The sequence below is a fragment of the Strix aluco genome, chromosome 6 (assembly GCF_031877795.1).
Source record: "Strix aluco isolate bStrAlu1 chromosome 6, bStrAlu1.hap1, whole genome shotgun sequence".
In the NCBI taxonomy this organism is placed as follows: domain Eukaryota; kingdom Metazoa; phylum Chordata; class Aves; order Strigiformes; family Strigidae; genus Strix; species Strix aluco.
The window spans coordinates 3,009,791-3,080,956 of record NC_133936.1 but is presented as its reverse complement, the minus strand read 5'-3'; the positions used below and the strand labels follow the sequence as shown (position 1 = coordinate 3,080,956).

The 71,166-nt window shown below is 44.3% G+C and overlaps 2 protein-coding genes across 5 annotated transcripts in view; one reads left to right on the top strand and one right to left on the bottom strand.

The window, feature by feature from the left end:
- The first annotated feature begins 17,932 nt into the window (after nt 1-17,932).
- Nucleotides 17,933-57,506, top strand: LYPD6 (LY6/PLAUR domain containing 6). 4 transcript variants are annotated; one of them, XM_074828495.1, is made up of 5 exons: nt 17,933-18,048; nt 46,496-46,657; nt 48,171-48,269; nt 55,137-55,267; nt 56,679-57,506. In XM_074828495.1, exons 2-5 carry the CDS (start codon nt 46,540-46,542, stop codon nt 56,880-56,882), a joined length of 552 nt encoding a protein of 183 aa, XP_074684596.1. In that variant the 5' UTR covers nt 17,933-18,048; nt 46,496-46,539; the 3' UTR covers nt 56,883-57,506. The 4 variants fall into 4 exon arrangements, with proteins under 4 accessions (XP_074684596.1, XP_074684594.1, XP_074684593.1 ...); XM_074828493.1 differs by lacking the exon at nt 17,933-18,048 and adding an exon at nt 18,139-18,594; XM_074828492.1 differs by lacking the exon at nt 17,933-18,048 and adding an exon at nt 22,353-22,475.
- A 13,169-nt stretch (nt 57,507-70,675) lies between these two features.
- The window catches only part of MMADHC (metabolism of cobalamin associated D), a 13,744-nt gene continuing 13,253 nt past the window's right edge, over nt 70,676-71,166 (bottom strand). The window contains exon 8 of the mRNA XM_074828491.1: nt 70,676-71,166. This exon is cut by the window's right edge and continues 2,145 nt beyond it. The gene's annotated coding sequence lies outside the window, so the exon portion shown is untranslated.

The following is a 71,166-nucleotide window of genomic DNA, read 5'->3' as shown; positions in this document are numbered from 1 at the left end:
CAGCAATTACATAAAATTTGCTCAACTCTGTCGTATCTGTTGAAATCTAAGCGAGGAAGAATGTGGCATTAGACATTAAGATTGATAGAATCCTCGATAGGCCGTAGCGGCTCAATGGCTCTGTGTTTCCTCGCTGGATTTCTTCAGTATTCCCATTGTTAGCTTAAACTTGATAAATGCAAGGAGATAGTGCAAATGGAAGGCTGGGCTATTTTTTTTTTATGTGGAGGAAAGATAGTGGTTTAGCCGTTTGCTAGCTAGTCAAAACTCATATTTTTGATTCTGAATATAAGCTGAAGTGATGCAACATTAAGTTTCCAGTGTTTCCTTGGTATGCTGTTATGCCTTTTAAAAAACCAAACATGATACTTGTTAGGAGGGGCAATCCAAAGGCTACTTATTTCCAAGAGTAGTGTAACCCTAGCATTGGGCACTGATATGTGTGCAACAATGGTGTTATTCATGCTGGTCTTCAGAGATTGAAAATGAGTGATTAAATAGGCTACCCTTCTGGGTTTGAGAAAATTGGGACTGTGCTCTTTTCCACATTTATACAGGAAAAGGTATTGGGGAAAAAAAATAGTGTTTTGCAATCCCCATTCAATTTTGTAAGTGCTGGGAATACTGGAAATCAGATACAGAAACTGTATCTAATGTATTTAATAATATGCTGGACCAAAATACTGTTTCTGCTGATCTTATCTAAGCTGTGTATTGGTGTTAATCCTTTGTGCTTCTAAACAGCTTTCTTTGCCCCCCCCCCCCCTACTGTTTAAGATCTTATTCTCTGAGATGTCAAAGCTAAAACTCAGTATTTCACTCTGGATGAAGTCTGAATGTTAGGACACCATGTTTGACTTCCCTCACGCTGTGGGTTTGAAATTCAGGCTGACTCCTGAATGTATGAAATGACCCATCTCTGTTACCCAAAATTTAACAAATGAGGGTAACATCACAAACTGAGATATCCTTCCTCAAAAAATGTACTTCATTTACTAGAGAGAGAAAGATGGCCAAAGTCAGCTTGCACAGCCTTAAAGTAGGTTTTGCAGAAGCATTTAGAGCTGAGACTGTAGGAAAACTCTCGCTGAAAATACTGATGTTGAGATTTACAGTTTATCTTTTGCATCTGTCTGTGGCTAAAATCTCCATCTCTGATTCCGTGTGGCTTTGAGCCATCTCAAACGACGTTCAGCATGTTCTGTTTGGTTTGGTCCTGCCTGACGTTTGCTCATATTGCCTTCAGACTCTGCTCTTCGTGCATAGTTTCCCCATGCTCCTCATAGGGTATATACCTGCCCAGGCCTATGTGTACACACCTGATGGGTTTAGCTTTGCCGTCTTTGATTTTGCTCCCGTTCACGTGTTACTAATCTGGAAATGCTACAACTTCATGTATATGAAAGGAGAAAAATTCCCTTACCGATCTTCTGTTACTGAGAATATAGGTTTTATAAGCATTGCCATCCAAAATACCTATCTGGATATGAATGATTGCCTGTTTTATAGACAGGATAAGGCAGGACATACCTGCAACAGGCTGTGTAAAGTTTGAAACAAAAAGCAGGCATTTGTTGCTTGTGTTGTGGCTTTTTTCCTCCCTCCTATTTAAAAATAGGCTTTTGTTTTTGGAAAAACTTGTGGATTGCTGTATTCACCACCATTTAAAATCTGTAAAGAAGGGCTTTGGGCTTCAGCCCAGGTAGACCTGCCTACTGCAGGTGACAATGTAGCCCATGTGAGAGAGAGTTTGCTGACTTGGGAAGGCAAAAGGATGATGGTGCATTCAGAAAAGTCAGAAAACCTATTTACAAAGATGCAGAAGAGCAAAGGCACTGAGCTGGTGTGAGTATATATGGCATGTGTGAGTTAAACATTACCAGCACTGCAGAAAAAGAAAGAGCAAAAGAAATACAGGCTTGGGTTTTCAGGAGAGTATTGAATGAGGAACGTTATGAACCACTGTGGGAAGAATTGCACCCTGAAGATTTTGAATAAACCAGATCCAGTGTCTTTAGCAGCAAACTAACTTTTGGAGAAGACTAACTGAAGAGAAAAATCTGTGCTTAGAGGAATAAAATTTGGCATACTGGAAGCAATGAGTCAGAGTCAACAGAAACATTGTCATAACGCTGCTGGAGAGCACAGGACTGTCACAAGGCTCCCCAAATTGGAGTCAGCACAACTGGAAACTGCGGCTTTTGTATGAGTTGGGCCTGGAGGAGGGAAGATCTGGTAATCTGGGGTGGAGGGGTAAAATACCATTTCTGATAGGAGCCGAGATCCTATGTTAATGCTCTGGTTTAAGTACAGAGTGAAGCATTGATGTCTGTCTTGCTGCTGCTGAGAAAACATGGTGAACCCTCTCTTTTTCACTACACCTCTTGGAAAAAATAAAATCAAATCTATCCATACAGCCCATTGGAGAGGACACTGTTCTGACCCATCACAATGCCTTGGCTATTTTGCACTTGCACAGACTGTCAAATCTGGACAGGCTGGAGTGATGGGCTGAGGCCAACTGGAGGAGTTTCACTAAGGCCAGATGCCGGGTTCTGCACCTGCGCCACAACAACCCCCAGCAGTGCTAGAGGCTTGGGGAGGAGTGGCTGGAGAGCTGCCAGTCAGAGAGGGACATGGGGGGGGTGATTGCCAGCCAGCTGAACAGGAGCCAGCAGTGTGCCCAGGTGGCCTTCTATGGTGGCCTATATCCTGGCTTGTATCAGCACTAGCATGGCCAGCAGGGACAGGGAAGGGATCTTAACCCTGGACTCGGCACTGGTGAGGCCGCACCTCGATGAGTGGGTTCAGTTTTGGGCCCCTCACTCCAAAAAGGCCATTGAATGACTCGAGCGTGTCCAGAGAAGGGCAACGGAGCTGGTGCAGGGTCTGGAGCACAGGTCTGATGGGGAGCGGCTGAGGGAACTGGGGGGGTTTAGTGTGGAGAAGAGGAGGCTGAGGGGAGACCTCATCACCCTCTACAACTCCCTGACAGGAGGGTGCAGAGAGGGGGGATGAGTCTCTTGAGCCAAGGAACCAGCGCCAGGACAAGAGGGAATGGCCTCAAGCTGCGCCAGGGCAGGGTCAGACTGGCTCTTAGGAAGTATTTCTTTGCAGAAGGGGTTGTTGGGTGTTGGAATGGGCTGCCCAGGGCAGGGGGGAGTCCCCATCCCTGGAGGGGTTGAAGAGTCGGTCTGACCCAGCGCTGAGGGATATGGTGAAGTTGAGAATGGTCAGTGTGAGGTTCATGGTTGGACTGGAGGATCTTCAAGGGCTTTTCCAACCTCGATGATTCTGTGATCTTCCCCATACACTACCTGGCCACAGTAGCTGATGTTCATGTTTTGTTAAGACCAGGTTTGCACAGGATCTAGCTTTACAGAACTGTGTTTTGGGCATAGCCTTATTTATAATATAAAGGGAAGGAAAAAACCTCTTTGACAGCTCATTGGCAATAATATTTATCAGCATATTTTTGGAATTTAGTCTTTTCAGCACTCATCAAAATCTTCAGTTATAAATCAGTTTAGGCACCAGCAGACTGATAAAAGTATTTTCAATTTGCATATACAAACATATGCAATTGGCCTGTAAGCATGAGGTCAATGTGACATTAGCAGTGATGTGTTTGGTTATAGGACAGCCTGTCCCTCTCTTGTGGGATTTATACTTTGCTCTTGTTGAAGTCTGGGAAAATGTCCATTAGTTTGTAGTCTGAGAGAATGGGATTAATTGTGAAATCTTGAAAGTGTACTTTAATAAATTTCACCATTAATATAATATCACCCTTGTCATTAATCATATTGCATTAGCAAAATATGCTCTTGACTTTGAAGGAATTTTTTTTCATGTTCCCCTCCTTTCCCCCCAGTTTCTGCTATTAATCTTGAAGACAGTTATCCATTTCCAGCTTTTCAGATTAACAAGATAAAGTGTTCATTAATGAATTGGAAAAACAAGCTAGAGCTCTCAAACACTATTTGGAGTGTCCCATGCCTCTGGAAAGGGGCTGAGACAGCTGATTGTCATAAAGTTTAGTGTTGTCCGTTGTCTGTTCCAGTGATGTTCTTGTGTCCACAGGGTGTAACTGGTATTGGGGACCTCAAGAAGTCTCAGCTAGGTAGGTACAGAGGCAGCTCTGCTCCCTGTGCTCCTCAGTGGTCCTTGTCTAACCTGGACTGGAAGCCCCCAACTGAGGGCAAGGAAAGCTCTTCCTGTGCTTCACAGAATCATTGAGGTTGGAAAAGCCCTTGAAGCTCCTCCAGTCCAAGCATGAACCTCACACTGACTGTTCCCAACTCCACCAGATCCCTGGAGGGGTTGAAGAGTCGGGTTGACCCAGTGCTGAGGGATGGGGACTCCCCCCCCCTGCCCTGGGCAGCCCATTCCAATGCCCAACAACCCCTTCTGCAAAGAAATACTTCCTAAGAGCCAGTCTGACCCTGCCCTGGCACAGCTTGAGGCCATTCCCTCTTGTCCTGGAGCTTGTTCCTTGATTCAAGAGACTCATCCCCCCTCTCTGCACCCTCCTGTCATGGAGTTGTAGAGGGCAATGAGGTCTCCCCTCAGCTTCCTCTTCTCCTGACTAAACCCCCCCAGTTCCCTCAGCCACTCCCCATCAGACCTGTGCTCCAGACCCTGCACCATCCTTACAGTTAGGTTTTTGTTCCTCTCTAGCTTAAGCAGTTTTTGCTGTAGTAGATGTGTTCAATTCTGTCATGAACAGGCTGAATAGGCTGTCCCTTGGTGATCTTTAACGAACTTGCCCTTTCATTCTGTCAGAAAATGTCTGTAGCTTGAATAGCTCTTGCTCATGAGACCTTCCTCTGTAGGTCATGGGTTGTAGAGCTCTGTTCGTTCTTGTGGCTCTTTTTGACTCTTTGATGGTTAAGCCTCCCTCTCTTTTCCTCTCCTGTTCCTGTCCTGCCCAGTCCTAAAGTGATGATGATGATATGGGAGGATGCGAGTGCCTTCAGGGCAAGAGGCTCTGAGGAGCAGAATAGGGTGGGCAGAGGTGAGAAGAGTAGGAGAAGGAGGCAGACGAGAGGAAGAGTGTGTGTGGGGCTGAAAGCAATGGGAAAGCACCAGAAAGCCCTGTTCAGGCTGTGCTCTGCTTCTCCTTTGTGAATTCCTTTGCTCTGCAGCAATGCCTGCCTTCCTGGAGAACAACTCCCCCTCAGCAAGTTTCCTTCAAGAAAGCATGCCGGTTGGTTCAGCAGTGATAGCTGCCTTGTTGAAGGAGAGACGAGGGCATCTGGGGGGGCCCACATGTGCAGGCCAGCAGGGCCAAGCTGAGAGTATGTTGGATTCTGCAGCACCTCATGTTTGGAAGAAGTAAGAGTTAACCCTTTTACCTTTCAAAATGCTGGTGTTGTTTTTCTTACCTCGTTGCCTTTGCTTTTGCGAGAGGTGGTGCTGTGGTAGTTCTTGCAGACCCTGGCACTGCTGTCAAGCTCAGCCACATCCTGCGTGCGCTGCTGCTGCTGTCCTGTTTTGATTGTCTCACAGTATATGACTTTATGGAATTTCTAGTATTTTATCTTCAACTCAGTTCTTATCTGTCTTTAAGCCATGATGGACTTTATTTGACATTAATCTCCTGATGTGAAAGTGTTAATTGTGAGCGTTGGTTTTTTTGTTGCTGCCTGGGATGTGGTGTGTGCCAGCTCAGTTTGTTGTAGCTGTAGATCCTCAGCACCTTTCAACCTTCCAGGGTGCCCAAGTCCTCCATTTCTTGCATGAGCTACAAGCCCACAACGAGAGCCTTTCTTCCCTTCTAGCTGTGGGTCCAGATAACCCTCTAAAGAGTCTGTTCCAGTTGCCAGCTGGACTGGTTCCCAATCTAAAACTATTTTAAGCTTACATGTAAATTTAAACATGTGAGTAACCCAACTGAATTTAATTCACATTTTGGGGCTGGGCCACGGTAGAAGAGCTGGAGAGCTTTGTGGCCATGAATGAGGCATTCCTGTCCTTGTTCACATACATTCTTGATTAATGTGCTTGGCTTTCCCAGTGCTGAGCCAGGGTTGCTGCTGTTTGCCAGAGTATTAATTATTCTTGAACAGGGAGTTCTGTAGCGGTTATGTTTTGTGTGAAACTAAGTAATCTCAGTGATGAAAATTTTGTGGTGAGAATAGGCTGGAGATGATCAGTTGTCATTATACTATTTTAAGAAAAGAATTATTGAAGTGACAGCTAATGAGCTTGAAGAATATGTAAAAAATAAAACAGAAAAAAGTGCAAAAAGGGTTTAACCTCCCACTAGGTTTCTCTTCCACTGAAGCAATACATCATATTCAGTATTTGATATTCATAACCAAGACTTGAAGAAAAATAATCTGAATTGTCAGTACTCCAGGAAGAAACACACAAATGCATTTAATATATTAAAAGATATCTGTGTATTCAAATGAATCGAAAGTATTTGGAAAGCAGCCTGATTGCAACCATTTTGCACAGTGATGGAGAAGGGGCTGGATTTCAGTTGTGTTTCCTGAGTTTTGCAATTTGGGGAGTGTTTGCGTGTTACCCAGTTATTATCGTTGTGGGGTTTGTGGTAGATCTCATCTTACATTCTTTTCTGCTGGCTGTGAATCCCTGTGTCTCCCAGGTGAGGGCATTTATCTTTACGCTGATGCAATTTTACAGCTCCTGATTTCTGGGGAGAAGCAGACTGCTTGGCTCCGTGGCTGTTAGCATAAACTGGTTACTGAGAAGTAAACAGATAGGAGAAGTTGTGTTTATTTGTTGAGTTCATTATAAATCCTTCAAAATATTGCCTGTACACCCATTAGATAAGATTCCTAGGTACAGTTCTAATCCCATGACCTAATTTTAAGATTCCCTGGAAATTGCTATTATTAATTTAGCACAAAAAAGCAAAGTTATTTAATGACTGATAGGTGGCATCTGGTAGTATTTTTGGATGGTTTTACATTTTGTGTCCTTATATTTAGAAGTTAACGTATCGATCGTGTGTAATGTTTTTCTCTTGTTGAACTGAAAAAGTAAACCACTCCGGACCTCTTCCAGTCCTCCTCCATGGACTCACGTGTGTGTCAAAACCAGTCAAAATGTGCGAGCACATTGAGGTAGCTGACACCAGGTCCTTCATTCTGCGTGAAAATTCCTAAATCAGAGTGTTTGATTAGAGACTGAGTTCTGCAGCAAATATTCAGAAATGCTTTCAGACTTGGGCTTTTGACAAGGAGTAGGTTGAACTCTACCATTTTTAATTCTACACGTAATGCACCTGTAGGGCATGCTGCTCGTGGGTCCCTGGGGGCTGAGTGAAGAAAAGGGGATGACCAAGGGGTCTGGGGTGTAACTGTGCTGGTGAGGTCCATGGCAGGTAACTCAGCTCCTCCCCAACCTTGACTACATCCCTTCCAGCAACTGTTCCCTCTCTGGGGACATGTTTTCCTGCTGTGTAAGTAGTTTGGAGACTGAGGGGAGGGGAAGGGCACAGAGCAACTCTGTGTTGGGAGCACTCAGGGGGGAGCAGGACTGAGCTGCTCTGTTGAAAGGACAAGTTGGCACATGTCTTGCAGGGAGTGGCTGAGGGAACTGGGGGGGTTTAGTCTGGAGAAGAGGAGGCTGAGGGGAGACCTCATCGCCCTCTACAACTCCCTGACAGGAGAGTGCAGAGAGGGGGGATGAGTCTCTTGAACCAAGGAACAAGTGCCAGGACAAGAGGGAATGGCCTCAAGCTGCGCCAGGGCAGGGTCAGACTGGCTCTTAGGAAGTATTTCTTTGCAGAAGGGGTTGTTGGGTGTTGGAATGGGCTGCCCAGGGCAGGGGGGGAGTCCCCATCCCTGGAGGGGTTGAAGAGTCGGGCTGACCCAGCGCTGAGGGATCTGGTGGAGTTGGGAACGGTCAGTGTGAGGGTAATGGTTGGACTGGAGGATCTTCAAGGTCTTTGCCAGCCTCGATGATTCTGTAACAAATGGGACCTACTGGAGTAGTGCAGAGGCAAAGGTGTGCTGCCTTACTCCTTGGGAAGAGGTGCAAGAAATAACCTCGGGGGTTTCTTCTTGATAAATTCCTCTGCGAATATGCTGAACTAAAAAGAGCAGGCCTGGGTTGAAAAGCCTGTTACTGACCTTCCTCGCTGCTGGGAGTGATCTAAGCTAACCCAGTACAGCACGTGGCGCTGCCGTGGATACCCTGGGTGGAGGGGGGTGTTTCAGATCAGTGAGACTCAGGAATAGCCATCCGGTTGGAGGAGCTGCATGTTTGACATGGAAGTCGATCCCTTTGTGAAACAGATTTGGTGACAGAGCTGTTTGCAATGGCTGAGGATGAGGTTTGCTGGTGAAGGAGGTTCTCTCTAGTATCTGACTTCTGCTTCTTGTTTCTTTCCCAGTACTTGGTTCAAGAGAAAAAACATTTCATGGAAACATCATGTCAAGCCAAAGTCTAGGACTGCTGTCGAGCTGGGCATGTTCACAAAACCATCACGCCAAAGGATGTGATGTAGGTCCCCCATGTCACAAGGGGACATACATCCTTCTCTCCGATCACCTCTGTAGTCAATGTGTCAGCTGCTAGTTTAGCTGCTCTTTGTTTTTGCCCGCTTGAACATCACAGCATGCAATAAATTGCAAGGTGAGGGGTGGAACAAATCAACTAGCAGCCCAGTGCAGATAGTGAGGGTTGCACGAGTGGAGCCAGCACTCCCGTGAGGCCACTGGATTAACTATTTCATAAATACTCAAAGCTGTATGTATTTGCAAATACAGACCTACTGCAAAGGTCCTGGAGCTGGTCAGCTGATCAATAACTGCAGCAATTTCTTCCCACTGTGTGCCAAAACTCTACTTCTTGACCATGTTCTTGATTTTTCATGTGTCGGGTTTTTCTTTGCCCACTTAGGAAATGGCTTCTCTTCAAAGGATTTTATTTAATCACATGAGAAGATTAATGAGAAGAAATAATCCATTACTAGCCGTAAAGTAATTTTTCAAACTATGTCAACTCATTTCAGTCTTCCATTTAGGAAGAAGGCAGCTGGGTCTGCCAGGTGGGCACGGTCTTGCAGATAACCCACACGACTACAGCTCTTGCTCAGGGTCACCTAGTAAGTAATTCAGAAAAATGATTGAGATCCTGGGAAAAAAGGAGAGATTCCCAAACAGGAGAGAGGACTAAATTGGTATCAATGCACACAGTATTGTAAATAACCAAAAACTCTCTCCTCAGCCCCAAAAGATGCCAGCAGAGTGGGAGAAAAATACAGCTGGGGTTTTATAGCTCTGTCAGCCGTTGTCTTCTCAGTGATTCGTAGGATCATTCACTCCAGCTCACTGCAAGAGCAAAATAAGTGGATCAGATCGGGACTGGCCATCTTTGCGTTCAAATTCTCCAAGTTTATCTCATCCTTTCTCATAAAGATTCTTTTTAGCCAGCTTGGGAGCAGCTTGAAAGAAAATCAAGGAAACAAAGATGCAATCTTGGAGTGACATATCATAATGAGACCTTTCAGTCTCTCAAACTTTCTCATTAACTTGCACCAAATGCAGACTTCAAAAATTACAAAAGGATTTTCTCTCATAGCCCATAAATAGTCTGTGCTTAGAGTATACCACATTGTCTCAATCTTTTTGGCTTATTCCCAAAGCAGCTTCTTTTGGCATGCTACAGTTGATGGGAATGATATTGTAGGAAGAACAAAGTACATTTTTTTCCAAAGGAAATAATAAATCTGCTGTGGGCTTTCAAAGCAAGCTAACATAATCAGCAAGTGATTTTTTTTAATTTTTTTTTAAGAATGTAGGAAGAACACAGATGTTGTTTTGAACCATTAACATCTTAACTATAAAGACATGTAAAGTATTTCCCAGTGGCTTTTCCCCCTTCTTTTGTTTATTTTCTTTATTTCATTAAACTCAAGGTTTTTTTCATCCTGTATATTAAACATGGCAAGATTGCATCACAGTTCTGCCAAATTGCCAGTGTAGTCTGAACAATTACTGCTGAATATTTAAAAATTTTTTTAACATGTTTGTCATTCCACCATTTCATATTTTATCTCCTTAATTTATAACCCCGAAGAAGGCATCTAGCTGAAAAGTCAACTCCATCTATAAAACAAAGGCAACAGACAATATGGTTAGGTTGCTGACATTGGATACCCAGTAAGTTTGACCTAAAAGCAAGAGGCAAAACCCAAGATGTTCTTGATTAAAAAAAAAAAAAAATACTAATCCATTGATGGAATTTAGCTGCAGGAAGAAAATAGAGATGTTTGTAACTTAATTTTTTTTTTTTAACAGCCTAATCAAGACTGAAGTTGGTGGGAGTCTTGCGTTAATTCAGCTTCAGGTGCTTAATAAAGTTAGGTGCCTGGCTTCAGTTGGAACAAGGGCTCTTTGCTTTGGGGCACTGTGCAGATCAAATGGTCCTAATGAAGGCTGGAACTCTCTTCAAACTAAAAGGTCATGCGTGTGATGCTGGCAAAGGGGACAGGTTTCAGGAGACTTCTCCCATTTCCAGAATCTTGCAAAATCCTTTAGGGAAAAAAATCGCACATTAGTGTCTTTTGGAGTCTGAGAGGAAGAGTTGAAGTAAATGTGTGTACATATACTCCTTTAACAGCTTTCTGTCGTTGGATCAGTGAAATAATTGAATTATATTCTTTAGTAACACATACAAGTGGTGAAAGGAAGAGGCTGGAGTTCAACTTGCATGGTATTTTGCAGTGATAGAGCCGCTTTCTTTTCCCAGGTTGTTTATGCAGTCTGACACCCTTTCCACGGGAAGGAGGTGTAATTGCATGTACGTGTATTTTTGCTATTTCTTCCATGTCATGTTTGCACCACTTTGTTGTGCCTTCTGCTGCTTATCTCTGCACCTGCTTAAAGACTTTTTCCCTGAGGGAAGAATATAAAACTTGTCAGTTTATTCCCCTTTGGTATTTTCTTTTAAATCCATCTTCTCTCTCTTTTTTTTTTTTTTTTTTTTTAAATTTTGTCTTGCTTGTGCTCTATACCTAGTTATGCTGGAGAGCTGAGAACTTAAATACAGCTATTTCCCTTGTACTTAATCAAGTATCCAACTGTTATACCAGCTATGAATATCAGAAATTGTTGGGAATTGTCTTCAGATGATCTTTTCTCCTCCCATGAAACCAAAAGGATCATCTCCAGAAAGCTCAGATGTTTTGTTTCTGAATGTTTTGGCTTATTTGCAAATGGAGAGATGCTCCTTGTGTAACTTTTTACTTGGAGAGGTTGTACTTGATAGTGGTTTTGCTCACTCCTCTGGAAGGGATGGTGAAAAACCAACCAAGCAAAAAGATATAATTTGGTAAGTTTGTGAAATTGGTAGGTTATTTATCACCCAACCTAGATGCTCCACAGTGTGTGGTATGCGTACACACACTCGGATAAATGGGATCTGCAGTGAGTTACTCTAGCCCATCCACTCTTTTTTAAATGCAGGGAAGAAACAGAAATGCATGGATTGGTGGGATAGAGACTTCTAACAATGCTTCAAGTAGGTATTAATTCCCAAATGAGAGTTGCAGGGTTTTTATTTACCAAACACCACCAGAAATGAAAATAGTGAGCAGCGCTATCGGAGATGATGTACAGGCAGGGACACACAGCATGTGGGGAAGGAGGTAGATGATGTGTCAGTCTTCTGTAAATGTGTAGCTCCTTGCAGAAGAAATGACCTTATTATTATCCAACTGGTTAAAACAGCTTTATTGTTTGCATCACCCTAAATTACACGAAATCTTACCTGTTTGCTTCCTGTTTCTCTACCTATCCATTAAAAGTTTTCAAAAATCTTTTAACTTTGTGTGGTGCTATTGCTGTGTTCACCTATGCTGGAGCTTCTAAGATATTTATCAAGCAAAGGTGATGAATTTAATTTCCTTACCCAATCCCAGCAAGGTACTGCATTTTGCTTTCTATCTTCTCCCCATCTCTTGAGTTGGAGATAGCGCTTATCTTTACCAAGCAGGTTACTGAAGGAATTAATGTTTCCTTGCACCATGCTGGGGAGGTGAAGTGATGCTGCTATATCCCACTACTGACCCCAGAGGTGTTGGGAGGCTTAATTAATTACATTTTGTCCCCTGCTTTGACAGACCCTGATCAAAGGCACAACAGGCATATAAACTATTATTATGTTGATGGTAAATTCATTTTAATGTTGTAATACTGTGATGCTAAGCATAAAGAGGAAAAATAGCAAGAAATCTACTGGGGGGATTAAAGCTGTCAAAAAATCATTAGGAGCTCTCCTGGCAAGTATGGCTGAATACAGGCATGTGTGTTGGCATTTTCACACAGATCCGAGAGAAAGAGTTAATAGAGTACAGAGCTATCAGGTTCACTTCCAATTTTCCATCAGACTGTAATGAAATGCCACAATGCCTCAAACCAAACCTCTCATTAGTCTCCTTATTAGTTTTCACTCTAGTAAATAAACTAATGGTGCTACTAGTACTTAATAATAGGCAATCGGGTTCTCTTTCATGCCTGTCACTTTTCCCCCTGCTCTTTGCAAAAACAAAACCCAGCATGTGAAAAAAAAAAAAAAAATTTAACCCCCTTTTTATTCCACTAACTCTTCCCCCACCCCCACCCCCCCTTTATTTCATGATTCTGTGCTTCTTATGGCTGCTGCTGATCCAGAAGTGCACTTTCTACGAAGCACCCTTCATCTGGCAGAAAGGCTCCTGACTAGTTTCCACAGTTGATACCCACCTCTGGAATTGCCTTCCTGGCGCGGAGGTGTCTCCTGGCAGTGAAGGAAAACCACGCTGTGAGTCGGTTGCTAAAGTATTGTTTTTGGTGGGTACCACGGGCACGCTGAAACCATAGTTTATAAGTTGCAGAGCGTGTTGTTAAAACATGCCACACACCTTCAATACCTTCTGCTGGGAAATACAACAATACGTAGCGGCGTGTGAGTATTTTGGTGCTTGCTACTTTGCTGGAGCTTCTGCCTTGTGTTCCTTAGATAAAAAGGTGGCCAAGTCACTTTTTTTTTTTTTTTTTTTAAAAAACTCAACTCATGTTGTCCATGGGCTAAAACCTTACAAGAAGATTTTGGGCATGTCCATGTTTCTGCTGTGGCACAGAACCCTGCACTGGCTAATTAATCTATTTTCTTGTCAGGCAGAGGACAGCAGGTCCCTGAGGATCTAGGGATTTCCCCTGTCACCCAACCATGGATTGTCTTAAATCTGCTGTTCCCCTTTCCAACATACTTATTTCTCCATGTTATATTACCCCCTTGCCCTTGAAGCGCTCCTATCTTTTTTTCCCTCCCACTTTTATTTACCTGCCTATCATTCTGTAAATCTCACCTCATCCTTTCCTATAATATTTTCTAGTTTATTTGAAGTATTGAGGGTTTTTTTTATTACACCAGGTAGGTGTTATGTTTTGTTCTATTAAGCCATGCTCTTTCAAAGGGATGTCCAAGAGGCATCATATTTGAGAGTTACCACTGAAAATGAAGGGATGCTGGACTGGTGTGAAATCCTTTTCCTTTTGAGATTGCTTTGCTGGTTGAAGTGTTAGACTGGATACAATTAGGACAAATAACTGATCAGATTTTTCTCTCTCTTCAAGTGATATTTAAACCAGGAAGTCTGAAGTCAAACAAAGGATACAAGAATGCCCAGTATGTCCTATTCTTCATAAAATGCTGTGATTTAATAGTGTGTTCCCAGTTTTACTACTGGGAAAGTAACTTCCAAATGCTAGAGACCAGTAACATCATAGATATTTACCTTAATTCCCTTTGTAGGACTGGAAAATTCAGTGTGGCTGATATCATAGAAAGGCACCCACTTAGACTGCTCATTCAGTCTTCTGGCTCTGAGTATCTGTTGAATATTATTAAATGTTGTTAATTATGTCACTAATTCCACATGAAGCTAAGGACTGTTTGGGCATGCAGGAACCGAATCCTTACATTTGTAATATGACTAAAAAACACCAATAGCTTGGAACATGTCTCCAAGGTATTGTCCTTGAATCTTCTACTAAATAAGACAATTACTTTCAATCGTGCCCTTTGATATAAACTTTAATATCCTTGTCACTGATTTTGAACTTTTTCTTGCTGAGACTGCTGGTTTTTGAGCAGTGCTTTCTGGGGTCAGCACACAAGCACCTTGGTTCTCTGAGGTTTGTAGGAAGCAGAAGACAGCTGGAAGGTTATAATTTGGACAACCCCTTTGTGTCAAGACCCTCTCCTATATCTCTGAAGATGTGGAGGTTCAGCTCCCAGAAACAAGCAAAATTATGATTATAGTGTATCTAGACTTGGAATACCTGGAAGCACTGTCAAGTTTCACCATCTCTTTATAATTTTTTGCCCCAGATGGTGAAGAGCCAGGAGAAGGTGGGCTGGAAGGGCTGCTCAGAGGTGTGAAGTGTGCAAGCATCTCAATCGTGCCCTGGCTTTTGTAGAGCCTGATCATGGACGTCCAGCCCTAATTCCACCAAGCCCAAAGGCTAATGATTTGCTCACGGTTGGTCTTCCAAAATCTTGGGTCTAAATCTAGGAGGCTATAGAAAATAGGCAGCTGGCCTTCTGGGGGGCTATCTGCCACTGCAGTAACTGAGCTGTTCTTTCCGAAACACCAAATGCTGGGTGCTCTTGGCAAAGCTTCAGTAAAGATATAGAGGTGATTAAAACTTGGCAGGCTTTTAAAAAAGGATATAGCAAGATTTAATTTAAGCAGATGTGTTATATCTGATGCTAGTAGTGGAGAACTATAAATAGTAGTAATAACATACACTTAATAGGAGAGTTACTGTTCTGAGACACAGATACAAAGAAGTTCAGCCTTGTGCCTAAACTAGACTAGGTCATGACAGACACAGAGAATGAAACGATAATAGTCCCAGCTTATCTATTTTCCCAGTGTTTATGGGGAATTTGAGGAATCCGATCTAGCAGCGCTAAGAGCTGCAGATGCACACTGCTGCTTGTGTAAGTTATGTGCAGCTAAAGAAACGGCTTTCATGCTCCCCAGCTATGAAGTGATCATTCATAAACCATCACAGGCAAGGGGATGAATAAAAAGCATTGAATGTTGGCACAGAGACCAAGGGCTGCACTGAAGATACTGTTAAATAGTAACATGTTTTCCTGCCTGGCCAATTAGGAAGTGTCTGAAGATATGTGAAAATTTAAATCTATTTTTACATAGTGCACAAAGGCAGAGTCGCAGCACTTAAGGCCCCCAAACCCCCCCACCCATTTCTGAAGGAACAGATGTCACCCATTCATTCACCATAAGAACAAACGCAGGATTTGCTATCAACAGAACTAATGTTGCGAGCCAGTTTTGTCTACGATTGTTAATTCTTCCATGTAATCTTTTAAATTAATGAATTAATAATGGCTATTAATAACTGGCCTTTGATGCTTCAGGATTCCTGGGTCTAACTTAGCATGAGACGCCCTAGCACTTACTTGGACCATTGTGCTTAACTGCTGCTCATGAACCTGCCTTAAATATCACATGTCAGTGCTCAAACTCTCAGCAAAGGGATGCGTGCAATGCTTGGCTGTAGTGAGCAATCCTCCTTCAGAGAAGAAATAAATGTCTTTTATAAGAAATTACTTAGCTTTTTTTGTGGTTAACGTCAATTATTTATTTAACCCTCAAGTCCGTATGGCACTCTTAAAATGCTTTACAATTTATTTCATAACTTACATAATTTTATGGATTATTTTAACAATGGTTTTGTATACAAAGTTTCCAGGGTGTTTGAAATAAGTCTATATGTGCACATACAGTCACGTAGATACACCTTCTACGGATACTGATGCAGGAAGTTGGAATAAATTGATTCCTATAAAACCCTTTTCAATTAGTCATTTTGACCTTATAATCTCCCTGCAGAAACACAAGGCTTTTGTAACCTTCACGAGACTTACAGCCCTTATAACCCTGATTCTGTTTTGTGATTTCTTGCCTGTCCTAAACTTTTCATTTTCACAATGCTGTCTCATAGCCTTGCTGCTCCTTTTGTCTTGTCTGTGTTACAATTGATTCATTGGGATGATTCACAAGCACCAAAAGCTCCAGCCAGATGACTCTGTTCCTATTAATGGTATTCGCGGGAATAAATATGAAAATAATTACTTAATGTATTATTAAATCCTGTGTATCAGGCTAGGGTTTTTCAGTCTGATGGATGATCTTTGAGCTGAGTCAGGAACTCGGTCCCAGGGTATCTGCCTCAGTGTCTGTTCTGCTCTTTTAACCTTGTTTTCTTGTTAGCTACTCTGAAAAGGAGATTTCTTTCCCTACCCATTGATTTTTTGGAGTAAGGCTGGCTGCCACCTCAGTCCACAGAGGACCATTGAATACTTGCTGTGCCCCAGCCAGTTTTCCAGCCACCCCCTGATGTGGTTTGTAAACCCAGTCAGATGCCCTTCTTTGGTCTAACTGGGGCTGCCCTAACTTTCTCCTCGTGTGGGCTTTCTGGCTCCTGGCCTCTCCATCCAAGCGCTGCCTGCTCAGCACCAAGCTCCCTGCCTCCACGCCCAGCCCTGACTAAGGCCTTACACCCAGAGCTGGCATATTTGCCTTTCAAATCACCTGCCTGAGCAGCTCATCGTCCAGAAATGCCTGGCAGCTCTGGTCCTGCAGCATGGCAAGGAAGGGGATCTTGCCCTGCCCACACAAACGCTTAGTCCTCAGTCCCTTCAAGGCTTTTCTGAATGTCTGTATTCATTGCCTGTTCTGCTAGACCATTTCCCTCTTTCCCAGTCACTTCACAGAACCATTCAGGTTGGAAAAGACCCTTGGGATCATCGAGTCCAACCCTCAGCCCGACTCTACAAAGTTCTCCCCTACACCATATCCCCCAACATCTCATCTAAACGACCCTTAAACACATCCAGGGATGGTGACTCTACCACTTCTTCACATCCTCCTTCAGCCTTCATCTGACTTGGGGGATACAGTGGTCTAAGGTCTGCCCTTGACCCTGAGTCAGTGCTCTATCACACAGTACTTTTCCTGCAAAACTCTAGGGACTCTATAAAATTAGTATTTATACTATGGTAACCCTCAGAAGAAAAGATGGACCTCTCCAAGATGCTGTGTAGGTAAATAATAAGCAATTAATTCAAGAGCTGGGTCTGACTTTGTAACCTTTCCATACAGTGAACAATGGTTACATCAACAGAGCGACTCTTAAAAAATGAATTTATACGTGGGAGCGTACACGTGGCAGCACTCAAAACCCAGAGGACAAAAATATCTTTGGCCGTGCCGGAGAACTGTTTGAGCGAGCCTATATTTTGCAGATGATATTCCCATAAACATTTCAGAGGAAATGGGAGCAGTGTGGAGCAGGAAAGACCGGTGATGCCGTGCCGGGCTCCCAGCAGAGCCCCTGCCCCTGATTTGTGTGCTGGGAGCGGGGGACAGGTTGTGTAGCTTCTCCCATCAGCAAAGAACATTCCTGGCTTTATTAGCAGCTTTCAACTGGCAGCCAATGCTGATTTAATACTAATGCTTTTTTGATGAATTGTTGCTTAGTCTGTTTTGAATACTTTCTGCATGACTAATTAATGTACCGAAAGGAATTAAGTTGTGGTGTTCAACTTTACACTAGTATGGGCAAACAAAAGGCTGGAAGTCACAGCTTTTCTTCAATATTTTATCTAATCTTTGCATTCTCAGGGACGGGGCATTCCTTGTTATCTAAAAGCCACTTAACTGAGCTAAAATGTGATGTCATGCTTCTCTAAATATGTGTAGGTATTTATGCTCGGTCTGTTGAGAAACAGGCTTGAATATAGTGAGATATACGTAATTATGTTCTTTTAATGATAACAAAACCCACTTGAAATTGGCAAGAGATGAAAACCCACAGCCTCCTATGTGGAGTTTTGCTTGAGTAAAGCATTCTGTAACATTATGCTGGGATAAACCGGCGTGATTCATCGCTGGAAGGACACTCCCAGCTGGAGCAGATAGAAATCACTCGCTATTGACCCTTGTGAAGAGCGGCGTCAGCCCCTCCGAGCAGAAAAGCTGCTGGGAATAAGGTAACCCCGCAGCCAGGAGTGTTTCTGTTTCATATTCGAGTAGTGCTGGCGAGGCGCTCGGCTTGCTCTCCGCTGCGGAGGGATGCCGTTCCTCTTCCCGTTCCCCATGCTTTTGAATTTATGCTTTATTGTCCATAGATTAATTTTTTTTTCTCCCCGAAACAAAGACGACTTGTGTAAGAGAGTAGAATAACAACATAGTTGTTTGATCTGTGTCTATATATACGCTTGAAATAATCCAGCATCTAATTTTTAATGAAGCATGAAAGAAAACTAGAGCTCAGCACAATGCGTGCCCGGCGAAGATCCTAATCTTCCCTTGCCACCCGAGGAGAGCCAGGGACAGGCACGCTGGTCCCATGCCCCGGGAGGGCGACCGAGCCGGCAGCCGGGGCTCCCGCCACCGGACCCGGGGAGCCGGGTCACGGTAGAGAGCAGCACCCGGCCGGGGGGCTCCGGGGAACACCGGGCTCTCCCCCCACCGGCTCTGCTGAGGGCGCGATGGAAACCCCCTGATCGACGAGCCAGAAAATACGTGCTGCAAAGGTACATCTCTCTCTTTTCTAAAAAATGATGTTCTCTTCTTTCTAACCTTTTTCTCTGTTACAGAAAAAAAAAAAAGCGGTGTTCTCGGTCTAAAAGTCACTTCGGTTGACACGTTTAGCAAAACCTACCGTGTGCTGTGGGAGGGTAAAGCTAAACCTGAGCGTTTGCAGTCCCTTCAACTCTCAGTCGAGTTATTTAAACTCAATATCGGGATTAGTTGTTCCGTGAAGGGAGCAGACCCGCACCCCGGAGCTGCGAGCGGGGCAGGGACTGGGGGGGGGACAGACACGACACTGTCCCGTCGAGCCTCTCCTGCCCACCCGTTTTGGGGTGGAGCCCCCCCTCCCCACGAAACACCCTCCCTTTCCGCAGCCTCAGTTTTTTTGGCTTTGTTTTTTTGTTGGTTTTTTTTTGTTTTTTCGGGGGGGTGGGGGGGAGGGAATCGAATTTTTTTTTTGGATGAGAGCACGCCCGGGGGGAAGCCGGGCTCAACCCGCCGTGAGGCAGCACTTCTGGGCAGAGACGTGTGTTGCTTTGGGGTTTTTTGTGGTTTGGTTTGGTTTTGTGTTGTTTGGTTGGTTTTTTTCTTCTTTTTAATAAAATGGAGTGTTTTTGGGGGGCACTTTTTGCCAGAAAGGGGGGGTGATGGGGCGGGCAAGGCATGGTTCTAAGCCTGGCTGCTCCTGCCCTGCTCCCCAGTGGGATCACTGGGATTTGGCAGGAGACTGTGGGTGTGATTTTTCATTTGAGAGCCTGCTTCTGAAAAAGCAGGGCTTTACAAATTGCTTTCCAAGTAAAAGCACATGAAATAATTCTGTATGTTGTGAGGCTGCAAAAGAACACCATATCACTGACGCAAAAGAGCTTCCCACTCTAACTTGTTATTTAAAAAAAAAAAAAAATCACTATGTAAAAAATTAATTTCTTAGGCAGAAATGGTTGTGTTTCCAATAGTAGCCGGTGCGTGCGCTCTTTTCTGCTAAAATAAGCTTTCTTTGGAGGGAAATATCAGCAGTTTCTTAATTATAATGACAGTCTATAGCTAGTGTGCTGGAAAACACTAAATTACATCACTTGCCAATAAAATAGGCAAGCTGTATAATTCTTTCATACGTCCACAGGATTTCTTTTATATTTTGGACACTTTTCTTTGGTAATGGATATTGCCAGGTATGAAAGCCTGCCCAAGCTGTGAGGCTACCCGCAGGAGTATCTGTTGTGTTTAATATGGCACGTTGTTAGGTGTATATTTGTTGATTTTTATAGCAGCAGAAGCCCAGCCTGTGCAAAAGGGCTGCAGTTTTTCAGTCTGTTTGAGATTCGTTGTAAGGCCACACCAGAGCACAGGGCTGGTGGTTATCATGGATTGTGAACTTCTAGTGGGCAGAACTGGCACAATATATGTATTCTCTCTCAAAAAATAAAATTATGTTGCCTCCGAGAGCTTGTTCTGTGGAAATTAGTGGTAAATAGCAAAAGATCGCAGTGTGAACTGGGTGGAGATCCCCAGTGTGGCCATTAACATACCTTTAGAATGATCTCTGTTGAATTTTTGTTGCTTTTATTGCTGTGGAAACCCCGTTTTGCAAGGAGATACGACTGTCTCAATGCATCAGAACTCAGGGCTGCTGCTGGACAGTGCTGTTGGGAGGTCAGACTGGCTCCCACGTCCCGCTCCGGCTTCACGGCTGCGGAGCCGCGAGGATTTCAGACCTGTGCGCTTGGCGAGGAAATGTAATGACTGTCCGCTGTGTAACAAACCCTTAAGGAAGGATAGCTGAAATGAAAAATATAAATATTTCTGCTTTAGTAAGCGGTGGGCTTGCAGGCCTCATGCATTGGTAGAGAGGTACCGGGGCGAGGTTTCTCCACTAGATCCATGTTTGCTTTGCTGTGGATCAAAGTAAAAATAAATCATTGGTGAGGCGCTTATGGGTGGGTGATCACTGCAATAATAATAGTGATTTAGCTCATTAGTACTGCTCAGCTAAAACGATTCCTAACGCTCAACTGATTAGTTATGCAAACACCGAGGACAGGCTTTTAATCAGGCTGGTCCTTGGGTCTAACCCTGCTGCTTGCCATACAACCCTGGGAGGTGCCAGCAGGGAGGGAATCTGACCCTTACAGTTTCCACTGGATTTTTTTTAGGCCAGTACTGACATAAAAACATTTGAAAAGTTATCCTGGTTGTATTACAGTAGAAGACTTGTTCGCTGCAAATCTCAAAATTTATTTATGCATCAGTGATCTGCTTGTTTAATTATCTGGCGTTTGCGTGTCTGATCTTGAGTCTGATTTCCTCCGACTCTCTGGTGTAAAGGGTGAAGTGTAAGTTACAATGTAGTTTGGAAACAGAATAAATTATTTTTTCAGTTTTTGCTCGTGAGCAGGGCTGGGGTTTTCCATTGGAAATCCAAGTCTGAATCTCTTGATTTGTCCCGGCTTCCCACTGCCATTAGAAACTGGATTGATGGGCAAGTATAGCGGTTTAAGGAGCACTGAAATAATTGCTGTACATCTTTCAAGATGCTATTTAGTCATGTATAAACCAGACCACAGTAACCTATAACCCCCCCTCCTTTTCCTGGCCCCCACATTGCACGTAGCGTCTGTCAAACTGACGTGATGGAATAGGCAGGACAACGCGCGGGGGTCAAGTGGTACAACAGGCGAGCTCGGGCGGTGGCGAGCGCTGCAGGAGAGATTGAAGTATGGATTGGTGAGCCTGATGGTTTGGTTCAATAAAGCTCAATAAGATGTATTAAGTTAAAATGAACTCATTTACCTTGAAAACAAACTCTTATTTTAATCCTAGGGCGGCTGACGTGGTCCCTGGGTAAAAACATGGTGTGTCTCGATTGCTGATGGGTATCTTCCTTTTGTAAGAAGATATTTACTCAGTGAGAGTAGCACAAAGTAGGGGGTAAGGTAGAATTGCTGGTACTTCTTCGGCGCTCTGAATGTTTTTTGACATTAGACAATACCTTCTTGTGATATAATTGGTGAGGAAGGACATGAGTACAAATATATCCCATGTTTATTTCACCTTTTTTTAAAAAATTATTTTGGATTCCATGATTTTGTTGGGGAGGACAGGTTACTCTGAACAATAAGACTGCCTGCTTGTTGTTCAGCCTTTTTTCTCTTATAAAGTGACTAATTCTTCATAGTTTTCCTTGTTGCCAAGTATTATAGCTGTAGCAGACCTTAGATGCCCATTTTTCCCTGGTGAATTTACTGTGTTCTTCATTATGTGGTGTGACCTACTCGAAGAGGAGTGTAGTTCTTAGCCCTCAGTCGCCATGTGTTTGCAGCAATAATCATCGTTTTTCATAAGCGCCAGTATTTTGTCTGTTGTGCATACATGGTATTTTATTGTCTCTGATACAGTTTTTATAAAGCTCCTGTTGAAATTGGGGCTTTCACGGGAGAGGTGCATATGTGTAGGCAGGACCATATATCATTGTTAACTTCTTAAATACTTTTGACATTTGTATACCAGATAAAATCACAGTTTATCACTTGGCACATGTTAAAAAAGGGAAAAGTTCTCTATAAATGGCGCCACCATTTGTACATTGCCCAGCTTTGCGCCTACGTGAGCCCCAGTTCAGACCCTTCTTTAGTGCTGCAGGGTGTGATTGGGTCTGAATCCACAATATTGCTATTTATTTGGCTCACAGCGATGCCAAGGCGGGGCGTTAAGACTCGGGTCTCTCTCCAAAGGGACACTGCAGATGCGCACAGCAGGAGCTGCGCCTCGTGCCAGGACTTCACTTTGCTGCGATGCACAGAAAATTCTTCGTGGAAACCTTCAAGTTAAATATTGGGATGTACTTAGGATGAGGACATAAAGTATCCTGTGTGCTCGTCCATCGGTGTGTATTTTGGAGTAAGCTGTTGCGGGGGCTCGCCTTGCTGCCTTGCCTGGCTTTATAAACAGCTAAATATGCTGTATAAACTGCTAAGCGTGATAGGAAGGGGTGGGAGGAGTAGAGTCAATTATAATTAAAAGTTTTACTGTATCCTTTTTTCTTTTACGTGTTCATATAGTATATAAAATTTCTTGTGCATACTATTTAAATTCAGAGGGTTTTATCTGACCTTTCGTTCTCTTCCTATACAATTGCCTTTCCTTTAATAGAATTACATAAATTACTGTCATCAAATTCTGCCTGCAATTACTTTGTATCAGTCAACCTACTGCTTTTGCGTGTATCTTCTCTCATCTCATTAGCTGTTGTACAGACGAATTATGACCTGTAGGTAGTTGACTGACGAGCTGTCGGATGATTCCTTTGTATACTGAAGGTATTTGGCTGGCAAAATGTTAATGTAAATATTCCAGCATTAGACAGGTTACAAAAATTACTGGGGTTTGTATTGACAAGGGTGTTTCTATACTAAGGGATTTGCTGTGCAAAAGAAGAGCATGTAAACAGATTAACAGACCAAATTATTGGGGTTTAGAAAATCAGTTTATAGTGCAGTGAATGAAATGATTCTGGGAAACTGGAAGTCACACAAACAGGATATTTTCCTGGTATTTTATATTCAGAAATGCTGAAAGCTGCATATTCATGACCTTCCCTAATTTTGACCTTATTAGATATGGCTATTAAGTGCCCAAGGGCAATTAAAAAAAAGTTCCTAAAAAAAATAGCTTTTCACAGGAACTTGCATGAACTGCTGCTGTATTAGTGTTGGTTGTTTTTTTTTTTTAATCCCCCCCGTATAGTTGGAAATTTCTAACTCCAGTCCCCGTTCCCTTTCACTGTTATCATTTCTTTATTCATGCAGAGATTTTCAGATGAAATAACTTTGCAGTGTGAGTCCACGCTGTTTTCCAGCACTCGTACTGAAGCGCACAGTTGGGGTGATTGCAGCTTGTCCTTTTATGCCACGATATTCATGTTACTGTTATGAAAATCAATAGGGTTTTTTGTCTGGGTGGTGGAGGGAGGGGCCTGACAAGCTCATTTCTGCAGTTTAATCGGCCATAGGATAAGGTTTTTTTAAGTAAATAATGCGTCTACAGTTGTGCTTTGGAAGATAAGGTACGGGTATGCCATAAAGATTTCAGTCACCTGAAAATAAGGTTGGTAGGAAGGTGAAGGACAATCAAACCAAAATATTCTTCAGTTAAACCACTGGATTTCTGTTTGCCAGCTCCAAGCTTTCTTGTGCAGATTTTCATTTGTTTGTTGTTTCATACTGATGTAGGTGATTTTTGAAGTAAATGAAGTAGATTCAGTTAGGTTACTTTTCAGATGTTAGTTTTGAATAATTGAGTACAAACTAATTTAGGCAACTGTGTGTATGACCAGTTTCCCAAAATAGTGCTGATGTGAGTGGAAACAATAGCTCTTGTCTCCAGAATAATGGAAGTCCTTGATAAAATTTTAACATCTTAAGATTTCTCTCTGTGCATCTGTTGCTTAAGTCATACAGTCCCATGAGCTTCCACCCACCAAAATCCCAAGGAGCAGCAGTTTAATTTCAGCATCCCAAATAAACTTGAACCTTTTCACCTGGCGGTCTCCTTTCCGGTGAGTGCATGCGCTTTATTTAAACACAGTAAGCAGAAACCATATCTGATTGGGTGGCCACTGATATGGTGTGATATGTTTAGCTCTGTTTCTCAGGCACGTTGTCAGGGATGAAACGTGTTTGGTTTGGAAATGCTTCCCTAAGTCACAGCAGTGCTCACCTGGTTTGAGTTGATCGGTAAAGCGTGTTTAGGATAATTGGTTTGATAGTTCCGATGTGTACATGTGGTTGATTTAGACTTGATTCATAGATGTTGTATAAATACCCATCTCATGATATTTGCTTGAGTGTCCCCATATAAGTTTTATGGCACTTCTGTAGGTCTAAATACATGAAATAAAATAGATTATTTGTATTTTCATAAACAAGGCAAACCTTCAGATAAAGATGGTTTTGACATGAGCACTAGTGGGCTTTCATGACCAGTTTGGCTAATACTGTTATTGTGGTATTGCGTATGTTTCAATATTTAATGGTGTTTAAGTTAGTTTTATATATTTTATTTTTACTACATCTATTGAGGTCTTTGGTTTTGTGGATGCTAATGATCAAAAGCATTCTCAGACTTTTCTGGCCTTAAATATTTAGCCAAGGGAGTTTGTTTGCCTGGGATTCTTGTGTTAATATAACAAGAGTCTAAAGCTAAACCAGTACAGGCCTGGATTTCATTAGAAATCCCAACTGGTTTTAGAGCGCTCTACCCAGACAAACATTTGGGGCTAAACTGCCGAGGAAGCAGATGCCAGTCTGCAGATATTAAGAGTTAATATCTCTTGAGATGTGTTCATTCTCTTAAGGAGCTTCCAGCCGTCAGCGAGATCAGAGGGGCTGGCGAGGGCGGTGGCCAGCGTCTTCGGTCACAGTGTCGCGCGGCGCTGGAGGAGCGGGTGCGCGTAGGGTACGGATACATCTTTCGGAGCCAACTGTAAATGTTGAACTCAGACTCCATGACATTGCGATAACGGCCGTGAGTTTGGGTAGGTTTAATTCAGCTTCTAAACAAGTTAATTTGGTTTAATAATTGTGGTGCTCCAGAGCATCCAAGGGAGTCAACAAGTAGTAGTTTGGGGGAGTGAAAACTTTATTGGTTCCCCCCAGCACAAGAAAAGACTAAGAGTCCTTGTCCTCCTTGTTTGTCCTCCTGTCTCTGCTGAATGAGAACTGTGTCTGCATGCTTATATATGTGTATGCATGCTTACATGTATGTGTTTTTGTGTATATATATATAAAAAATGTATATTTGTTAGTTGGTCTTCAAGGATTGAAAAGATTTTAAAGTTGTTTTATCAGCATCAGGCAAGCTGTTATGTAAGTATGAAAGTTTCATTGCTATTAAGTTGTTTTCAACAAGAGTTTAGCTTGCATATACCAAACTGTACACTACTTTAACATATAATAGAGTACAGAGGGTTTGGGGGGTTTTAAAGTGTTTTTAAAATTTATATCATAATTTTTTTTCTTTTTCCCAGATAAAAGAGGTTTTAAACAGCTTCTACCTTGGTATACCTTGGTTCTAGATCTGATATTCAGATAAAAGAGGTTTTAAACAGATTCTACCCCGGTATACCTTGGTTCTAGATCTGATATTCAAGTGGCAAAAAGGAAGAAGACTTTCTCATTGGTTTTTGTTCTCATGAGTGTTTTTCTGTGGCACTGCTTTATTGAGCAAATTTCAGTGGAGGCAGCCAAGAGCATTGTTAAACCAGTGAATATTTACCTGCTTAACAAAGGTAGAATTTTATGTACGCTAAAATATTTTATCTGGGAATAACATTTGGTATTATTTGGTTTGGTGTTCAGACAACCAATTATTTGGATTGTTGTTCTAGAACTGATGAAATAAAAATCTCTGAGTGTGACCCAGTTTGACAGCAAACCAGCCAGCGATGTGCCTTGCTCCAAGTAGACTGTGAGCCCCATGTCTGATAAAGCCTGTTTTCTTACAGCTTTGTGTCTTACGTTGGTTTGTGGTTTGTAATTCATTTTTTTCCGTGATCAGGCCATCTAAAAGTTTTCTCTCTTTCGTTCTCTGCTGTGTTTGATTGTTGTGGTTTGGGTTTTTTTGTTGGGGGGGTGGGGCTTGGATTGTGGGTTTTTGTGTTTAATGATGTAACTAATGCAAGCTGCAGTGTTTCCTTAACTGAGGCACTTGGAGGATGTTCCCAGTGTGTGTACACTAATTTCTCAGCCTCTACCTTCATGTCCAGCCTGGCCGAATGCCACCGATGGGTCTGAGCGATGCTTTGGATGGGGGAGGGAATGGAAAGGCACATAGTGAAACACGGTCCCGTATGATGGCAAAACCCTCCTTTCCCTGGGAAATCATGCTGAAGACATGATCAAGAGAAGGATGAAAAAGAGAGAGAGAAGCAATAGGCTGCATCAGATTGCTTTTTAGCCCGTCTCCAGTGAAAGGGTACGGGAGTGGTAGGTAACCGTTGGGTGACTCCATGAGTGTATTGGCTGGTGGTGGGATTTGAGGTGGGAAATCCTCCCATGTGGAGCTGGGGGGTGTTTCCCTCACCTTGAGAGGCTGATGTTATTAAAACTTTTTAGCACTTCTAATAATAGAAAAATATTTCTTTCCTAGCCGGCTCTTAAATGTCTTTTAGTGGATTAGTTTGAATCACATCAACTAAGAGCTTGATCATCTGCCAGCCGCTAGAGTTGGGCCAAAGCTTGGTAAATTAATGAGCTCAAGGTGATTAGTACAGGTGTTAGTGCTTTGGACTGTGCACCAAATTATTGCCATGCGAGGTGTGTAGCACAGTACACTCATCACTCTTTTCCTCTTTTAATTCTTATGCTGTGGGGATGTTTGTCTGGCTTGACAGTCAAAATAAACATGAGAGGCTCTGTCCATGATACCACAATGAATGAATTTTATATTGAGGTTCTAAAAAATAGGATCAACATTATAATGACTGCTTTGTTACAGAGACGCTTATTGCTGTGATAATTCTGACTCTGGTTCTGATTCAAGACCATTGTGTGTTTAGCGGGTTGTATCTGGTATCCATTCACAGGACGTGTTACGGGAAGGGGTTTTCAAGTCTTGCAGTGACACTTCTGTGTTGCTTTTGTGAAAGGAAAAAGGTCTTTGTACAAATGTGCTGGTACCTCTGTTTATAGAGCTGTGGAAGCTACACAGAGCTTCTGTGGGCAACAGCACATCTTACTGATTAACTGTAGACTGTTACTGAATCAAGGAGAGAAGTGAGCGGTTGCTGTCACCCAACAGGGCAAGTTCTGGTGATGTCTTTCACGCACACATTGTCTGCAGAATTTTTTAAAAATATAGGAACTTTCAGTAAAATGTAGCTTGCTTTGTAGGCAGGAAAGACTCTTGCATTTCATGAGCTCTAAGACAGCTTCGGATGATGGAAAAATGATGTGCGCTGTATCTCCAAATTCACTCTGGCATTTGTGGTCCAGTGACAGTTTGATGGATTTGGCAGTGGATGCTCACGTTTCTGAGGCTAATCCCAGACCTGCCTGCTAGCTTGTATCCAGCATCTTCAGGAACAGAGAGCACTTTCAAGCCATTTGGTTGAGTTTTGTCCTGTTTGGTCCTGTGTTTGTTGATGCCAGCCTTTGTCTTCGCTCCGTTTTTCTCTCTGATCAGCACCCATACTATATATAATTGCTTTTCCAAGATATGTACAATCTTCCTCTTTCTGTGGGTGTCTGAAAACGGTTTACATTTGTTGGATATCATAAGCTTTCTTGAGGGAGGATTATTTTCAAGGTGATTTGTCTTGATTATATGTGCTTTCAGCAACTGTCAACAGCATCTGGCAGGGCTGGACCACCAGTTAGCAGTCTTAACTAGATCTGTCTGAGCACCATTCATTTGTTGGATTTTTTGCATTATTCTCAAGTGTTTCAAGTAAGACTTTAATATCTGCTTGTTCTTTTCAAATCCAAAATACCTGCAGATCTGTGTGGTATTTCTCAGGGCACTGTGTCACACAACAGTTCCATTAAAATTGGTTCATTGATGAGGAGTGAGGCTGTAACTGTGGCCTCCAGTGGGGCACTAAGTCTCCTTGTACCTCCAGGAGGTGTAAGTATCTGTATTTTGTCAGTTGGTTGCCCCATCTCCTGGGGTTCAGGTTCATCTTGTCAGATTCATTGAACATGGGACATACTTGGGGTCCAAAGCATGATTGTGCACGCAGCAGCTCCCTTGTTGCTGCTGGGTGGCCTGAAAGAGCAGCCAGGTGCCATTGAAGTACTAGAAAAGACATGTCCCATAGACAGACCTTGCAAGACATGAGACTTGACTGTATAATACACCACTTCCTGACATTTTTTTGGTCCTCTGACACTTAAAACGACACATTAAGGTTGCTTAAAGAAAACATTACCAGATCTTTGGCCATCGTTTGCTGCTGTTGCTGAGCCCAACTCAGACTGTGTGAGATAAACCTACAGAGACCAGTCCCTCAGGGGTGGCATCCTCCGTGGCCCATGCCTGGGGCCAGCTGGGCAACAACAGAGCGTTTGTGCAGGTAAAATGCTGTTCAAGTCAAGCAGCCATTGGCCTTGGTGTGAGTTGTAGCATTCTGCTTTGCAGATTCTCTCCAAATCTGACCCACAATCATACTCTTGGTTATAACTTCTGGGTGTCTACAGCTATCAGGACTGCTTGGCGGTGGTGTTAAATTAAGATCTAAATGATTTCTCGTGATTCAGAACAAATAGTAACTCCTCTGTCTCCCATCAGGGTTTGAGATTACGTCTTCTACCCCGTGCTCCACGTTTGGGGAATGAGCAGCTGGGCAGGACCGTCCTGTGGTGGGCAGATCTGAGCTGGTGACTTGCTGCCGGCCACTGGTTTGAAGTCTCTCCCCGTCTGTCTGCACTGACTTAAATATAGTCACATTATGTAAGAGCCCACATTGTATTTTTGTTCTGTGCCTGTAGAAGCTGATAGTGTGATAAGATGGTAACTGTGCCTTGAGTCGGACATATGTATTTCTATTAACCCTGAGGGTAGCGTTGTAAAAGTGTTCTTTTGTTTCCAGTTTAGCACAGGAAGCTAATTTTGGCTTCGTTTAATGTTACTGCTCAAACTGGCAGGGAATCAGAAATTTAGTTACATGACATCATATCTCTGGCACAGCAGCATGGCTGGAGCTTCATAGAAACCAACCCCCCTGAGAATAAATCAAAAACTGAAATATCTCTGCAAGTCTGTCATAACAAGAGAAGGTTGTATGGTGCATTTTTTAATTTCTTCTCTTCTGCTTTGAGAAGACAGATAAAATTTTAGATAAAATTTTCTGAACTGTTGCAATGACCTGGATACCAGAGCATAAACAAGCGCAGGGGATGGAGTTACGGAGTTTGTGCTCTGGGGATGGGGGCCTGCTCCATCCCCCGCTGCTGCTGTCAGGGCTGAAAATTCACCGGCGTGGTGCCTCCGCTTTGGCCTGGGTCTGCCGATTTATGGCAGAATGGTCATTGTGAAGACTGCACGTGTTTCCACTTATGCAAAAAAAAAAAAAAAAAAAAAAAAAAAAATCTACCCTGGCAGATAAGAACAGATGGCAGTTTAGCTTGCAGGAGTTGTAGCTACTTTGTTTCTAGTGTAAAGCTGATTTTTTTTTTTTTTTTTTTAGCTGAAAGAATATAAAGCAAAAACTTAAACTGCCAATTACTTTGCTTTCTCAGGTGAATAATTCTCACGGCTTCGATGTGCAAAGTTTTAGGGTTTATAGTGGGTAACCCTGGAAGAAACAAATCACTGTTGGAGGGGTGAGACCTTTTCAGCTTTCCTGTTAATTTTATAGCATGAGGGGGAAGCATGGATGTGCACAGAGAGTAAATATAAGAGCAAGCTCTACAAACTTTTATCCAGTATTTTTTTTTCTTTACTTCTCTAACATTTTTATCCTGAGCAATGCTTTTTTTATTTTATTTTTTTTTCCTCCTCTGCAGGAGTGTACATAGAGCAATAGGTGTCAGCTTGTTCTCGAGGAGTCAGGTCTGGTGCCCGTCTTCCTTGTAAACAAAGCTGTAGCAGAAAGAGCAGACACCTGATCAGACGTGGAAACCTGTTTTCTAATTAATTCCTGATGCTTCTCACGCTGCTGTATAACTTTATAAGGAGTTCAGAGAGATACTGTTCCCCTGGTTCGGGAGGCTTGGTTACTGCATGCCTTATCCTGACGCATCTCGGCAGGCCTAGATTTCTTCGGTTACCTGTCTCTTCTCTGCAGAAAGGTATATTTTTAAAAGCACTTGTTGTATTGTGTGGGGTTTTGTAGGCTGCAGACAAGGGACCTGGCTGCTGGTGGGTGAGAGTGTGATGATTTCTCGGTGCCAGACCCGACGGCACTGCTTTGGCTCCAGTGCTTGGATGAGTGGGGTGTGAGCAAACTATTTTTATTGCGTGTTCATAATTGTGGCGCTCAGAGCTGCGGCTGTAATTAGGAGCTTATGTGTAAAGGTGGTGTGGGTGGAGGAAGTGCTGGGTCCGGGTGGGTGCCACAGCTCTCTGCGGGAGCAGGGCTGGGCTGGCACCCGCCTTCGCTCAGGCTTTGCGGGAGGATGCTCGGCTCGCCCTGCAGAGCCACAGTGGCCCTGTGGAGCTGGTATTTGAGTTCAAGGGAAGGTTTTCTGCTGCCCCAAATGCCATTGCACTGAGGGCCAGAATACCGGAGGAAAACAGAGCAGGTGAAGTGCCTTCTCCTGAGAATTTATGGTTTCTTCACATTTTTGGAGTTAGCGAGGCTTTATGCTTAAATAGAGAAGCAAACGCTTCAGACTTCCACCGAGAGGAGTGTTGAGGGTGTCATCACTGAGATAACCACACGTTTTTTAGCTTGTGTACTGCTGCCAGTGATCCCTGTGTGCAAATGCTGGGCTGGAGCAGGAGCTGTGTGTGCACACGAGTGCCCAGGCCGTGAACATCCTTGCATGGTGCAGTCTTGGCCGCCGTTTGCGCCCGTGGCTCTCTCAGGCGATGGCCGGGCATGATGCTGGGTTGAAGGAGGGCCACACGCTCCTGACTGGGGGTGCTTGGTGGGTTGTCATCCCTTCTTGGCCTTCTCTTGGCCCACTTCACCCGTGGGGCGTAGGTGTAGCCCCTGTGTAGAAAGCAGAATCCACAGGAAAAGTTGTCTGTTGACATAACAGTACAGATATATGTATATATCTTAGACAATATGCTTCACATAAGCTTAAAGGGAGTTTATTTACTGCACAGGTGCTGACTGTTTGTTGAAAGTGTAGAAACACATGAGAGACTGCTTTATTTACATCTCTAGATAAGCAGTATGTCTTTTTTTTTAGTCCAGAACTCTTAACCCCACTGATGGTACTTTAGGGAGAATAATTACTGGAAATGGGATCTACCCCTCAAGGAATTGTGGATAATGAACTGCTTTTCATAGGAAAAAAAGAAGGAAAAAAAATAGGAAAGGGGAGCAGGAGTGGGATGACTCTTCAAAAATGGTATGAAAAGATTGAAGTTACTGAAGGGGAAGGTTCTCTGGTCTGTTTGGAGGTGGCAGATGTTGGGGTGAATGGGCAGCCGATGGTGAGCCTCCCTGCCTGGGCACTGTTTCTCCTTGCTCCTGTGGCCCCTGCCCAGGGTTATAACAGATAATCATTGTCACCAGCAATGACAGGCTAGCACGTGCTAACGCCAGGCCTTCATTTTTGAGTATCACCAGAGTTGACTTTGTCATGAATTGGGTGGGAATGGTCAGGGCCCAGAGCTTGCAGAAGGGTCCCCAGTGCTGTAATTTCCCTGTAGTGCTGCAGAAACTGGGGGCTCTTCTCTGGGTATAATAGGTTGCCATTATACTTCCCAGTGTGGCATTTTATCAGATAATCTTGCTATTTATAATGCTGGCTTGCTCCATAATATAGTCTCATTTTTTATAGTTCTTCTTTTAATGTCTTTCTTGCATTGGTACTTTGAGATATTTACAGCTAGTGCATGTTTTACTTAAAAAAAGAAGTGCCATTTTTCTTTAGTTAGAACCCAACATGGATTTAAGCACAAAGATGGTTTTACAGCCAGTGACTGGTGACATAATCAGACAGTATGGAAATTAAATTAGTCTTTCAGTGCCAAAATGTGTGTCTCTTGGTGAGTATGGTGGGGATGATGATAGATGTTGTTGAATAATCTGTGTTTTATCTGTAATATTCTGGGAAAGGCCATCATTCCCTGTAAGAACCTTGGCCTGATTTAATTTTCTTATGAGGTCTCAGTTACATATAAAAGAGAAATTAACTGAAATAGTGCCATACAAAGCAATTTGGAATTCCTCTCATCAGACATGTTCTCATCTATCCTTCGGACCAGTAAGATTTTTTTCCTTTTCAGCCCATTTGCTAGTTAGCCTTTCTGTTCGCTTCAGGGAGTAAACTTCTTTTTTTCCAGCTTTTCAATAATCTGTAACATCTTTCAGATAAGAAGTTCTTACTAGAGCTGGACTTATTGTCTGGGTTGGTTGTTTTTTCTTTTCTTTCTAATAATGGTGTGGTCCACGTTTGCTGGCCTGGTTGTGCTGTCAGCTCCATATCTTGCACAGCAGTCCTGGCTATGCTGAGCCATGGGCAATGCTTTGTTAACCCAAAGGATCTTCAGCCTTTTGGAGGTGGTTAGGGAGGTCTTTGCTAGGAGAGAATATGAAATATAATGATATTGGCCTAGTGCTTAAATTGGAAAGCAAACCTGTGCAAAGTTTCAGTTCAAATGTTTTAAAGAAAATGGTTTTATTTCATCTTAAGTATTCCTTTGTATTTGTTGTGGTAAAAATACAGCAGTGTTGTGGCTATGATTGTGGAGTGTCTTTTGTAGAAGCCTGTTTTCTCCCAAGGCTGGAGGAAGAGATGTCCTCTTGGGCTCATTATTTATAGTGGTATGTGCTTACTGTTAGCATTGGAAGTAATTGTCAGAAAAGGTCAATTTTAGAGAAATTAGTAGATGAAGAGTAGTGTATTTTAAAGTCAGATCAACATTTCATTGATCAGACGTGGATCCCTCAACGAGTTGGGGGTAGCACTGATTGTGGAGATCAGGTCTAATGAAAACCAGTAAATCATGGTCTTCCAGCAGTGAAAATGTCAGCGGTGACATATTGAAAGCTATATATCGTGGCCTGTGGAATGCCAGATGATTCATGTGTGAAAATTAAGCAACTGGTTAAGTCGGGGGGGGACGGGGGACGGGACACATTTTGAAAACTGCATCTGCTTTTAGCATGTTCTGTATGTGAGTGTTTAAGGCAGATGAGTTGAAGCATGATTTTGAGGTATTCTTCAGCTATGCTGGAGATAACATCTCTTAGCTGGCAGACACTGGAATTACTGATGATACTCCATAAACACTCTGTACCTTGGGAAAGTGGACTTTCTAATGCCAAGATGATGAGGCATTTGGATCTAGCAACAGGCACAGCAGATGAAGAAATAAACGAGGGAACAGAGGAGTCTGCAGTGAAGCTTGATCTCTGGGAGGTGAGAGGTTTGATGGAGCAGGAGGAGGTCTGCCTGAGCTCCCAGTTACTGTTATCAAATACATTATTTAATGTCATCTGTAATATTTTCCATCCTGTGAACTAATGATATTAAAGCATCCCAACCAAATGAAGTGGAGGGTGGCAGAGATGACAGTGCATGGAAAGGTGGTGGGTGGAAGGCGTTAACAATGGTGTTAGAGCAAATGCACGAGACATCAGGCTGGGGGGCTGGTTACAGCTGAAGACAAAGTGGGAATGAGGATGTCAGAACCCCGCAGAGGCTGCCTGACCACCCCGCATGGGAGCCTGCCCCAGGCTAGGCTCATCAGAGGCACAAGACCGAAGGGGTGACAACTCCCACATTGTAGAGATGTTCCAGGATGGAGGGAGAAATTATTTTTTGAAGTTTAAAGCTTAACTAATAACAGGTAGGGGTTATGTTTTAATTTGTGTACCGGAGATTGGTAAAGTTGCCCAGCAATACATACTGTCCCTGTGTGACAAGCTGCAAAATGATCTATGGAGGGGCATGTTCCAGTTTACCCCAGTGAAGCAAGTCAAGCAAGACCCGTACCTGTTCGTACAGGTGGGCCTCTGTGCGAGCGGGGCCAGAGGCAGGAGAGCAGGCCTGCTAGCTTCTGCGTTTGCCTCATTTTCCTGGGGGGTGAAACGTAGAGAGATGTGGTAAAAGTGTTCAACAAATGTGTTTTTTCTCTTCATCCTGGACAATCCAATCTCTTCCCTTTCTCTGCTGATCTCAGGCAGTGTACATCCCTGGCTCCCAGGCTCTGGCTTTAGCGTGCTTCACTCTCCTGATTTTTGGTTTGCTCTGTTTTTATTACCAGAACCAGGGTTTACCTGTTACGATGGGCACCGGGTGGTGGTCCCATGACTCTCGGGATCGAGCCCACCGAGTCTCCTTGTAAGGTCCTTGGTGCTCTTCCTGCCCCTTTCCTCTCAGCCCTTTTTTAGGTAGCTTTATTCATGTATCCGTTATTTCTGCCATGAGACAAAAGTAAAGTGTTTTGGTTTGTTTTTTTTTTTTTATTTTGGGAAAATATCAGCTAGCCAGGCACCGTAGTTTTAGGGAGATTCACTTTTTCTATCCTTGTGCACTGTTGTAATTTGAAGATAACCATGAATTCACGCAGTAAATAACTAGCAAGCTCCAGGTAATTATTTCTGGTGGGTTAAAGTAACAAACGGAAGAAAAAAAATAAACAACCACAAAACAACAGCAAAAAGAACAAAATCCTTTTCTGACATTGCCTACAAATGAGCAGGTCTGTTTTTGTGAGAAATCCAGAAGGATGAGAGCCTGGTTTTGTGCTTGCAGTGACTAGGGCAGCAGTATTTACTGTTATTAAAAAAGAACAGGTATAAATATACACATTAGCTTTGTGACATGTTAGCAGACAACTAATGATCATGGGGATGTTTTCCTGTTTAACTGTGTATAACAACAGTATTTTTGATGAGAATATTGTGTTATGCCCATACCCTTGCTTATGTGATTTGTACGCAGTAAAATGGAGGAATGATTGACAGTCATTAGCTATAAGTGAAATGTAGGGAGGGTGCAGAGCTTGTCTGAAAACAGAATGAAAAATTAAATGCACAAGAAAACAGGTACAAGGGGGAATGAGTGTGTCTCTGCTTTAGTCCTGGAGTTTTCTGCCTACAGTTAATTCGTTTTATAAGCAGTTGCCTCCAAACTGAAGTCTGAACAGCAGAGTGGTTCCAGATCACTTCAGTTTCAGAAAGATAAATTAAAACTAGCATTAATTCGGCTGTTCAGTGAACAGTGCGTACCAAGGCACTGCTCTGGCAGGCTCAGTCTGAGTCAGGGTGAGCTTTTTGTCTCTCTAAATTGGAATGGCATTAGCAAGAGGGGGTGACTGTTGCAGAGAAGCTTTCTGTACAAGCAAGGGGTAAAGGACTTTCTGCAGGAAGGCACATATCTACTGCTGCTCAGCCTCACAGCCCACGCCTGTGCGGGTGCGTACCAGGGAGAACACCGAAGTCTCCATCTCGGAAACAGCCGCTCAAACCCATCGGTTGCTGTGCTGGAAGCTTGAAAGGGTCACAGGAGTGGTGGCTAAAACGAGGATGGCAATTTATAGCTTCCCATCATGGTGGAGATGATCGTTTTCTTTTAATTGGCTTTTTTTTCCCCCCAACAAGTTAGAAAAATAAAGGAATTACATGGCTTTTTCTGGGAGGACAAGTGCCAAATAATTAATTGGCCATTCAATTCAAGTAACACTTGGAAGTCTTATGAAGCAAAGAGGGGGTTGTTTGTTTTGGCTTATGCTGGGTTTTGTTTTTCTGGAAAAGCTATTGAAAATCTGAATAAATTAATGATGGTAGTGTTTGTTTACTCCACGGATTAACTAGACAACTGAAAGAACACTAATCGGTCAGTTCTAATTTGGTTTTCTTTTACATGACTTCACTGATACGTAGCTTTTCTAATGTTTATACCAAATGTACATTAAAATCAGAGGGGTGGCAGTGGAATAACTTTGAGTAAAGCTTTATGAGAAAAGTATTTGAATTTCAGTATCACATGATAGAAAATATGAAATCAGACTAATTTTGCTCTTTTAATACAACTAATTATGGAAAGTTCTGCAAAGAGGGATTTCCTACAAAGTCTGTTCTAGTCTTTGTGGAGCAAAGGGTGGCTGTACAAATAATAAAATAGAGCAAGAGAAAGGTCTTATTTATTTTGATGCACAAACCAGGCTTTGGACGCCACCTCTGACTCGGCTACATGTGGACACACATAAACATGAGCTCTTTTTTTTCTATTGAGAGAAAAAATGACAATGAGATACTTATCGAAAGGATTGTTGTGCGAGGCTCGGGTCGCTGTGCATTAAATTTTGTGTAGGTGCCGAAAACGTATCGCTGGGAACGGCCAACCCATTCCCAATTGTTTCCCTGAGGGTTAGCTGCCGACATCGGTGCAGTGCCTTCTGCAGCCCAGTTTGAGACGTTCTCTTTGGAAATGAGCAAAAGCAGCCGTGTTTCCTTGTATGTGTCCCCCTCCCTTTGTGGCTTACTGGTATTTTTGATGTCTTGTGCCAACGGGAATTCACGTGCGGGTCGGGAAATAAAAAGTAGCATGAACTCTGGGTGAACTGCCAGGGGAACAGAGCCCTTCTGCAGCCTAATCTATGTGGGTCTGCGGCTGAAGCAATACCACCTGGTGTTCATTAACTACTACATAAATATGTTAAATTGTTTGGGGAAAAAACATGGCGCTACAGTGTGAACGGGCAAAGCAAGGGAGTTCATTAATATTTCGCCCATCATGAGGAATAGTAACGTCCCAATCTGGTTTACATTGATTTTGGTGACAAAACTCTCTTCAGTGGGGAAAAAGCTCAAGTTTTGAATTCATTCATAATAATAAAATCCCATTTTCACAATATCGTGTTTTCGGGGCTGATCTCTGAACTTCTACAAAGCTGGCTTTGGGTCGATGCCGAGCAGTCTGCGACTCGGTGCTTAATCTAGCATGTCAAATGTGTGGGGTGATGTCCGAGAAGAACTGTCACAAATAGCTCTGGAGAGCTGAGGGGGAAGGCATCAGCAGAGCGAGGACACAATGGTGCAGATTGATGTATGGTTTTATTAAAGCACAGTTTGTTGCATGATGGACAAGCATTTTGGTTTACGCTTTAACGTCTTCTGCGGCGTTTAATACAAGAAGTCTCTTGTTGTCGATACTTTTGGTACAAAAATGCTGAACCTAACCTTGTAGGAAAGTGGAGAAAAAAAAGAAAAGTATTTTCATTTGAAGATGTCCTTTTCACCAATTAGATTTTGAAATGTCACTAAGCTGTTTTTTTAATTTGGCCCGAGCATGCTTGGTTAATTGGGTAGAACACATTTTTGTAATCAGAAGGGTTTGGTGCTTTGGCTCTCTGCTTTGGTCTCTCCCCAATTATTCTGTGTAACAGTCTCCTTTCACAGCCAGAGCCATAATCATTTGAAAATGACAGGTTTGTTTAGAGAAGTATTTTCCAGCAAATGCTTTTTTGCAAATTTTTACAACTTGAAATATTTGTTGCTGTAGCACAAATAAACTGTTCTGTGAGTTTACCCAGGGCTGACCTTAGGCTGAGCAGTCGTTCCTTTGATCCTTTAGAAATACTGAGTTTGTGCTGATGATCTTCCTGGCCTCTAGACTGTCTCAATTTTCTAGACTTTATAAAAATGTAACCTTAAAAGCTCAGTGGAATGATCTCATTCTTTTAAAACTGCTGTGTATATATATCTGCTAGCCTGGTACACAGAGTAGAAAACTATTTTATTGAAGAGTTTCATGTCTTGGTTGCAGATTAGATCATTAACCCACCATCTCTTCATAAGCGTGCAATACGTTCTCTTGTTTTGTTTGGTTCCCTCGTCTCTTTGGCATCTCTTACTCTTTGGCTACATTTTATTTGGTAACATGCTGCAATATTTTTCCCTTTTTCCTAGCAGATGCATTGCACAGTTGTATTGTCGGTGCTTCCCTGTGTTTTAACTGGAATATTCTTGCTTAGTGGGTTAAATGTAAGTAGGAAAGATGATCCAGGATGATCCCAGTTGCTGTTGCCATACGGAGCCTCACCCAAATTTAACTTACTGCATAAGCCCAGGACCTCATTTTCCTTTTCCCTGCCCACTGCCAGCGCTGTTTCATGGTGTGGCCACCAACCCTGGACCGGCAGTCGCAGCCTCCTAGGCCCGAAACACCCTTCTCCAGGCACCCCGGGGCTGGCTGCATGGAGCCTTGCACCTCCTTTTTCTACAAAACTTTCACGAGGAGCAGAAAGGAGCTGTATGTAACACGTGATCCACACCAATAGCATCCCCACCTTGAAGAGAGAAGCCCTTTCTATTGCCCCAGTGAATGTTTATTTAGGAAATAATTTAAACCCCCCCCCTCCCCTTTGCAGAGGGGCCTGGCCACTGGAACCCAGTGACTGGGTTTTTTGCTTCTTATTAGCAGGAAAACCCCAGGATTTCAGTGCTTACACGTGGTTTCCTTATCCTCTGTCTGTGTGGAGCCGGGCTGTCTGGGGGCTCCCTATGCATCGAGGTCAGCCCATCTGCCGTGGGACACGGGAGGGGCGAGTGCCGGCTTCCGAACTTCCCAAACTGAGCCGGGTCCTGATCTTCCACATCCCGTCGAGCTCACGGCTCGCTGCCCCTGCTGCCTCCTTTGCACGCCATGCAAAAACCTGGGGGAAAGGTCTTGAAATGATTTATCAGATCACCCGTGTCCATCTTCCTGCTAATTCAGAAGTGTTCATAGTCACGCTCTTGAATATTAGGTCTAATTAAAAAAAAAAATAGTCGAGGCCCTGTGCCACTGTGTGTTACATGTGCTGGAGTGAAATGGGAATGAATTATGTCTGACTATCTCTCCTTCTTGGTTTGACAATTAATTTGCATAAATTGTATTGTCTCATATGAACATCATGGCCTGCCTGATTTTTAAGCTAAATTTTTTCTGTCATTTTAGGCCAAACACTAAGCATCTGAAATACTCAAGTGAAACAAATCTATTTCATCTCTTCTGTGCTTATCTGAAGCTGAACTATCCCCTGGGGATGCATGAATAGAAGTGATATTTTACTACAACTCATTAAAAGATGAGGAGTTTGTACAGATCCTAAAAAAAGTTAAGCTTTTGCTAGTTGGACTGAAAATATAAATAATACAAGTTGAAAATAGAAGCAATATGGGACTTCTAAAATAATCTTGAAATCCCATCTTGTTGAAGATTAAATTGCATCTGAGGGAAGACAGCGTGAGAGGAAACATATTGTCCCCCGCTTCACTTCCCCAGGACGTGGGCTTTTAGCTCAATGAACTACAGGCTTTGTAATTAGCAGCAAGGCGATTAGGTCATCCACATTTCGGAGAGTAATTTGTGCACTAATTGTGTTTGATTGTTTAATTACTCTTGTTTACTGTAATTGAGGAGAGGTAGTGAACCCCTTTGCAAGAGCTCCTACAGGTTCCTTAGATAGAAGTTGCATGTGCTTCACTACATCCCGTATTATCAGGAGTGTAACGTATATTTAACCATTCCCAGGGCCAAACTGCAAAGGAAATTCTCTAAATGGCAAGTGGAAAGAAGCTGGATTTGTAGGTGATTCAAATGAATTTCAATTTTTGTTCAAAAACTGTGACGTGTGGTAGGAACTAAAAGGCAGGAAATAAACAGACTAGACTGCAAAAAAAAAAAAAAAAAAGTAAGTAGTTAATATTTCATCATGATAGAGATGGAGGGAGAAAATTACAATTAGAGCTGGCAGAGTTGCAAATAGTCTCTGGGATTGCTGTCTGAGATCCTGCACAGCTGGTAGATGGGAAAACTTGCATTGCAATTTGGATTTGTCTTTGGACAGCGATGACGTTACACAGACAGATTTGGGGTTGAGTTTTTGAAGTTACAGAGAGATGCACGTGAATACACCTATCGTAGATTCAGTAGTAGAAACTCCAATCTTGTAGTTTTATGTGAACTGGAAGAAAGGCAGGTGGGAAATGTAAAGAGCAGTGAATTAATTCTTTGTTGTTTTCTATGTTATTTGGGAAAGTCACATTGGTGATGTGCGTAAGGAGGAATTAGTGAGGTAGACTTTGCATCCAGGACAGATCTTCCAGCATTGTCACACTGGTTGTAGCTCCTTTGACTTCATTTATCATATCACTGATGAATAATTATTGTCACATAGTTGAAGGATGGTCCAGCTGACCTTGCACAGTGGAACTCACAAGAGCAAATTACTCATGCTCTGGTTTCTGCCATTTCTCACAGAAGTTGTTGCTTTGGCATGCCGGGCTTGATACTTTAGGGCTGAAATGTCTATTGCCTGCTGAGAGGGAGCTTTGCTTTTGCTATTTTATTTATCTGGAGGAAATGTTGCTTTAGGGTGCTCCGAGATGGACGCTCTTCCAAGTGAAAAGATAGCAAATGTCTTCAAGACGAAATGAGGTAGTAACCTGTAAAACTTGGAGATGCAGGAGGAAGGTGGAGCTGAGATGTCAGCAGAAGCATCAACCTCCTGTGAGGCTGGACAACCTCTGTCTGCATCAGGGAGAGCAGGGCAAGACTTCATCTCCCACAGGACGGAGGTGGAGGGGCACTGAACGCCACGGCATGTGCTCACACAAGGAGGAGAACCACAGAAATGTCCACAAACCAGGAATTCCTTCATGCCTGGCTTTGGCTAAAAGGTTGTACAGGAAGATTTGGTGTCTGGCTCTTTTTTTTTCTTTTTTTTTTTTTTTTCTCCTGAAATGCAGCAGCATTTCCAGGTCCCTCTGGATGGCACATCCCTTCCCTTTAGAGTATCAACCACACCACCCAGCTCGGTGTCATCCAGAAACTTGCTGAGGCTGCCTCAATCCTCCAAGGATGTCTCCTTGCACCTGGCAGCAACCCAGCTGGTGGCCTTCAGCCAAGGCCAGCTAGCAGATTTCTACTGGGCTTGTGAAAGGGGCAGGAGGGACAGATATGTCCCCACAAATAACTGTCACCTCTGACAACGTGTCTCCCGGAGAACCGGAGGTCTGACGTTCAGCAGCACCTCTGCTCGAGGGCTCCTCAGTCCTTCCTTGGTGGACGGGGACCTTCCATTGTCCACGGCGCTGGTGACAGCAAGGACGACATGTTGCCGCCCTAATGCGACCTGACAAATGGGCAATTGGGCTGCTGCTTAGGGAATTTAATGGTTAATTTCCATAGCGCTGTGTCAGGGCAGAGGGCAGGAAGAAGTAATCCTGCTGCAGAGCAGGGATGGGGATGCCTTTCTGTCTGAAAGGTGCTGGTGAAGCTAGAAAGATTGAGTTAACTAGAATTTTTGTGTCAGCGCCCAAGACCTTTTATAAACAGACTGTATGATCTAAATACCATGTGACTATTTCCCCTAACTGCAATCCGGTATCAAATTCAGAGCGGGCCATGCCATTTTCTATTAGCGCATTCTGCAGGCGTCCTACTATGCATGCAAGGCTACTACATCTGGAAAGGGGCTGAGTTAATTCAGAGGGAAAAAATGTGTGCCCGTACGCTGGAGAACAAGTCTGCTCTGCGAGCAGAGGTTTAGCCCTGTAGTAGCCAATACGTCAGCAATAACTGTTTGAAAAAATATTTTTGTACAATGTTTGGTGGTTTTGGCTAAGAGCTGTGAACTGGAAGGGGCTTGTGAGCAAAAGAAAAAGCCTTCGTGCCCTCGATGAAGCTTCTTAGGGCTTGTAGGCTTCATGAAGAGAAGCCATCTTTGCAGGAAAATATCGGTTTGGATGATTTGGGGAAAAAAGTGAACTGAAAACAATTTTTTTTTTTTTTCAAACATCTGCAGGTTTTAAGGCAGTGCATCCACATATATATATCTATATCTATCTCCTTCCTTTAAAAACAAACTGTAGTTTTATGTGTGGGTGTAAAAGTGGAGAGAATGAGTGTGCTGAACAGTAATTATTGAATATGTTTGATTTTATTTAAAATAGCTTTTAATACTCCATTCTCTGTGTAATATCAGTATTTTATCAACAGCTCCATGTCTCAGTGGAGAGCAGTGACGAGTGGCGTCCTCAGGGGCTGGGGCTGTTTAACATCTTTGTTGGGGACATGGACAGTGGGATCAAGGCACCCTCAGCAAGTTCCTGGATGACACCGAGATGGGTGGTGTGGTTGATACTCTAAAGGGAAGGGATGTGCCATCCAGAGGGACCTGGACAGGCTGGAGAGGGGGGACGTGCAAACCTCATGGAGTTCAACAAGGCCAAGGGCAAGGTCCTGCCCATGGGTCGGGGCAATCCCCAGCACAAATCCAGGCTGGGCGAGGAGGGGATTGAGAGCAGCCCCAAGGAGAAGGACTTGGGGGTGTTGGTGGGTGGAAAACTGACTGTGAGACAGCAACGTGCACTGGCAGCCCAGAAAGCCACCCGTGTGCTGGGCTGCACCCAGAGCAGCGTGGGCAGCAGGGTGAGGGGGGGGATTCTCCCCCTCTGCTCCGCTCTCATCAGACCCCCCTGCAGTGCTGGGTCCAGCTCTGGGGTCACCAACAGCAGAAGGACACAGACCTGCTCGAGCGGGGCCAGAGGAGGCCACGAAGATGCTCACGGGGCTGGAGCACCCCCCTGTGAGGACAGGCTGAGAGAGTTGGGGGGTTCAGCTGGAGAAGAGAAGGCTCCGGGGAGACCTTAGAGCGGCCTCCCAGGACTGAAAGGGGCTACAGGAAAGCGGGGAGGGACTCTTGATCAGGGGGGAGGGATAGGACGAGGGATAAGGGTTTTAAACTGACAGAGGACAGATTTAGATCAGATCTAAGGAAGAAATTCTTCCCTGTGAGGGTGGTGGGGCCCCGGCACAGGTTGCCCAGAGAAGCTGTGGCTGCGCCCTCCCTGGAAGGGTTCAAGGCCAGGTTGGACGGGGCTTTGGGCAACCTGGGCTAGTGGAAGGTGTCCCTGCCCAGGGCAGAGGGGTAAGAACTAGATGAGCTTTAAGGTTTTTTCCAACCCAAACCAGTCTGTGATTCTATTACCTTAAACATCAACAAATATTTTCTCAATTGGATGTAGTATATTTGTACATGTATTTTGCCCCCTGTGAAAGACAGAATTATGTGTACCCACACATACATACTCAAAATATTTGTGAAATATTGAGCATTCACCTGAATGGTACTTCTATGTACACAGAAGTACCTATTTTTATACTGCCAGTGTGTGTATGAAATGACCAGGCAGAACATGCCTGCTGCACAGAGCAGTGACTCTAATGGTGGCAGGTGTTTTGTTCAATAGTAAGTATTTTCTACTTCAGTAACTGCTGTAGTTGAAAGCAGTGGCCAGGCTGGCCTTGCTGTCTGCTCAGGATTGTTCTGTAACATAGGGGAGGGGGGGTAATTTTAATTCCTTGCCTATAAATAAATCTGTTTCAAACATATAAAATGGAGGTGGGGAAGTGAATTCTATATATTCATTTGTAGTTCTTGCAACTCATAGGAAGTGGTGTGGGTAATTTATTTACTTGTAATTACAAGAGGCATGATGTGAGTATTTTTAGCGTGCAGCTGGAGGATTTCAGGCAGGACTAACAGCCACTTGTCTTCTGAATCTGATGACTAGGCAAGTGCTAACAGCTACGCACAGACATTTGGAGCTGGGCTGAATAAGCGCTTGGTCCCATAAAAGGGAGCGTGTAGGATAGAGGGAAAACTGGTGTCCTCAACTGGAAGACTTTGATCAGCACAGTAAATACAAAAGCTTTTTTGTGATTGTGATGAGAAAACCCATCAAATTCTGTTCTTATTATACTTGGGAGGAATTCCTGCTGTTATCTTAATTTTGCTGTGTTTTAACTTAAAATATTGCTTTTAAAATATTGTCCTTTATGTTGGTAATATAAGTTAGTCATAGGTTGCTGCTGAGGGTTAGTGCTGAGCTCCCCTCTTTGGGATGGGGGAATCCTATTTTTTTTTGTACTGTTACACAGGATTGCTGCTGAGACCATGTGAACCGACAGTTTCACTGCAAACTGCTGATTCCTTGAAATGAATAATGGGGCTTGTAAAATCCGCCTTCTTCTGTTTGGGATAAAAAAAAAAAAATCCAAAACTCCCTCTCTCCTCCAAACCTTCATTATCTTAACAGTACGAATATTTAGCAACTTCCACAGGTGAAAACCCAGTTGGCGTTGAGTGGCTCTGGTCTGGTGAGCAGAGAGGCTGACGCGTGGGGGGTGATGGACTGCTCTCCTCTTGCATAGGAGAGGAGCTCAGGCATCCCAACACATCTTGTTTGCTCGTGCTGAGCATCACCTGTGACTCATGTTACATATAGAGACGTGCCCTGAAACCAAACTCACCAGGATTGGAGCGCGTCTACGCGGTGCTGTTGCTTGTGTGGCTGGTGGCTCCTGTTGGCCTCGGCTCAGGACCATCAGCGGTGGTGTCTGGCCAGCTCGGCTCGGTTGGTGCGTATTTAGCTGTGAGGAGCTCAAAAATGTGAATAGTCCTGAATCCATGCGCGTAGCTGGCTCCCTCACCGGGGTGGGCTCCAGCTGGCTTTGCTGGGGGCTCTTCCTCCAGACCCCACAGAGAGCCGCTGGTCCCATTTCTTTCATCTTTCACATGGCTGGGAGAGGTTTGTTTTATTTCCTTTCTGCTTCTAATCAGGATTTCATTTTCCCCTGGCTGTTACACATCTGTGGAGTAAACCCAATGGAAATTGGCATTTCCCCCTTCGTAACATTAAAACAACAAAGTTTAATGCACCGTGCAACATCTTATCTGTTTCCCTCACTATTTTTATGGATTTCATGGTGTTTTAATAAAAGGTCTGTTTTCAGATAAGAGCCAAGCATAATGACAGCCCCCCCGATGGCTGTTGCGCTGCTGGTCCTGTGTGGGACTTGACTGCAAGACAAACATTTGCATCCAGAGGTGGAAGGTTGCATCCCCACCCTTGGAACATTTTTTTTTCCTGGAAAAAAACGAAAAATTGATTTATAATAGCTACCACGCTTTTGAAGTCGCTTAGGAATTATCTGGGTATTGCAGATTTCTTGGTCAGTCCGAGTGGAAAAAAAAAAAAAAAAATCCCAACCCTGTGTGTGCTGGATGGACGCCAGCAGCCAGGGGGAAACTGGTGGCTCCTGCCTGGCTCAGCAGCCGCGTCCTCTCAGGGATTTCCTGTCCCACTCGGTTTTTGAGGCACATTTTCATCATTTTGAAGGAATTGGAATAATATCAGCTGTATTTAATGATGCACTAGTGTTGTCTGTTCCTGGATGGCTCCCCACAGCCTGGGTACAGGGTTTGGGACACTCCTGAAAGCTGCTGGTTTTGGGATGGCTTCATGGGTGGTACTGCAGCGGGTATTTATTTCTGCTTAAATTAGTTCCCTTCGTTCAGGGATGTGTGAAAAATACACTGCCTCACAGAGGGAATAAGACCCTTTGGAGCACGAATGAGGAAAATGCAGTAGTCGCTTTATGTTATTAACAGCAGCTAGCTGAAGATAGAGACAACCTGCAGCAGCTGGAGCTCCTCGCCTTTCCTGAGATACATGGAAAGCAAAGTGGAGCTTCTGGTTTGCCAAAAAGGTGCATTTTTGCAGGGTGAGAGCCTGTGTTGGAGTGTGGCAGATCCATCACTGCTCTCCTGGACATCCCAATGGGTCTCCAGCTACCCCATTTCCTTTCTTCCCTGTCCAATTCTGCAATTTTCCAGCGTTCTCTAAAAGAAGCAGTTAAATCCTCTCGCGGTGTAGTCTCTGATGACTTTATCAACATCCTACTGAGGTTTTTGCAAACCAGTCACTGACCAGTTAAATTGTAAACGATGACAAACCCGACCACCCTTCCCTTCAGCTCCCGTTTGCAGCTCTCTGGCTGAGGAAAGGGTTTCACAGAATCATCTCAGTTGGAAAAGCCCCTGAAGATCCTCCAGTCCAACCATGAACCTCACACTGACCATTCTCAACTCCACCAGATCCCGCAGCGCTGGGTCAACCCGACTCTTCAACCCCTCCAGGGATGGGGACTCCCCCCCTGCCCTGGGCAGCCCATTCCAACGCCCAACAACCCCTTCTGCAAAGAAATACTTCCTAAGAGCCAGTCTAAACCGCAGAATCACATGCTTGAGTCCTTTTCCCAGGTGGTGCTGGGAATGTCCCTGAAGCTGAGCCCAAGTAACCACACAGCGCCTGCCCCCACGGGAGGGCAGCTGAAGGTTCACGGGAGCGTCCTGGTTTGGGTGAGGTTGGGTTGCTGGGAGCCGAGGTGGTGGCTGGGCTCCTCGCGGGTTTGCTCTGCTCACCCTTTATTCTCTGCTGTTGCCCAGGTGAGTTTTTTTCGGCTGCCGCATGAGTACGTCCTCGCCCGGCGATGGCCTCGCAGCCCACACCAGGGTGGGTGCTGCTGCTCAGCCTGCTGACCGGCTGCCTGCCAGCCGCGCAGCCCCGGGACTTCACCGTGAAGGACATCGTCTACCTCCACCCTTCCAGTAAGCCACCTTCCCGCCGGCTGCAAAGCCACGGGCGGCCGCGGCATGGGGGTAAGGATGAGGGTGAATGAGCCTTAAGGCAGCAGAAACATCGGGGTGAGCTGAGCGCTGAGTCAAAAATTAAATAAACATCCCCAGCACTCGTAGAACCAAGTTAATGTAAAACCAGACTGTTGTTTCCCAAAGGGATTAAAGGATGGTTGGGGTTATAGGCAGTTGCTGAGTGTGTCAGGAGCTTTTTGTTCTCTATTTTCTGTTCCTCAAGAACCTCTCTGGCCACGAGAACAAGCTCCATGGCCACGTGGTTTCTCCAAGCACGTCGATAGCTGTGAGCAGGGGCCGAATGCAACCGTTAGCAGCCATGGCACCAACCCCTCCTGGCATTATTTCAGTAACTCCCTGAAGCAACGCTACAGCAAAGTTGTGCATGTTTGGATCTTCCATGGACTCTCCTTTTGCTAGTCTGTTCCTTCATCAGATACAAACTTATTTAATTCTAGCAGCAGAGCACTGTGCCTGCCATCTGTTCCCAGTGAAAACTCGCTGCCTTTCCAAATTTGGCTGAAAAATTTATACTCTGTACAAGAGAACTGAAATTCCTGTTTTATGCCATAATCACGACCTGCTAGAGGTCTGGGGTGAGAGGGGTGAATGTAATTAGTGCTGTTGTGTTGTCCTACCCCAAGCTGTTCCTTGAGGGCAGCACCAGCCCCACCAGAGGTGCTCCCAGGTGACTTGCTGGCCCTTACCCAGCAGAGCCTGGGGAAACAAGCAGCGAATGCCTCTTGCTTCACCTCTTGTACCCAAACGGGGTCTGGCCTGGAGCCGGTGGGCAAGAGGAGGAGGTGGAGAGGAGGGAGAGGTGGGATGTGGCCTGCGGGGGTTCAGCTTACTTCGCCCCGTGGAGATAAACGTGACCTGTTCACCATTTGGCTTCTGAGAAGTGGCAGCATCTTGAAGATGTATTGAATGTGCTACAGAAGCCCTGCCAGGAGACCACTTAAGAAGTTACGCTCTTTGTTTGGCAAGATAAATTAGGACAGAGTCTGCTGTTAAAAACTGGACGTTCAGCAAACTGATTTTTCTGTCCTTTGGGGACATCAGCCTGCCTTCAAAAGGGGCAGCTCGCTGTCCTCGGTGGGACAGTTTCCAGAAGTATTTTAATCCATCTGATATTTTGTTATCAGCACTGATAAAGTAGCAGTATTGGATATGAGCTCTGATACCAAGGCAATAAGTACTTCTTGCTCACATTAACTCCCTTTGAAGTCAGCAGTGGGCACTTTTTTTAGGTAAACACAGCTGAACTGAGTCATTATTGTATTGTACGTGCCTTTCCTGCATCGCTGTTAGTGATAGGATTTTTATAAATCGAGACCAATTTGATGAAGCTGACAGCTATACTTGTAGAAAGATATGTCTAAAGAGAACAAATGTTGCTGTGTGCCTCAAAAAGCATAGGAGAACCGGATTAATTGGCTCATTTTAACTGCATATTGTCTGTTCCTTTCAGCCACACCGTATCCTCATGGATTTAAGTGTTTCACCTGCGAGAAGGCAGCAGATAATTACGAATGCAACCGATGGGCTCCGGATGTCTATTGTCCAAGAGGTAACCAGCCGCATGCAAGTGTTTAATTTAAACCCACCTTACAACCACCATTCGCTGTCCCCCCCTCCACGGGACAGCACTGAGCCCCCATTATTCCCTGAGCGTACTCGAACGCTGGGGATTGCTGCTCCTGCTTGTAAGCCTCCTCAACAAGAAAGATGTGTAAGCGATATGAGTAATCCTTTAAGCTTTTCTGTCTCTTTGCGGTGGGTGAAGTTTAGGACTTTCATCTACTCCCTATACTCCTCTAGCTCAGCTGGAAATTAAATCAGGGTGGTGGTTATTTAAGGGTTGTATTTCTCTTACTGGATGTCACGACCCGGACTGGAAGCCCAGAGAGTCACAAGGGTTCTGTGATCCCCTGGGATTAAATTAAGGTGAAACGACACCAAACAACGGTTAAAATGTTTTACTTGCAGTGGAATAGAATTTAAACCTGGAAAAGGATAATAAGCAATGTGGTCTCTTATAAATCTTTAAGAAAGAAAAGAAAGGAAAGAAAAGAAAAAGGAAAGGAGAGAAAGAGAGTCAAAGCAATCCGGATCAGCACCCCTGGATCCAGCGTTATCTCAGGTCTGGTAATCCTGGGTGGTGGGTGCACACCCAGCAAAGTTTCTGTTGCCCTTTTAAGTTCATTTTATCAGCTGATTTGCACATGAGATGAGGAGTGGCAGGGATTCCACAAACTCATTTCCATGAGAGACGAGGGAAAATAAGGAGCGTGGGTTCTGCACACGCATCGAGTTGGTGGTCGTACTCACCCTGCCCACCTTTGGTTTTTTGCTCTGTTCCCACAGATTTTTGCTGAATTCGTGCTTCTTGAGCAGTCATCCTGCTTTTGGGGCAGAAATGCTCCCCTCTTGTCAGTTCTTGTCACCTCTTCAATGGCGAAGGTAGAGCCAGAGATCAGTGGTGTTTGTGCTTGAGGGGAAACATTTGGTTTTGCTCAGTCCATGTCTCCCCTTTGAGGCTTATCTAAAGAGTTTGTCAACACAACTGGAAGGGAGTGGGGGGTGCATCCTTCGATACCCTCCCGCTTCCTTGGGTGACGTTCCTTAGACTGATCCAAAGGCCACAGCTGGTCCTTGAGGTTCTCTGTGTCCATGAATGTCTTGAGGCATTTCTTCCTTCAGTTCCTTACACTGGTGAGTACAGGACTGGTTCTTGCTTTGTTCCCTTTCCTTCCCTGTGACACAAGCCACGCTTTGGGGCAGCTGAGGCTGCCTCTTTTCATCTGGCATCGAGATATTTTCAGTATTTGAGCTCAAAACTCCCATTGGAGTCTGAAGTTGGGAACAGCTCAGAAAGGGCTTTGGCATACAGGCACCCAGATGTCAGATCCAGGTATCAGTGAGATCCCCAGGTCTTCCCCTCTCTTACCACTTCTCTTTTGGAGACACTCACAAGGTGTTAAGGTTGTCCGCAGCCCCCAGTGCAGCCCTGTTAGCTGGGTGGGACACGGGCTGTGTCCTCAGCGGTGTGGGGGCTGTATGTGGGCAGGGGGATGCTGCCGGGGCTTGCTGCTTCCTTAGTGCTTTCGCTGGGCCCGGCGGCCCTGTTCAGCTCCAGGATGTCTGTGGTCTGTTGTGAACGTTACAAAGGCCAAAATATTTATTTTGGACGGAGACAGACAGTGACCTGCACTGCAGGGACAAGACAGCTGTGTTTGCAGCCTGTGTCAGAGCGTGTTATCTGTCCGAGAGTTTATTTGCTTTGAGCTGAAATCAGCACAACGTCCACAATAAAAGAGATCAGGCTGGCTGGCACCAGATGAGCCCAATCCTCACAGACACTCCCTGTTTTGACAGGAGTAGGTGGTATTTAAACAGCTACCTGTAGATCACTGTGCAAGGAGAGAGGCGTGACGCCAAGGTCTGCCTTTAGTAGCAAGCAGCAGAAAAAAAACTGTGTTCAGTTTTGGGCCCCTCACTCCAAAAAGGCCATTGAATGACTCGAGCGTGTCCAGAGAAGGGCAACGGAGCTGGTGCAGGGTCTGGAGCACAGGTCTGATGGGGAGCGGCTGAGGGAACTGGGGGGGGTTTAGTGTGGAGAAGAGGAGGCTGAGGGGAGACCTCATCGCCCTCTACAACTCCCTGACAGGAGGGTGCAGAGAGGGGGGATGAGTCTCTTGAGCCAAGGAACAAGCGCCAGGACAAGAGGGAATGGCCTCAAGCTGCGCCAGGGCGGGGTCAGACTGGCTCTTAGGAAGTATTTCTTTGCAGAAGGGGTTGTTGGGCGTTGGAATGGGCTGCCCAGGGCAGGGGGGGAGTCCCCATCCCTGGAGGGGTTGAAGAGTCGGGTTGACCCAGCGCTGAGGGATCTGGTGGAGTTGGGAACGGTCAGTGTGAGGTTCATGGTTGGACTGGAGGATCTTCAGGGGCTTTTCCAACTGAGATGATTCTGTGAAATGACTTGACCGAAAAAAACAGCTAATCTGGAAAGTGAAGTTAGTACATAACAGCTGTTTAGGGGAGGGGAAAGCCATGCTTTGGTGCGTCTCTAACTCGTTGGCTGCGTTCACCCAGATCAGAGCTGCTTGTTATGGTCACCAGCCCTCCTGCCTGCTGGTACAAACACCCGCTGGACGTTCATGAGGTAAGATGGGGGTTTAGCCATGAGCTGGGGCTAGCTGGAAATCTGAGTCTAATCTTCAGCACTGAGGACTTCTCATCTCCTTAAACTGGAGGGATCCAATAACCTCGGTGATTCTGCGATGCAGACATCAGCAGCATCACCCAATGGCTAAAACGCACGTTCCCTGTGGGGTTCCCCTCACGGGTGCCCTCATAGACCCTTAAAAGAAGCACAAATGAGGAAACCAGCTACTGAAACCAGAAGTCACAGTGCAGGACCAACACCCAGGCTAAACATAAGCAAACCAGCCCCACATGTCGGTACCCAGCAAGGCTGGTGTGTGTCTCCAGGAGGAGAAATGGGAGCTCTCTGCTTTAAACCAAGCAGGGAAACACCAAATCGGGTATTTCAAAGGGCCAAGAGTCATACGTTGACTTTTGAGAGCCTGCTTCCCAAACCACAGCCTCCAACAGCGCTGGAACATCACCTCGGGGGTGGTGGCCATCATCCCCTTCACGAGCTGTCAGCCTGCCCACAGGCTGTCCAAAAATAGAGTACTGGGAGTATTTTGAGCGCAGTATTTTGAGCGCAGTATTTCCATACAAATTGGATCACTACCACAGTTTCTGCTTGAGCTGGAGCCAATAAATAACAGAAAACAAGGCTAATGCATAGCAGGAGGCCTGCCTTCTAGGAAATGCTTTTTCTAATCTCTGTTTTATACAGGGATTCATGTAGAATTAATTTTGTTATACACAAAATGTGGTTCCCTTGAAGTCCTACATATAGTTAATGAAAATATTTTGTTTTGCTTGGTTTTAATAGCATTCTGTCTTAAAAAAATAACAACAGCAGGATAGTTTTCTTGTTTTCTCCCCCCACTTAACCCAAGCAAAACAGCAAGGGTTCGGATCACTGCAGCGAGGGAGGCCATGCCATAAGCATCCTCCTCTGGCTCCCAGAGATAAGGTAATTACCTGAACAGATAACCCCAGCCCCCAGAGCACGCCTGGAGTCATGCCTCAAACCCCAGGCTTGCATTTCTGCGGCTTCCTTACCCAGACTCAAGATTACATTTGAAAATTAAAGCAACAAAAGTAAAAAGCCCGCCTTAACAAAAGCTTTCGGATGCGGGGGCGTATCGGATGTGAAGCTAAGAGATGCCAACAAAAGGTGACAAGGCATCCCAGAGCAGCGGCTGATTTCTGCAGCGTGGGGAGCAATGGCATTATCAGCTCTGCTTCTGGCTTCGCATCCCCTTTCCCCAAGGCCCTGCTCCTCTCCAACACAGGAACAGCAGTTACTCCTTCCTGGCTGCACTGGGGGGGTCCCTGGTCTCACCCAAAGGCCATCAGCTTTTGGTCCAACTCCTTTCAGGGAGTTGTAGAGGGCGATGAGGTCTCCCCTCAGCCTCCTCTTCTCCAGACTAAACCTCCCCCAGTTCCCTCAGCCGCTCCCCATCAGACCTGTGCTCCAGACCCTGCACCAGCTCCGTTGCCCTTCTCTGGACACGCTCGAGTCATTCAATGGCCTTTTTGGAGTAAGGGGCCCAAAACTGAACCCAGTCATCGAAGGGCGGCCTCACCAGTGCTGAGCACAGGGGTAAGATCCCTTCCCTGTCCCTGCTGGCCATGCTATTGCTGATACAAGCCAGGGCACCACTGGCCTTCTTGGCCACCTGGGCACACTGCTGGCTCCTGTTCAGCCGGCTGGCAATCAACCCCCCCAGGTCCCTCTCTGACTGGCAGCTCTCCAGCCATTCCTCCCCACTGCTCCCGGCAGGTCAAGACTGAGGCAGGCTGTTGTGTATAGATGTTTGGAGACACCTCGTAGCCGAAGTGCATTGTGCAATGTTTGCAAGACAATTCCACCAGAGGAAGGAAAAATACAGAAGAAGAGATGATAATGTCACCTGTCACACTGAGGGTTGGTGTAAATCGACAGCCCTGAAAATATCCCGGTTAATCACATAGAGCAACAATTTCATTTTCAAATGCTTTTGTAATGGAAGGTGTTGCTGAACAGCCTGAATATTACACCACAGTCAGCCTAGCTCTCGGGTGCCTTTAAGACACTCTGGAACCACAAAATTTAGGAAACATAAATGCATGCTTTTCTGGTATGATACCACCGAGACCCACAGCCGTACTGCTGCCTGGCTCGGGCACCACGTTACTCAGAAGCATCAACTTTCATGCTGCAGTTTTATTTTAATTGGTCTAAATTTCTCTGTTATTTTCGCTAGTTTTTTTATAGCGTTGGGCCTGTGTTCTTCATGGGCTGAGCTGGGAGTTCCTTCCCCATCCCTGCAGCAGCCAGCCTCCCTACCTGCAGAGCAGTCGTGATGGGTTAGACATGGTGATGTTCCCCACCTCTGCTCTGCTCAGGCCTCTCCTAGTGCTCTCTGGCCCAATCCTTTTCACAGCACCTGTCCTCAGGATGCTCAGCCTGCTCTGAGAAGAGAAAAAAGTTAATATTAATTTGAGTGAGTGGGTTTTGTGGTTTATTATGGAATTCTGTAGCTGCAGCCTTGCCTTGCAGGGGGTGCCAGCCAGCAGTGATGGCTGTGTGAGGAGAGGCACGCTCAGTCCCCCCTGTGCAGGGAAAATACATACCTCCAAGGTGATTGCACAATATTTTCTAAAAACACATTTGGAAGGAGGAGTGGAACAGCTTAAAAAGAGTTATGGGGTGCTGGAAGTTTTATTGGTTCCATCTGGGACCTGTCAAGGGCGAGCGCTGCTGCTCGGATGGAGCCATTGCGGGAGAAATAAAGCTCCAGCGATGCTCGCGTGGATTTGCTGGGGAATGGCACTTCCCAGCAAGGTCCTGGGAGAAGCTCGAAGCTGTGGCAGGGAGAGTGCTGGGGAGAAACGGGGAGCTTCACCCCTTTGGGCAGGAGAGCCTGGAAAACACATGAAAAGGTGGGTGTCACAGCTCTGGCCGGTTTGAAGGAAGGCAGCATGGCGAGCGTCTCCGGCTTTGGTGATGAGTTAAGTCTGTTTGCTGTGGCTATCACGCTTGAGTTAAGAGCAGATCAAAGACATGACGGATGTCTGAGAGGTTTTACTGCCTAATGAGTAATGCGTTCGGTCGGCAGTCTCGCTTGGCTGTGCCAAATGTCTCAAACATGAGAAGAATGCAGGGCTTTGCCCATCGGAGAACAGGAATGTTCACTTAAATTAATTACGCTCCTTTCTTCCCTCCTGTGAAAGCAACAATTTTATTAATAATATGGTTGATTAATAAGAAGCAAGGTATAATTTAGAGAAGAAATACATTATGGTGTGTTTCCTGCGTTGAAAACCCAGTGTTTTCATCTTGGAGTGCCAGGAAGGGGAACAGCACCTTCAACTTCCCTCTGACAACTAAAGCATGAAATAAACCCAAATTCCTTTGTGCCTGAGGATAACTACAGTATTAGTCATCCTGCTGTGAATTTTCTGTGTGTTTTACAAGTGTCACTAGAGAAGTAGCTTAAAAAAGGAGGAGGAGGAGGATGGTCTCCCTTGGGGATGAGGGATCCCCCAGGAGAAGCATGCAGAAGATGTGCTGGGAATACCAGGGACACAGTCCATTTCATGGTGCTTTTTCCAAAGCTTGGGAAACTGAGAAATACATAAATCCTTCCTATTGTTCTGCTGGTATTTTGGCATTATTTTATAGATGATAAAACTGAGGGGATAGGGAGGGTGAAGGATCTTTTCTGGGCTGTGCAGGAGCTGTGGGAGAGCCAGGGTCAGAGTGTGAGTGGCGAGGAGAGCTTGCAGGGGCTGCTAGGATAGAGGGGAAAGCATCTCCAATGTGTAATGCTTAAGGTAGTTCTACAGAATTAATTAATTAAATTTAAAAATTAAAATTAAACTTACACAAATGAAAGTTAGCTTCAGACATAAACAGGTATTGTGAATGTTTTCTTCTTTTAAAGACAATTCCTATAAAACTAACGGTGCACAAGATTTGGGGTGTTTAGCTGAACCTCCCTCTGTAAGTTGATGATCCAACGTGCGTGTGTTTCTTTATCAGTAACAGAGAAACCCACGTTAGTATTGGGAACAAATCTCCGTGTTCCAGGGTGCTTTGAAACCTCAGGTTTGTGCCGGAGCTTGGGGTGTGGGGGTATTATTTAGTGAAATTTTTGTATTGAAATAAATACATCAATTTTATTTATTTTATTTTTTTTTAAATCCCAAGTTTTGGAAAAAATCTAAGACTTCTTTCCTATTTCTTCTTATTTGTAGACTATCACAAAACTCGAATTTGACAGATAAACACATTTCTCTGTCTTTCCAGGCACAAGATACTGCTTTAGCCAACACACGATGAAAGTTACTGGAGAGAGTGTATCCGTCACCAAACGCTGCGTACCATTAGAGGACTGTCTGTCTACGGGATGCACATATGTAAAGCATGAAGAATACAAGGTATAGGATAAAAATTGCCTTTTTCCCATATGAAAACAGGGCAGAATCCTTCCACTAGAAGTCTGACTGGTTCAGTGGGTAAATCAGCATCCTCAAAAATTAAGTTTCTCTTCTTAACGAGCTCCAGCTCATTTCCATTTGTTACAGAAACAAAGGAATAATCTCTCCCAGAAGAAAAGAATAATCCCTTTAAATAACTCTCGTGCCAGCAGCTCAGGGGAGCAAACCACTCCATTCTGGCTCAGGAGTGCTTTGCCTCCAGACCTGCACCGTGTTGTGTCCCCTCTGCTCTGCAAAGGATTCTCACCGACCATCTCGTGGCTTTCTTGCTGAAAAGAGTGGGAGAAAGCCCCGAAACCTTTGGAGCAAACATTTTATGTCTGAATCAAACAGTTATTTATAAAAGTTTTTTCTGAATAGTTGACCTTTTTGAACTCCAACAGGTTAAAATAAAAGAGCTTTTTGAGCTGCCAGGCACGCTGCAGCCCCATCTCTGTTTTGCACATAATTTTACACTCTCTTGGCCTCGGGTGCGTTAGTCTTGTTGCTCTAAACCCGCTGGAACGGGCCCTTCCCAGCCCCGAGAAGGCAGAGCTGCATGTCCTTACGGGCTGGCACAGGGGCTGGCTGTCACTCCGGTGCCTGCACACTAGGTGATAGGCAACAAAAAGCCCCTGTATGAATAAATACTGATTTTTGGGGTTTTTTGAGTTCTGGTGTGTGAGCTCTGCTTCAACCAAACAACACAGGTTTTCATCAATTTGCTTTTTTGGGGTAGAAAAGAAAATAAGCTCTTCAAAATTGGATGTGTCCTCCTTGTGCTAGTCAATGTACTGTTCCTGTATGGGGGAAATTGTTCTCCAAGTAGATGGATTTTAAAAGGGGGGGGGGGGGGGGGGGGGGAAGAAAATGAAAGGGGGGGAGGAAGAAAAAAGAAAGAAAATAAAAGGGGGGGAAAGGAAAAAAAAGGAAAATAAAAGGGAGGGAAAGGAAAAAAAGTAAGGAAAATAAAAGGGGGGGAAAGGAAAAAAAGTAAGGAAAATAAAAGGGGGGAAAAAGGAAAAAAGAAAGGAAGATAAAAGAGGGGGAAAAGGAAAACAAAGGAAAATAAAGAAGGGGAAAAAGGAAAAAAGGAAAATTAAAGGGGGGGGAAGGAAAATAAAAGGGGGGAAAGGGAAAAAAAGGAAAATAAAAGGGGGGAAAAAAGGAAAATAAAAGAGGGGAAAAGGAAAAAAAGAAAGGAAAATAAAAGGGGGGGGGGAAAGGAAAAAAAAGAAAGGAAAATGAAAGGTGGGGGAAAACCAGACTGGCCACTGGTCTCCTTTGCAAATGTCGTGTTGTTTTCCCTACATCTTTATTCAGTGGTCCTGGTATTTTTCAAATAACCAAGGTCTAACCCGGTTTCTCGCAGATCTGCACCTCCTGCTGCGAAGGAAGCATCTGCAACTTGCCCCTCCCGAGGAACACAACAGACGCCGTATTTACAACCCTCTCTCCCCTCAACAAAACCCAGAGACTCTCCCCCCCGGGCCTGCTGACCACGGCGTGTCTCTGGCTGGGGCTGATGTCCCAGCGCTGGGTCACGCTGCCGCGCGCCGCCCGGCCCGGCACCTGAGCTGGGTGAGAACGTCGGCATCAGCCCTCGACCTTGGTGGGTGTCTGAAAGACGGGTTTTCCTCCTGATTCTTTTGTTAACGATGAACTAAGTGAGCCTGGGATGCAGACCTATTCGAAGGGGGTAAAACCATCATGTGTTTCTCTACTGTTTGCTGAAGAAACTCATGCCAAAACGTTCCCTGAATCCACGGCTGAGACTGAGACTTTTCTTAATGCCTGTCTCTTCTCCGTGAAGAATTGTTATTTAAAAGTACTATATCGTTGCCAGCTGCTATTATCATCACTTACACGTTTGAAACTTCATTATAATTTGTCAGAGCACTAACTCTAGTGTCTCATTAACCTGTTTTGAGAAGGTAAATAATATATAGTCAGGGAGTCTTTGCAGTCTCCCCACATCTCCTGCTCCTCTCGGAGGGGGCCGGAGGTTGTAGCGGGGCAGCAGTAGCTGGAAGGGGTTGTCCACCCCTCTAACAACACACACTGGGGTGGGGCAGAAAATCACTTTGGTTTAGAAACCGAACCAGAAAAACTCAAAAAACTCTGTTCCTGAAGCATGGCTGGAGTGGGAGGGGGGTGGGTGGTCCCTGACCCCCTCTGGAGAGGAGGAAGGCGTATGGAGAACTGGGGGGTGTCAGGGTTGAGGGGCTGGTGCCCAGCAAGGTCCCAGTGTTTTGGGGCTTTGCATATTTTCACATTTTGGCCCCCAGTCCTACGGCGTGAGGGAGAATTAGTCCTGAAGAGCTTCTGTTATTTTATTTGATGCGCTCCCACTACGGAGTATGGACTGTTACTAGCTACAGCTGTATTTTGGTGACCTGTGCTGCTTGTTTTGCTCGGAAATCATGTATGCAATATTTATTTTTGTATGTTGAGTAGGATCTAAAGTGTTTAAAAGATTCTTAATGCTGATTATTGCCAGGCAAAATGGTTGTTTTGCAAGTGGGTAAGGCTGTAATATATAAATTATCATAAATATATATATATGTAACGTTTTGCATCACTTTTAAAAGTGAATCAACTTTGTTTTGCAAGGTCAGTAATAAAAGCAGGGTATCATGGACTTGCTTTAAAGTTAAACCAAACTTTTTTATATATTCTTTTTTTTAAACTATAGTCCTAAATTGTTCTTTTATGAGCTAATTTTTGGCTACTCGTGCTCAGAGGTAACTTGTGCTTTATCAAGTTACAGTATGTTTAGGCTCTGAAGTGCTTTTTTCGGTGAGTTATACAGTGAAAGGCAGCTGAAGGAAGCCAACGCTGGAATCCAGATGCTTTGTAGAGGCTCTGAGAGTACCAGCAAGCCCTGGTCTAGCAGCATCCATGTTGGATACCATTACTAGTGAGAAATCTGCAGCTTGGAGCATGCAAAGGGGCTGTCGTGAGTGTTGTGGCCTCTGCTTTATTGGAGGCAAAGGAGGACCAAGAGCAGCACTTGCTCCCAGTTTAGTTTCAGATGATTCCTCTGGGGAAGGAAAGAAGGCTGGAAGCTTTGGTGTGCTTTGCCGGGTGATGTTTTTTAAAAATTTATATATACATTATTGTGAAAACTGAACTTCAAGCACTGTTTCTTTCCTATTTTTAGCTTTTTATATCAAACTTAATACTTTTGAGGAAAGGCTTAGCTGACCTCACTCACATTTTGCTGTCCTTTCAGATCTTCTGTGACTTGCTCACAGTATTAAGAGGGTAGTTGCAATCTGTTATATTATGCAAGTTAGACCTATCTCTGGAGACCTTGAAAAAAAATCAACCTTGCAGTCTTTATAAAGCCTGTCCCCCTCCTCCGCAAGCTCCCTCGAGCAGAGCTGGGCAAGGTACTTATAGGTTGGGGGAGAATGAGGTGGGAGGGGTTACAACTTCTACAACAGAAATTTAAATATTTATTATTATTCTGTGAAATGGAAGAGTGTAAGTCTGGAAGGGTCTTGCTACTCTCCTGTGGTGGGGGTTAAACAGGTTTCCTGCATTGGCTGAGCATTTTGACAGCACTTTTGGGCCGGATCCAGGACATGCACTTTGAGAAGAGGTGGTAGAAAGCCAGCGCGATGCATGGGAAATCTGGGAATACTCATGACCATCTTGCTTATGGGTTCAACTGAGGTGAGCTCGAGCCATATTGCCCGTGGGCAGCAGTAGCACCTTGTGGGTAGCTCCTCCCCACTGTCTCAGGGCTCACATGCTGGTGGTGGCAGCTCAACTGGACATTTTAAGGCTTTACATTTTTACTTTGGGCTTTGCAGTGAAGCACGTGCCTTTAGGAGTCACTCAATAAGATTCCCAACCAGCAGCAAGAAGCAGATGTTACCTCCTGACCTGAGCTGGCTGCCCTGGTCAGGTTTCTGGCTGCATTTTCTGGCTTCTCCATATTTTGTCTCCCTCTATTTCCCATCTATTTTGCAGTTTCATTGTTATTTAACAAGCCTAACCTGTGGTAGGATAACTCTGAGCTAGATATGTATAACCACCTGCAGGACTGGCCGGATTTCTTCACAAGGTGTTGGACTTTTAGGACCACTCCCACCACATGAAGGTGCCTGCAGTGAGATGACCCAGGTGCCAGTGCTTGCTGGCTCCTTGATACACTAACAGAAATGATCTTCACGCTCTGTTTAGGGGGACCTCAGACAGAGCAGAGACCTTTTTGGGTAGCTGGTAGCACACTTTACCCACCAAGCCTGGGATGTTGCTGATCAAATCTAGTTATCAGTGTTGTAGAGGTATTAAACCAGTTAATTCTACTCCCTTTGTAGTCTAGGGAGGAAAAAGTGGTATTTCAGGGACCGATTTATCGTATGCTGAGGTGGATGGTTAAACTGTCTCAGCTCAGGCACACAAGGCACATGCCTAGGAAAAGTAAATACCACATCCCAGCGAGGGTATCCAGCTGCAGCCACACTGTTAGGCCAAGACTGGTGTTTTGCAAATACCTGAGCAGGAGCTGCTCCTAAGCGCCACACCAGCTTTGCTCTGACCGTGATGCTGCTGCAGCTGGAGAAAGTCCCAGTTTTTGTGCTGGGCTGGTCCCTCTCCCCCACCACTGTGCCACAATTGTGCTCTTCAAATGGGGCCTCCAGCTTTACTCAAGGATTGTGGACACTGAGCTTAAAAAAGCAAATTAAGGTGACTGAGACCAAGCAGGGGACCCACACAGGATCCCTCCCTGGAGTGGGTCTCTGTGCCCCAGCTGCCTGTGGAGCTGCTGGGGTTTTTTTTTAAAGCACATAAATGCTGAGCTGCACCCTATTTATTTTTAGGCTCTATATACAGTGATACCGCTTTTAAATGTCTAATTTTTTAACTCTTGTAAATGCCATACCTTTGTATAAATAAATGTTTTAAATATTCAGATGTGTGAGGTGGCTGATAACTGCACACTTGCCATCACCAGCCCTGCTCTTCAGTGCGGTGTCACCCCCGGCGCTGGGACACTGCTCTCTGCTTCCCTGTCCCCTTTTCCCTTCTCTGATGTCCTATTAGCAATAAATAAATAAATAAAGCTGAGCTGTATTTAGAGCATTTTGTTTTAACTTCCCCTGTAGCTAATGAATCTTCCCCATGGTTTCCTCCTGTTGAGCTCCCATGGTTATTTGTTACAAATTGTTTTATATTGGGCATTTAATAAAACAAGTCCGAGGAGGTTCCTGTTTAGTTTGTGAGCCCTGGATCCTCCTTTCCCTCATCCACTCTGGGAAAGCTTTAAGTTTTCCATAATTGTGCTGTCATACTAATTTAGTCTCAGGGTGTTCTGGGGCTTTTCAGGCAGTTATTTCTAATTTCCACTCCTGAAACCAACAATTACTTGTATGTAAACAACTTCATGTAGCTAATGAAAGGTTTCAAAGTTATGTGTGGATAATGTGAAGCTGGGGGCAGCCCACAGTGTTTCTGCACAGACCCAATTCCCACATCTTTAAGTTGAATAAATGCAATTCACAGGAGCACCATTAACTACAGTATATTGACTCCTGAACTTACCCTTATAGTCCTAAAATAAGTTTTTCTCTGGTGGTTTGGTGCTTACAAAAATGCCTTGAAGGACGAGACTTTGTTACTGCTTTTCAAGAGGTGCCTCTGGAAGCACCAGTCCTCAGGATCAGGAAGGGGATAACCCCAGGGCACAAAGCCTTGCAGAGTTTCTCTAGAATTACTGATTTTCAGCTCAGTGAGCTGAAGGCAGATGTTTGTTAGTTAACAACACTTTGTTTTAATTTCTGCAAAGCAGTTGAATTCATTGTCGGTAAAAACAACTCCTCTCGACTGCATAGCTCTTCTCCTCCCCTCAAACACCACTAGACACAGCCTTCGCCTGCGTTCTTGGGCAAAGCTCAAGCAGCCCAGCCCAGCTTTCAGCAACTCAGTCCGGGCAAAACCCACTCAGCACCAAGGCAGCCAAAGTGATGCTGAACTTCCTGAGTAGCTGTAATCCCCAATACCATTGTTTTTTGGTTTTTTTTTTTTGACACCGCAAACCTTTTCTCCATTGCCAGCCAAAATCCAGCAGAGTCCCACAAAGACCAGTTTGAACTAACTGGCCGGGCAAAGCTTTTGAGAGAAGTTTTACCTCCTTAAAGAGGCTCAAGCAACCAGCAAAGGTTATGCCCCAAGTAAGTGTCTCACTAATGCCCAGAGGTTCCCGTATATTCCTGTTCAAGGCTGGGGAGAGGACTCTGCATCACGATGTGCTCTTTCCACCAAGAAACTGCCAACAATTTCAACTCTGAGTCTGGTAAATGGCATCACCATACCTATACATATGTAGCTGGAAAGGAAATGGCAAATGTTCTTAAAATACGTGTATTACAGACTCAATGGCAAGCGTAAGTTAACCCTCATGATCTGAAGGTGCAAACCTTGGAAATGGCGATGCCCAAAGCAGCATCAAGTCTGACTTTAAAAACCAAGATCGGAAGCAGCCCTCTGAATCAAAGTCAGTCCTCACACACCTTGTGGCATTACACTCCCTGCCACGTGTCAAAACAGGCTTCCAATTTTTGCTGCATCTTCCTAATACATGTTTTATGATGCCAACCTCATTAGATATTTGGTTCACTTAAATTCTCTTTGCTCGTCTGTGGGTGGAATTCCCCTTGACATTAACCCTGATATCCACTTGGATTCCTCATTAGCCAACTATCAGCCAGTCATTACCCAGCTTTAGCTAATAATTTCATTCCTTTAGCACAGAATCACAGTTGGAAAAGCCCTTGAAGATCCTCCAGTCCAACCATTAACCTCACACTGACCGTTCCCAATTCCACCAGATCCCTCAGCGCTGGGTCAACCCGACTCTTCAACCCCTCCAGGGATGAGGACTCCCCCCCTGCCCTGGGCAGCCCATTCCAACGCCCAACAACCCCTTCTGCAAAGAAATACTTCCTAAGAGCCAGTCTGACCCTGCCCTGGCACAGCTTGAGGCCATTCCCTCTTGTCCTGGCGCTTGTTCCTTGGGTCAAGAGACTCATCCCCCCTCTCTGCACCCTCCTGTCAGGGAGTTGTAGAGGGCGATGAGGTCTCCCCTCAGCCTCCTCTTCTCCAGACTAAACCCCCCCAGTTCCCTCAGCCACTCCCCATCAGACCTGTGCTCCAGACCCTGCACCAGCTCCGTTGCCCTTCTCTGGACGCGCTCGAGTCATTCAATGGCCTTTTTAGAGTGAGGGGCCCAAAACTGAACCCAGTCATCGAGGGGCGGCCTCACCAGTGCCGAGTCCAGGGGTAAGATCCCTTCCTTGTCCCTGCTGGCCACACTATTTCTGATGCAAGCCAGGTATATTTAAAGCATTTTAAATATTTCTATTTCAACTTATACGCACTTCTGGGGTTCAAGGTTTCCTATCCCTTTTTTAAGATTTCATCAGGTTTTAGACACATCACAGTTACGCATTTCATCTCACTGAGCTCAACCATACAAAGGTCAGGCTAAAAAAACCAGCAGAAGCAGAGTATCTTCACCATGCTGGACCCTATCCACAATAAAGGCAAACAAACCCAACATGGGGCTGATGATACTGGAAAAGCAAAGAAAGTGATAACAAGCTGTCAAAAAAAAAACCTCCCCGAGGTTTTTTTATGCCAAGAAGCAACCTGAGCAAGGCAGCTTTGCTGATGTCTATAACCATTTCGCTACTCACCAATGTGAAATTAGGTTTTAGTTGTGCTGCAGATGTTCCTATCAAGCTTTTCTGAAGACAGGCTAAACCTCAGCTTGTGTTAGAACTGGCTAACCCCAACCTCCTACCCAAAAAGCATTGATTTGGGATAGCAGCAAGGGGCTGCCAGCCAAGTCCTTTCTGCTGCTGGGTGCTGGAAGAAGAATATTTTAAGTAGGTAACTATTTTAAAGCGCTAACTTGCTCAGGTTTTTCCTGTAAAAATGTAAATAATGTTCCTGCTGTGAGGCTGTGTGCCATGCAGTGCTGTATCTGGACAGCCAAATAAAAGAGCTGCACCTAAAGCCCATGGCAGATGTCGTGGGGAGCAGAAGAACACGGGGCTGGTTTTACTGACCCCGTGCTGACCACCTGGAATGGGTATTTCTTACTGTTCACAGCCAGCTGATGACTTATCAACCGTAAGCACAGGTAGGGTGCAACATGTGTGCCCATACGTGGCTTTTTCACAACCAAAATGACACCAGGAAACATCCCACTAACCAAAATTTTGAGTTTTCTCCAGGGGAAATGTATTCCAGGAAGTTCATTTCCCAACATTTTCTACCAGCCATCACTTAGTCTCTATGGGATAGTGCTGTGTGTCTTTTAGACATAAACCCCTCCCCAAAGTCCAGCCCTCAGACTACATTTGCTTTTCTTAAAGCTTTTCCAATCTGCCAGACGCTGCAGTTTTAGCAGTAGAGATTAGTTTCTCAGTGAAGCATAACACCCAGCTGCATGAAATTTCAGTCTCATAATCCTGTTAGGTTTTCCCCTGTCAGACTCCACACCGATGAGACCTTTGTGTTTGTGCAGCTCCTGAAATCGCAGCCTGAGCCTTGCTGAAAAAAAACATTAAAGCAAGAATTGCCATTGCCAAGGTGAAGGGCTACTATTTTAAAGGCACCACAGCAACCCACAGAAGATAAAAGCCACAGTTTGCAACTATTATTTAGTCTTGGTTTTTATGTGGATTGTGGGTTTGGGTGCCGGGCTCAAAGCTCCAACACCAGCCTTTGGCTTTTCTCCAGGTGAAACCACGGTTTCTTTCCTTGATGGATGATGGCAGCAACACTTGTCAAGAGAAAAAACACCATCTATTTCTTATCGTCACCGAGTGTTAGTGTGTAGCAGAAAACCTCATTCATTAGACTAGAATTCTGAGAATAATAGATGCTTTTTCACTTTAACTAAGACACTTTCAAAAGGTTTTCAGAACCTTTTTTTTTCCAGTGGGTAGGCAGGAGCAGGAATGGAAGAGGTTAATTTTATTGACATTTTGCTCATGAACATTTCAGTGTCTTTCCAGACTCCCAGATTTGCTAGCTGACCCCATAGGGAGCAGGGGATGGACCTGGCAGCCTCCTGAGGCCCCTTCCAACACCAAATATTCAGCAAGTCTGCAGCAATTTTCCAGCATCAGACCCAGCAGAAAACCTGAACAGTAAGAAAAAGCAGGTGGAGAGAGGAATTATTCTAAAATTGCCAATGTGGCGTACTAGTGAACCTGATCTATTAGTTTTGTTGTGAAAATCCTCCTTTATAAAGGATTTCTATGTTCAAAGATAGATTTTTTCAGCCTCTGACTATGTGCATGCATGTAAAACCTCAACTCATGTAAGACCCAGGCAAGCACACTACTCTCCATCTGTCTATAAGTACCATAGATATTTATATACAGCATATGCCATGCACCTCTCTCTCTCTCTCTCTCTATATATATATATATATCTTCAGATAAATGAAGACAAGACATGCGTGTGGAGGAGTTGGTCACAGACCATTGCTGAACATGCACATTCTGTAGTGAAATGCTACAGTCCACACAGCCCAGGATCCCTGCACTTAAGTGCCTAATAAATAGTTTTCCAAATAGAACAACTCACCATATAGGTAGTGATTATCGAGGGTTTTGGTAAAAAAAAAAAAAAAAAAAGGAAAAAAAACTGGCAAAAGCAACAGGAGGTGTGTGGCTCTCATGTCTTTAACAAGATTAGTTGGAACAGCAGTGGCTTGGAGGGCTGCAAAGATCAAACCCCACGCGCTGGTGGGCCCCGTTCCCATTTCTGTGGAATATTTGGGTCATTAAATGGGACATGTCACCTTGGGAAGGGACAAGAGAGTAATGGCTGCACAAGCAGTACTCTGCTGAGCAGTTTTAGGAAGGATACGGTCACATTTTGTGTTGATAGTGGGGATTGAGAGGAGCGGCAGGAGGAGAAGGGGCAGGAACAGGGGTCCCATCACCCAGACTCTGTGGGCACAACCAGGAGGATGTTGGCTTGTAGGGAAATCCCTGAGCTGAAAGTCATGCATTGCTCTGGACAACTGTCATAAATAACAGGAGGGAGTTAAATACCTGGGGTTCCTTTGATTCCTACAAGTAAGCATTACTACTATTATTATCTACGCTTTTGTCTCTAAATCCCAAACTTTTCTGATCTCTCTCCCAGACTCCAAAGCACCAAGTCAGCAACAATCCTGCCCTCTCCCCTCACACACTAATTTTGTTTTCCACACCTCTAACGCAAATATACTTCACTTCTGCACCTCTGCATCTTCTCATCTCACTATTCATCACCAACCTCTATTTTTCAATATTCTTGAACTTTCATGTACTTCTGGATTTTAAAACACACTTGCCACACAACACTCCCCTTTAGAGGGAGCAAAGATCACTGGACAAAATAAAAAGAGAAATAGTATCTAACTCCTACAAGTAAACAAAGCAGTCCTGGAAAATAACTAACCACGTTTATATTGAGCTCATCAGCTCCATTCCAGCATTTAAGTTCTATTCAAATTAGTAAATTACTTGGTTCAAGATTTCTCAGCTTCAGGTTTTCTTGAGCTAAGACACCACCCTGGTGTATCAGCTGGAAGCTCTGGGGCTGAGCAGCAGCCGTGTGGTCTCTGCAGCAAAGTCAGCCCTCAGGGAAACCCCAGCTGGTACAAAACCACCCAAGTATTTTAGCAACACTGAATATCTCGAGGCTTTTTCTCCTGTCATCACACCACATTCTCAGCAAAGCCTGATCAGATGTCACACTTGGGTCTCCTTTTTCAAACTGCTGCTCAGAGGGAGAGCAGGTTTGCAGCCACCTGCAAACCAAGACAGAATTCATGTAACCACACTCAACTGCCTTTCTCCTGAGCCATGTCCTCCCCTCTCCCCAGCACAAGTCCAGAAAAAGCCTCTCCAAAACCTGTAGGACATTTACAAGATCTTCACTGTCTTGAGACCCAAGTACTCATAGAACAATTTAAATTATTTTCACAGTATTGTGAGCTGAAAGGCCAAGAGCATCTCACAGACACAACTTACCCACGTCGAGGCAATACATCATCGACCAAATCCTCTCAGAAGAGGCAGGATTAGTTCAGCAGCTCAGCAAAGAGGCCCCACTGCAGGGCCGTGCTACAGAAGGACAACCCGGGCAGGGCTGGGGGGAACCAGCTGCAGCACATTGAGCCTGATTACCCACCTGCTAAAAACCTGCCTCCCCCTTAAGGAGTGGGTGAGGGAGGGGGTTTTCTGTTTAACTAGAAAATGGGGTTTGGTTGGTGTCTTGCAGCAAATCCAGCTTTGCTGTACTGCTGCTAGAATTTGTTACTTTAAGTTTCTATGTTTAAGTGTAATGTTTAGGATGGGATCGTGAGCAAATGTTTCAGTCACCTGGTTAAGGCACATGCTGGTGTATGTACCTTAAGGTTAAACCCTACATGTTAACAGGGCACAGAAAACCCTCACATGGCAAAAATAAACTTTGAATCTCCAAAACAGACTTAAGGGAGGATATATCATGCGTCCCCCAGCAAAGGTCTGCTCCTGAGAAAGGCTGTCAGATGCCATTATTCCTCTGGAAACAAAGAGAATTATAACAGAGCAGGATCCTCTGAAAAATCCAACACATAACTTATTCTTGCAGCTGATACAAACTGTTATTGTTGTCATCAAGCAGCTGCTGCGAGCCTCGGGTGCGCGTGTGCATATGGGCATGTAGCTCCTGGACAACTTCCAGATTTAGGGAGAAGCTCCCCTATGCCAGTGCCAGCCTGCACGAAAACTTAAGGGCACAAAAGGCTCCAACCGACCTGCTTAGAACAGCAAGCAGAAAGCACACACACATGGCAATGTTTAACCTTCCTTGATGCATTAAAGTGGTGGAAATTACAGCAGGCCTGCTGGCTTCAATGAAATAATTTAAAACAGCTGGCCAACTGCCCCAAAAAGTTAAAAAAATAAAAAAAGTCCAGGTCATATCAGTGGCAGTAATTAGTGCTCAGGTGTAGCTGAGGTCTTGATGGCTGATGGAAGTTCTCTGGCCATTAATAGCAGGGTCAAAACGTTTGTACTTCACCACTCTAACTGCAATTAAAATTAGCCTTGCTGAAGTTATGCTTGAAAAGGGGAGGTGATCACTTAAAATAAATGGCAGGAATTCTACTCTGTATTAATATCTTATCTGTAACTAGTTTCCTCTGCTGGAAATTCTGACTAACCTTAGTGTTCCTGACATAGCAGTTGCATAGAGGATACTTTTTCAGACCAACCATCACGTTCCCTTTCAGAGCATGCCTAGCTATATACAGCACCTTCCACCTGATGCTAAAAAAAATACGAAAAACACAGAATTGCATCCAGTTAGAACAGTGACGTACAATGAAGTATTGATACTGAAAAGCAAAACAATATAGACATCACCTGAGTATATGCTAGTGAAGGGTTTCCCCCCGCGATAGCACACACAAGCCCGGCCCGGAGCAGCAGAACTACTGCACTCTGCCTTGTCTTCCGTAGGAAATAATTCAGTGACACTATTTTGTGTTAGCCTGATTTGGAACTAATCAAAGCTCTCTGATAACAGGCAGATACCTTAATTTCAGCAGGAGTTAGCAAACTCAAGCATACTGGTTGAATTTGCGCTCCAGATCTACACAGCAAGACTTGGTCAGGAGCCACGAAGGCTATGGAGACACAAGCTGTGAAAATGCCACTTTTCAAGCTTTGGGTTGTCTCTATGGATTTCCTCGTGGGTCCTGACAAACCAGTGTAAAATTTGGCTGTTTAAAAGTGAAGCTTAAACCAGAGTGTTTTCCTGACCCTTTATGTGCATAGGGACAGCTCAACTGAAAAAATAAATACTGATGTGGTAAAAACAGCTGTTCGAGGACAACAATTTAATAATTGTGTATGGATTTTGGCTTTGTGCAAGAAAAATGTCTTTAAAAAAATCCAAAAATGTGTGGACGCTTTGTGTGAAATTGTCTTATTTTTGCTAGAAGAATGATTGTGGAAAGATACCCATACACGGGATGTTTTGCTTTGGATCAAGTGAGGTATTTCAGCCCTCAAGTTATCGACTCGCCTGTTAATGCACACAGATATGGTTTATTCTCCTCCATCAGCCAGCCTTCCACACCTCTGCCGCGATGCCAACAGGGCACCTCTGACAGTCGTTGGCTATCAGATGCAGGGGTTGTTATCAGTGTTCAGCCAGTATTAGCTCAAAGGGAGGGAATTAATTTATGTGGTCACACGGGCAGCTTTTAAGTGGTAACACTGTGGTTTAATCAGTTATCTAAAGTGCATGATTTCAGAAATATATATGCTGAGTGTCTCATAACACAACATAATAACAATAACCTCCTTATCTCAGACATTTTAGACCACGCACCCACGACAATCAGCTCCACACGTGTTTTGAGTCAGCAGCTTTCCCACTTCTTGCCGCCCTGCAGGCAAACTGCACCGTGAGCTGCTCTACTGTTGTCTGAGGGGGGAAAAAAAAAAGTTTAGCAAGCGTGTTCTGAAGTCTTGGATCATACAAATCACAAAAATCGTATCAGACACTGTACTTATTTCAAATGGTTTGAGCAACAGCATCAGCACAGGCTCAGTTCTTCCAAATTCATGTGTTTTTTTCACTATATATCCAGATTTCTGCAATTAGTTTAGCCTGACTGGGCAGAAGCTTTTAGAGTAAGAGAAGCTCATGGCCCAAGTTTTATGTATGTTACCCTCACAAAGTCCTGCGGCCTCACCTTTCTGGATCAGCTACCCGGAGCTGTCTAAAGTTACAGCCGCGCTTTCCTGCGGGTTTAGGAACCAGAGTATCTCTTGTTGAATGACACCGCAATTAGCAAAAAAGGGCATCAAGCCTGCAGCCAAGATGGCGAGCAAAGAAAAGGGGCCCTCTCCCCCAAGAGGTATCTCTGACTCTCTGAATTGTTTCAAGGATGTTTTTTCCAGCCAGGTGGCTGCTGGTGGAAGGAGAATAGAGTTCTTCACTACCGCTGCTCTTATAAACAAGAGTCATTTGACTACCTGGCTTATTTTTCCTGGTCTGTATAAACATATGCACAGGGAACATTAGTTTTTATGACAATTTTGAGGATGCAGAGTAAAAAAAAAAAAAAAAGCTGACAATAAAAAAAGAGGCTTTAAAAGGACTATGCACATAAGGCAATTATTTTGCTATTACATTTCATTTATCATGAATAAATCAATGAATTCACTAAACTGACCCGAAGTGCTTGAGTAGAAGATCTGGACACAAGCCTCAATCTGTTAGAATACAGTACCTCCATCCTACCCACCGCACTCATCTAGTGTTAGTTAGGTAACAGCACAACTTTTACAATCAGCTCTTACTGTAGCCCAGCTTAAATACGAACATTCATGGCACTGAAAACCACACGTACTTTCCACTTACTGAAAACAGCAACTTTTTTGAAAGTACTTGCTACTTCAACATTTCTACCAGAGCCTGAGGAAAAGCTATCACTGAGCCTAAACTTTAAGAGTCTTTAGGTGGGAAGAGAAAAATCCCAACCACTGCACTTAAGACCTCCAGATAATTAATGATTTCTCTGTACTGATTCACCCAACAAAGCAATATCTTCCCATTTCACTGAGCTCAGACATGCAGCGAGGGCTTTCATCTTCCACAGGACAGAAAAACACCTTTCCAGCTCTGAACCAGCCCTTTCTCAATATCTTGTTCTGCATATTTATCCCTATTAAACTTTTAAGCCTGGTTTCACATTTATTTTTGTAACTTAAAAGCCTGTCACCACTACTGTCCTTAGCAGTGATGCCACCAGCTATTTAGGAGATGGTGTAGAACTTCACCAGGGTAACAGCTCACATAAGATTAGTACTAAGATATTTTAGGAGAGCAAAAGACAACTCTGTAATTTTTCTCCTCACCTTTATTAGGAATTCTGTGGAAAGATTTAGCTCAGTTCCTCATATCTTATGGCACCTAAATAACAAATATTTCACCTATAACATTTCTTTAGCCTTTTGACCACTACAAGTAACTTCTAGACTTGCACTATTTTAAGCATGTTCTCCATGTATAGTACTTGCAAATGTAACTACACAAAGACAGCACTGCTCTTCTGATGTTCAGCATTAAGTTTCTATGGAATTTACTGCAAAAAAATAAACTCTGGTATGTTTAGTATTGAATTAATAACATCTAGAAATTAATAGCCTCTCTGAAATAAGACAAACAGTACTCTCACACAGCAGCAATCTTTGCTAAGGAGGCAGATGGGGCCTTACATACAATAGCTCTTCTCATGTGTTTGTTTCTTTACCCTAGAAAGGAATTCATTTTGTAACACTGAAAGTTGTTTTGTTTTTTATTATCAGGAGTACAGTTACACTGTATTCAAGAACTTTTATTTCATAGTAGCAAATTAATTAATACACAGTATAGCTCTTCTGATGTGAGGGAAAAAGAACTGGAACAGTTCTAGTCTCTGCTGAGAAGCAATGTGTATGAGATTTTATTTAGAAAAATATCAGGAAATCATACCTCCTCTCAAATTCTAGCATGAAACATTAGTATTAGTGAAGTCAAGGCAAAACTCCCACTATTTTCAGTGAGATTTTTGCCTCAGGTTGAAGCCATTTGAAAAGCCACTGTAAAAGCCCTTTACAGGACAAAACTTGAAGGAACATGAACTCAAAAACTAGCATTTGAATAGCTGCCTGACAGCTCCCACCCTTTCTAAAAACACAGAAAGATAAGTACAGCAAAGTCATCTGAAGGAAAGATAGCATCAAGAGTCTTCAAGATAGTTAAAATATATGTGAACCATTTCACAGAATTTTTTT

Bases quoted from the DNA above. Each gene is read 5' to 3' on its own strand.
- LYPD6 (XM_074828495.1), top strand. From the start codon at position 46,540: ATGGCCTCGCAGCCCACACCAGGGTGGGTGCTGCTGCTCAGCCTGCTG. The intron at 48,270-55,136 runs GTAACCAGCCGC...CTGTCTTTCCAG, and splicing joins GGATGTCTATTGTCCAAGAG to GCACAAGATACTGCTTTAGC. The intron at 55,268-56,678 runs GTATAGGATAAA...GGTTTCTCGCAG, and splicing joins TAAAGCATGAAGAATACAAG to ATCTGCACCTCCTGCTGCGA.